The following is a 72,089-nucleotide window of genomic DNA, read 5'->3' as shown; positions in this document are numbered from 1 at the left end:
AATCCCTCTTTTTTCTTCAGGTTCTATTATGATTATATCACAGTCCTTATGTCTAATTGGGGTTGAATTATCCCCCAAGGAGACTTAAATTCTAGGCGAGATTCTCCCATTTTTTCAACAGTGACTGAGCCGCCATTTTTTCTACTTTAAAAGTGACAGCTATGGAAATACTCCGCCCAGTCTCTAACCCGGAGAAAGGTGTTTTATATCTGCCTATTATGGTTGGGGTTTTATGGGTGGAGGTCTTTTTTATTTTTTTGGGTATGTTTTATATTGTCGACAATCTTGTAATATGCGCTTAACAAGCTATGTAAAACGGAAATGCTCTGCTGATAGGATATTGGAAACAACATATCTAATACATTAAATATGGTGGGGTCAGTGAAAATAATTAGATGTAATGTAAGGGGTCTTTCTTCTAGTGTTAAAAGACAGGTGATCTTTCAGTATCTTCAAATGGAAAAACCTGTCTTGATTTGTCTGCAAGAAACACATCTTACCTCTGAGAAACTTCATCTACTACACAAGAAGTGGTTACAGGCCAACTATCACTCCACACACTATATTAGTAAATCCGTTAAAGGGAAGATGCCATCAAAAAAAAAAATTTTTCAACAATTGAAAAATTGTAAAGTATTTTTTTTATTTTTTTCAATCATTTGTTTTTAATGAAGTAAAATATGAAAAATAATTTTAAAAGGTTTGGTATTTCCACTTTTAAACACTAGGGGGAGCATCTGCTGAGATTTGCCATGAAAACCTAGTGTACAACTAGCTCACATTACGGACTGCAGTAAATTGGGGCTGGATCTGCTCTCCTGTGTGTGTGATGTCACTCCTCTCATCCCCTTCTGGGTGTTTGTAACAGGATAAGAGAGGATGAAGTTTAGGATCACAGTGTGGAGCCATTTTGTTGGTGACTGCCAGTGATATTGATGAGTACAGTGTCACTCAGGACGACTGGCAGCACTGAATCTGTTAGATGGTGCTGCTAGCTGTATCATAAGCTGGGGTTAGATACGCGGAGTGTATCGTTTGTGATTAGATGCGCTTAGAGTAACACGGTGAGAATAGATACTGGTCTCAATGTAGTGTATCACATGCGGCTGATGTGGGGCCTGTGAGCCGGGTGAGGGGAGGGGCCCAGCTCTGGTTCCCCCGCCTGTCCTCACAAATTGAACTGTATTGACTTGTTGCCGATACAGTTGAAAGCAATGTTGAGTGAGGGAGCGTGACGCTCCCATCAATCCCCCTCTGTGTCTTACGTCACTGATGCAGGCTCTGACCGCAGGGGCGATGACATCACTACATTGAGTCCACTGTGCTGAGATGTGCGGGTGCTTGCTCCAGAGACCGAAGCAGCGGGAGAACAATGAAGAGTTCATTATACTGTATAGAGGATGATGGGGAGTGCATTCTACTCTGTTGAAGCCAATGGGGAGTACATTCTACTCTGTGGAGGCCGCTGGCAAGTGAATTCTACTCTGGAAGCCGATGGGGAGTGCATTCTACTCTGGAAGCCGATGGGGAGTGCATTCTACTCTGGAGGCCGATGGGGATTGCATTCTACTCTGGAGGCCGATGGGGAGTGCATTCTATCGTGGAGGCTGATAGGGAGTATTGCGCATGATGATGGAATTGGATACTTCAGTCTGGGGAAAAACGCACATGATGATGGGATGAGATACACCGGTCTGGGGAACATCGCACATGATGATGGGATTAGATACACCGGTCTGTGGAGTATCGTGTACAACAATGTGATTAGATACACGGGTCTGGGGAGTATCACACATGCAGGGATTAGATAGCTTTTCACTTTATACTGTATTTCTTACTTGAAGTTGCGATCATCTGATCTCTACTATACATAGCAAAATACACATGCGCTCATACACACAGAAAAATAGAAAAATTCTCACACACAGGAAAATACGCACGCTCACACACGCCGAAAAATGCAAACACACGCTCACACACAGAAAAATACACATGCACGCTCATACACACAGGAAAAAACACACGCATGCTCATAAACACAGAAAAATATACATGTTGTGTAATACATGATCCCGCTCTTTCCACTTCTATGGGAGAAGTGGTGTAATATGTGATCCCACTCTGTCTACTTCTATAGGTTCATGGGTGTAATAAGACAGAATAGATAAATATCCTGTAAATATATAATTTCACATGCCCCCACATATAATAAACTTGCACTCTTTAGTGCCTTTCATGTGGCACTAAAAGGCATTTACCCTAATAAATGAAAAAAAACAGCGCCTATGTTTGGTAACCAGCCAAGGTAAGGCAGACAGCTACGGGTTTATATTATCAGGCTGGAAAGGTACCTGGTTATTCGTCTATCAGACACCCCCACTACTAACCCACTAATGGAGAAAAAAACTGAAAAATAAATGTTATTTGAATAAAGACTCCCCGATACTTTCCCTGGTTCACCAATTTATTTTTTTTAACAAAAAAACCAAGCAGGTCCGATGTAGTCCATAGTGTTCCCATGACGATCCCTGAATCCGACGTCCAAAGGCTATGAAGCCTTTTTCAGAGAACGAGGGTTTATAGGCCGTAGTAGCAGTAACTCCGAGGCCCACTGCGCTCCACGAGACTCGGCAGCTGTGATGAGAAGTGGCGTCAGTAACTACACCGCTCATCAGAGTCGCAGAGCCCTCTGTATAATGGCCCCATATAGTGCCCCACAGTATAGTGGCCCCTTATAGTGCCCCACAGTCTAATGGCCCCATATAGTCCTCCATACAGTATAATGGCCCCATATAGTCCTCCATACCATATAATGGGTGCACATAGTCCTCCATACAGTATAATGGCCCCATATAGTGCCCTACATAATAATGGCCCCATATAGTGCACTACAGTATATTGGTCCCATACTATAATGTGCCTCACATATTGCTCCACAGTGTAATGTTGTCATATAGTGCCCCACAGTAAAATGTGCCCCATAAAGTGCATCCTAGTGTATATGGCCCTCATCACCTTTCTCCCTGCATATATGGCCCCCATCATCCACCTCCCTGCGTGTATGGCCCCCATCATCCTCCCGGCGTGTATGGCCCCCATCATCATCCTCCCTGTGTGTATGGCCCCCATCCTCCTCCTCCCTGCGTATATGGCCCCCATTCTCCTCCTACCTGTGTGTATGGCCCCCATTCTCCTCCCGGTGTGTATGGCCCCCATCCTTCTACCTGCGTGTATGGCCTCCATTTTCCTCCTCCCTGCATGTATGGCCCCCATTCTCCTCCTACCTGTGTGTATGGCCCCCATCCTCCTCCCAGTGTGCATGGCCTCCGTCATCACCCTTCCGACGTGCATGGCCCCCTTCATCCTCCTCTCGGCGTGCATGGCCTCCGTCATAATCCTCCCGGCGTGCATGGCCCCCATAATCCTCCTCCCGGCGTGTATGGACCCCATCTCCCTGCATGTAAGTGTCCTGCTAAGACACTTACACCCCCACCAAATTAAAATGGCAGCCCCCAGTGGCTGAAATAAAAATGTATAAATAATAAAACTAATAAAGTGGTACATTTAATTTTGTATTAAAAATAATTGATTATATAGTCCAGGGGTCCTCAAACTTTTTAAACAGGGGGCCAGTTCATGGTCCCTCAGACCATTGGAGGGCCGGAATATAGTTTTTTTTTAAAAAAACTATGAACAAATTCCTATGCACACTGCACATATCTTATTTTGTAGTAAAAAAAAACAATACAGGAACAAATACAATATTTAAAATGAAGAACAAGTAAAGTTAAATCAACCGGTATTTCAATAGGCAGGTAACTGTACCCAATAGGCAGCATAGGTCCTCAATAGGCAGGTAAATATCCCCAATAGGCAGGTAAATGTTCCCAATAGGCAGGTAAATGTTCCCAATAGGCAGCATAGGTCCCCAATAGGCAGGCTGTTTCCCCCTTATAATGCCCTATGCAGGCTGTTCCCCCCTTATAATGCCCCATGCAGGATTTCCCTTTCTCCCACCATATAATGCCCCGTGCAAGATATCACTCCCCTGTCTTTATAATGCCCCATGCTGGATGTCACCCCCCATATAATGCCCCATTCAGGATGTCACCCCCCCATATAATGCCCCATGCTGGATGTCACCCCCCATATAATGCCCCATGCAGCATGTCCCCCCCCATATAATGCCCCATTCAGGATGTCACCCCCCCTCCCCCATATAATGCCACATTCAGGATGTCACCCCCCCCCACCCCCATATAATGCCACATTCAGGATGTCACCCCCCCTCCCCCATATAATGCCACATGCAGGATGTCACCCCTAATATTATGTCTCATGCCTCCATACATTAAAAAAAAAAATCCAATACTCACCTCACTTCTCTCTTGCTGCCGCTGCTCAGGTCTGTACTCCAGGGACTCCGGCGTTGTCCCTCTCTGCGCTCCCTGTGACGGCTCAGGGGAGGGCGCGGTGTAAAGACGTCACCGCACCCTCTGACCTGAGACGTCACAGCGAGCGCAGACCAGGAAGACAGCGAATCTGCGGAGGCACGGGAAGAGGTAAGTATCCGGCTGCCGGGGCCCTGAGCAAGCGGGGGGAAGGGCGGGCGCTGACACCGCTCTCCTCTGCCCACAGCCCGGCGGGCCGGATAAAAGTCCTCCGCGGGCCGCATGTGGCCCGCAGGCCGTAGTTTGAGGACCCCTGATATAGTCAATAATTATTAATACAAAATTAAAAATCGTGGCTCCTTCCCTTTAAGACATTCCCAATGTGAGCATCTTAAAGTGATAATAGATGCAGAGGGTCAGTACGTGTATTTGTTCTGTAAGTTATTACTAAATCTCTATTAATAATCTATCTACATGTCACCCCCATATTCCAGGAGAATCATACATAAAATTCTCACTATTATTTCCGGCTTCTCGCACACCCCCCTATATTATAATAGAGGACTTCAATAATATACCAGACTCTCTCTGGGATAGAGGGAGACATGAAGCTAAGAGGGTAGAAGGCAATTGTACTCCTTTTGGTCACTTAAGGAGACAGTCATAATTAATCTTTGAAGAGCCCGTCATCCTAATGTATACCAAGACTGTGGGGACACCCAACCACACCCAGACGCTCAGCCCCCCTACCGCCCCCCTTTTCTTAACAATACAATAATGTAACTCTTACAACTGGATGGGTGAGGATCGGTCACAGCTTTATTAACTCTTTATACTCATTCCATTAGAAAGGCATTTTATTTCCAAAATTATTCAGCTTGTTGCAGCATGCCCTGTGTCTCCACACCGGCAAGTTGGCCAACAAGAGTAACTTTCCAACATGTCCTTTCTATTTCAGGCCACGGAGGATCCTGCGTACTCGTATGCAGGACTCCGACTCCCACCCATCATCATTAACGCTTGCTCCACTCCGTCCTGGAGTCCTGACAGGAATATGTCCAGTCCAATATCCGTTAAGTGAACCCCATCGGGCCATATGAGGCCAGCTTTATCTCCTTCCAGTTCTCGGTGTAGTATTACTACACCGGCTGTTTCATTTTTCATTAACAAATTTTGCCATCCGAATATTTATTAGCCGCCTTGTCCATTCGATGGCCGCGCTGTCTTGCACACCTCGCCATACCGCTCTCGGCACAATCTCTGACCATACTATAGTTAGTTTTCTAAAAAATGCTCTGAAGCGCTCAGTGTATAGCTTCATTATTGCCATTAGTTCTGCGCTCTTGTAATGACCAAGGTCGTTTACCCCAGCATGTATAACTAATATGACCGGACCTGTTGCTTCTCTCCCTATCTCGATTACCTCCATTAGTACCTGTGGCCATCGCAGGCCTCTAATACCTCTCCAGTTGAAATATGTGTTATGAAACTCTAACTTCCTCCCGCCCGGGCGGAGTTTCACCCTTTTTTCTGCCCAGTATATGTACGAGTGGCCTATCACCCACACTGTTGGCTTTGTGTCACCTGTAAAAGAAACAAACCACGTTAGGATAACAAGTCCGGTCTTATGTATCTCGCAAAACACGCGGATCGCCATCTGCCTATCCTCTGCACTTCTGTTTCTGACAGTCCTGCTCTAACTGCTTCCGTGGCTGCGCCTATGCGGAATGAGTGTGTCCCGTAATTTTTGGGGTGGTTCCCTGCCGATGATAGGCATTTATTAAATATTGATTGGAACTGGTATCTTGATAATGGAGTTCCGTCATTGTGTGATAGGAAGAAATTACTTTGTGGCCTGATGGCTGTTTATGTTTTTACTATTGTTACCGGACACAGTGAATTGTTTGTGGGTTGTAAAAGCACCCAAGTGCCCCTGCCTGCTGGATCCGTTTTCGATTTGCGTATCTGTATTGCATTATTGGCTATGACTACGTCCTGGTGTAATAAGCCTCCTCTGGTGCAAATTTTGGATTGAGGGACTAATTCGCTTATGCGTAGCGCCCCTAAGAAGGCGATCTCAAATGCAGTAGACAGTAGTGTCGCTTCAAATTGTGATTGGCATGTTAAAGGTGTTAGGGATATGATTTGGGAAAGCAGTTTTAGTGACATGGGACGTCTACACTCCTGACTTGGCTGAGCCCTTTTCCACCCTTTTAAGGCTTGTTTGATGATGAATCTTTTTGTCACATCTCCCCAATTCAGTAGTTGGAAGTGAAATGCCACTCTGGTCAGCCATCGCTGTGCCGACGCCCCTGATATGCCTCTCATCATTGGCTGGTGAAGAAATTCTATGGTGACTTGTAATCTGGCTTGTTCACATTGGTCAACCCGTCTGCCTGCTACTAGTCGTGTCCAGTCTTCCCATGCCTTACCGTATGCTTGCCATGTCGACGGGGTGACTGACGCTCTGATTAATGGCATCAGCAGTTCGCCACTATATCCCATAGGGAGGGTGGGCAACTGGTGCCCGATGGGTGGGCGTTGGGGAGGAGTTCTCTGAAAATCTGCCAATTGAATTGCGATAAAGCGTTAGCAGCAGCGTTTGACCCCTCCGTGCCGTGGCTAGCGCGGACCCATATATTGTGTTTTAGGCACAGGAATGCTAGCCGGCGTAGTAGGCTTAGCACTGGGAGAGACGATGATGCCATCTTATTAATGCAGTGCGCTAGGCTAGTGTTTCTTGTTATGAAGCGTATATTTTTGTTCGCCAGGTGCGTGCCCCATATTTTTATTGCTACCACAATTGGGAAGAGTTCCAGGAGTGTCTGTTTTTTTGCTAGCCCTTGATCAGACCAATACGAAGGCCATAAGCCCGTGCACCATTGCATATCCGCTGCATATCCGCCAGATTCTGCCACCCCGGTGAATAATCTTAGTTCAATGTTGGACTGCTCAGCTGACATAAATAACGTGTGACCGTTGAATGATTGTAAGAAGTTTTTCCACACATCTAAGTCCGCCTGCAGCTGCCTGTTAATTCTGATTCAATGACTCGGCTTTGATGCCCCTTTTGTTGCGTGGGATAAATGACGAGAAAAAACCCTTCCGACTGGCATCACCAGGCTCACAAACACGAGGAGGCCTAGTAACACTTGCATCTGTTGTAGTGTTACTTTCCGTACTGCGCAAAATCCCTCGATCTGGTGTGGTGTTTTTTGTATTTTTTCCGTTGGGAGGCGGAACAACCTTGCTGTGGTGTCAATTTTGATGCCTAAGAACAACAGCTTTGTTGTGGGGCCTATGGTTTTTGTTGGGCATAATGGGACTTTAAACCAACGGGAGATGTTTGTGAATTCGTTAAGTAATGATTGGCATTGCTTTGAATCTTTGGGTCCGACGAATAGGAAGTCATCTAGGTAATGTGTGACGGACCTATTGCCTGTTTCGTACCTCAGCACCCATTCTAGGAAGGAACTGAATAGTTCGAAGTAATAACAAGATATTGAACAACCCATTGGGAGGCAAGTGTCGTAGAAGTAGTCGTTGTCCACTTGGCATCCCAACAGGTGGTAGCAATCTGGGTGCACCGGTAGTAGGCGAAAGGCGGATTCTATGTCGGATTTAGCGAGCTGCGCTCCGGGCCCTGCATCGTGTACTAACATTACTGCTCTGTCGAAGGACGCGTAGGAGACCGAGGCATCTTCAGACGAAATACCGTCATTCACAGACTCTCCTTTTAGGTAAGAAAAATGATGGATAAGCCGGAATGAACCTGGCTCTTTTTTGGGGATTATTCCCAGAGGGGAAACTCTTAGGTTACTGAATGGTGGTGTTGGGAAAGGGCCCGCAACTCTACCTAGAGCTACTTCTTTTTGTATTTTTTGCCTAAGTATTTGGGGGTGATCTCTTGCAGATTTAAGGTTATTTGCAAAGGTAGGCGATTTATTAAGTTTGAAAGGGATGAAAAACCATATGTGAAACCAAAACGTAACTGCCCCGCCGCATCTTTCTTAGGATATTGGTCTAGCCAGGGGCCCATCGCGTTTACGCTCACCGGGGTCCTTGGATTCTGACTGAGGGAGTTTAATTGATAATTTGCTTGCGGGACGAGAACATCTTGCCGCGGGGTGGGCTCCACCACAGGCAGAGCATTCATGCTTGTATCTGCTTAAGGCGTAAAAACGACAGTGTCCCTCGTTAAACTGCCAGCAGGCCCCTGGTCTATGTACGACCACTGAATTTTGGCCTGCTATTGCCGGTTGTCCAGTAGCCGTTGTTGGAAAGGGATGGTTTTTCTGTGACAGCATTAGTCGCAACCATACGTCTGTAGCTTTTACTCCCCAGCCTAGCTGTGGTTGCAGGGCCAACCACCTCCGGAACTCTTCGTCGTAGCGCCACAATGCTGAACCGCCGTGGGCTTTGTACGAGTTATACACCGTATCCTGGTATATGAATAGTTCCGAGCAGCATTTCGGATGCTTTTGGCCCATAACGCAACCCAGGACAGAAAATGCAACCAGTTACTCATTGTCTTTTCAACTTTTTGTCTGTTTCTGTCGAATAGTCTGTTGGCTACCCTTCTTTCTTTGTCTATAGTATGTTGGTCCGTGGATACTAGGGACCAAATGTCGATGTAGTCATTATTCCATATTTTAATTCTTGTTTCCTCGTCTATGTGTGAACCCAATGAACTAATCCCGCAAAAGAATGCGTCCTTGTGTACGCTGGCTAATGGTGGTGCTGTTTTTGTAGAATTATGTACCGCGCCTGGTGGGGCAGATAGTTGTTCGACTAGGGCCTTAAGGGCCGCTATTAAGTTGTTATTATTTCCCATTTCAGTTATACTTATATTGCACTCACCCATTCCTACGGCTGGAGGAGGGACTCCAATGTGTAGAGGAACTCCGGCACCAGTCTTGCTCGGGGTGAGCGGCGTGCCTCTGCTCGTAGACTTGCGTGAAATCGTTGCATCGTGCAGGCTGTAAGCTCTGGAGGGTGCCATTGTATCATTTCTGTTCCCCGGAGGACGGGATCGGTGTAAGCGGCTATTGGTGCTCGACATCTCTGAAGTGGAGAATGGTGAGCGCCACCTTGAGGACCTTGATCTGTGACCCCTCCTGTGGGATGCCGATCTCCGCTTTGTTTGTGACAACCGCTTCCTTCGCCGGTGACTTGTGTGCAATGGTGTTGACCTGTCATCGGAGGAACTACGGCGAGTTCGCCTGGAGCGAGTACGCCTGATGTCTCTCTGTCCGTGAGGGTGTATGGGGGGTTCTGCGCCATTTACCAGCATCCTGCCTGGACATGTCGGTGCTATTTGTGGCCAGCGGGTGGGTGTCAGGGGAACTTTAACTAATACATTTTCAATCTGGTGCTGCGATGCTATAGCGGTGTCAAGCGCGTGCGTCGCTGCGCTATTATAGGGGTATATGGAGGAGGCGAGGATGAGCGCTGAAGCGTTTAAGCTCCGCGTAGTGTCCATCAAGGGGTTATTGTTACTGTGAATGGGCAATAGATGGGCTGCGGTGATTACAGGGGCCGCCATGTCCCCTGGTTGTGTAGTGTCTTGTGTTCTGTTTTGGGCACTTTTTCTTTTATTTTTATTACAGGGTTTTCTGCGGGGGAGTGTTTGGGGGGTTTGCAGAGCACCACTCCTGGCAGAGGATTACCGTCCGGAGCTCTGCTCTGCCACAGCCCCTGCTGTATGTTGAGGGGGCGGGGACTGATTACTAAGTGGCCGGCAGCTTCTTCTATGTGGCTGTGGCGTACTGTGCCTAAAGCGCTCTGGAGGGCGGGAGTGCCGACTGGACCTCCGCTTTCTAGGGCGCCCCTCGGCGGGATGCAGAACGGGTGTGTGCTGGGGGGTGTGGGACAACGGGCTCAGTGTTGTCTCCAGCCCCGGCGGCGGGCACGAGCCCTGAATCCACTCTGCGCCCGCCGCCAAAGAAAGCCCCCACTCATTTATTAGCGCAGCGGAGCCCTGCGCCCGCTGTGAGTGAGGCGCAGGGCCCGCCGCCGCATCAGTCGCAGCCTCCTGCTCTGCCCCACAGCATCCTGGACTGGGGGGCGTGGCCTGCAGGGTCACGTGCGGCGGGCCCTGACCCAGCACATGCGCATTGAGCGCTGCTGGCTCTCCAGCCATGCCTCCACCAGCATGCCACTCCGACCTCGAGGAGTCGCGCGCGCGCTCCCCTGCGCCGGCGCGCTCGGCGAACCGCTGCAGCTGCCCGCTCCCCTGCTCTGGTGTGCGCCCGCCAAACCGCCACAGCAGCCCGCTCTTCTGTGCCAGCGCGCGCCTGCCGAGTCGCCTCAGCTGCCCAATCCCCTGCTGCTATGAGCGTGGCCTTATGAATCTCCTGCAGCTGTGCGGCTGCGACGGCCGGGCAAGAATGGAGGGCCAGGCAGCCGCAGAAGCGCAGTCCCCTGTCCCAGAGGATCCGACCGCAGCACGTGGAGTGGGAGAAACCGCGTTACCAGCGGAACTTGATCCTGATGGAGAGGGTGAGTGGGCCAAAGGGGTGATGGGACTGGGTCCGGGGAATATGATGTTCCCATAAGGGGTTGAGGGCCTGGGGCCGGGTAATCTGGGGATTTAGAGCTGGGATCGGGGGGATGAGCGCTGAGCCCACACATAAGGGCATGTAACCAGCGCTCGCCCCCCCTGTGCAAACCCAGCCCGGAGGGCCTCAGCAATCTGACCTGATCCTGAATTGTCCAAAGCGACGTTTGACTCCGGGACCAACAGAGAAAGGAAGGAACGTAGGATGTCCCGGTGTTTATGTATCCATGGGACGGCTTGTGGCAGCCATCCCTTCTGTTCCATTGGACCCTTCCGGGAACTTCAGGATCACTGGTCAGTAAGGGGCAGCGAAGGAGGATCACCAATCGCCACGGCCTGGGGAGGGGCCATCACAGTCAGTGACTCCTTCCTTATTTAGTATGGAGTCTACCATACTCCTGCTCTTCCTCCACATTCTCCTCTTTGTCAAGAATATATTTGGCTCTTGGAAATTAACTGATGCAGGGTCTTGTATCTGACATCAGCTCCTGCCCAGAATGCTATCCCATCATTCTCCTGTGTGTCTCCCTAAGCTTAATCTCCCAATGCAGTACAGACCCACAGGGAAATTAACCCCTTTTGGTTGCAAGTTATAAATCTTAAGGGGAAAATTGAGGGGGATATAAAGGAATATCTTGTGATTAATAAAAATACAACTTATTTTTTATATGTATGGGAAGCCATGAAGGCCGACCTTAGAGGAATATTTATAGAAGAAATCTCAGCAGCTAAATCCCGGACTAAGCAGCAGGGTCGATTGGTGTTTCTGTATCTCTCAAATCCTGAGAGTGCCATGATTACAGATCCAACGCCGGCTGTGCAAAACAGAAAGCAACTCAGGACCTGCTGAATCAGGGAACATTGCAGCTGCAGGAAGGAAGAAGCTGATTCACAAGATGCAATAATGTGAAGAGGGGGAAAAGCAGGTCACTTATAATGTGATAGCTGCCACCCAGAGGGACTCCGCCTTTATATCCAGTCTGGAGACTAGGGAGGGTAACGTGGTACAGTCCACAGTGGACATACTGAAAGTGTTGGGGGAATACTATGCAAATCTGTATACAGTGCTGGCCAAAAGTATTGGCACCCCTGCAATTCTGTCAGATAATACTCAGTTTCTTCCTGAAAATGATTGCAATCACAAATTCTTTGGTATTATTATCTTCATTTAATTTGTCTTCGATGAAAAAACACAAAAAGAATTGTCCTAAAGCCAAATTGGATATAATTCCACACCAAACCAAAAAAAAGGGGTAGACAAAAGTATTGGCACCCTTTGAAAAATCATATGATGCTTCTCTAATTCATGTAATTAACAGCACCTGTAACTTACCTGTGGCACCTAACAGGTGTTGGCAATAACTAAATCACACTTGCAGCCAGTTAACATGGATTAAAGTTGACTCCACCTCTGTCCTGTGTCCTTGTGTGTACCACATTGAGCATGGAGAAAAGAAAGAAGACCAAAGAACTGTCTGAGGACTTGAGAAACCAAATTGTGAGGAAGCATGAGCAATCTCAAGGCTACAAGTCCATCTCCAAAGGCCTGAATGTTCCTGTGTCTTCCGTGCGCAGTGTCATCAAGAAGTTTAAAGCCCATGGCACTGTGGCTAACCTCCCTAGATGTGGACGGAAAAGAAAAATTGACGAGAGATTTCAACGCAAGATTGTGCGGATGGTGGATAAAGAACCTCGACTAACATCCAAACAAGTTCAAGCTGCCCTGCAGTCCGAGGGTACAGCTGTGTCAACCCGTACTATCCGTCGACGTCTGAATGAAAAGCGACTGTATGGTAGGATACCCGGGAAGACCCCACTTCTTACCCCGAGACATAAAAAAGTCAGGCTGGAGTTTGCCAAAACTTACCTGAGAAAGCCTAAAACGTTTTGGAAGAATGTTCTCTGGTCAGATGAGACAAAAGTCGAGCTTTTTGGGAAAAAGCATCAACATAGAGTGTACAGGAAAAAAAAAGAGGCATTCAAAGAAAAGAACACGGTCCTTACAGTCAAACATGGTGTAGGTTCCCTGATGTTTTGGGGTTGCTTTGCTGCTTCTGGCACTGTACTGCTTGACCGTGTGCATGGCATTATGAAGTCTGAAGACTACCAACAAATTTTGCAGCATAATGTAGGGCCCAGTGTGAGAAAGCTGGGTCTCCCTCAGAGGTCATGGGTCTTCCAGCAGGACAATGACCCAAAATACACTTCCAAAAGCACTATAAAATGGTTTGAGAGAAAGCACTGGAGACTTCTAAGGTGGCCAGCAATGAGTCCAGACCTAAATCCCAAAGAACACCTGTGGAGAGATCTCAAAATGGCAGTTTGGAGAAGGCACCCTTCAAATAACAGGGACCTGGAGCAGTTTGCCAAAGAAGAATGGTCTACAATTCCAGCAGAGCATTGTAAGAAACTCATTGATGGTTACCGGAAGCGGTTGTTTGCAGTTATTTTGGCTAAAGGTTGTGCAACCAAGTATTAGGCTGAGGGTGCCAATACTTTTGTCCGGCCCTTTTTTGGAGTTTTGTGTGAAATGATCAATGATTTGATTTTTGCTTCATTCTCTTTTGCGTTTTTTCCTTGCAAGCAAATTAAATGAAGAGAATAAGACCAAAGAATTTGTGATTGCAATCATTTTCAGGAAGAAACTGAGTATTATCTGACAGAATTGCAGGGGTGCCAATACTTTTGGCCAGCACTGTACTTCTCAGGTTCAACCCTCAGAAGAACACTCTCAGAATTTATTAGATGAACTACTTGATATAGAAGAGTTAGAATGGGCACTGAGCTCAATGGCCAACGATAAAGCATCGGGAATGGACGGTCTTCCAGTGGAAGAATATAACAGATATAAGGAAGTATTACTACCAGTATTATTGGAGGTATACAATTCGAAGGAGGATCATTGCCACATCCATGCATGAAGCCATAATTACAGTATTACCTAAATAAGGCAAAGACCCTAGCATGCAGGCATCCTATAGACTCATCTCTCTTTTAACAGTAGACGTCAAACTTCTTGCTAACAAATTCTCAAAAGTAATCTCAATAATACACCCCGGTCAGTCTGGGTTTATGCCTGATATGTCCACCACGATCAATCTCAGAAGGCTTTATATTAATATACAAGCAAGGGCTGATAATATTGGTCAAAGGATGATCCTGTCTTTGGACGCTGCTAAGGCCTTTGACAGTGTAGAATGGCAATATTTCTCAGCTACATTGCGGCAGATGGACAAATTTATATAATGGGTGCAATTGCTTTATTCAGACTCAAAGGCCAAAATAAGAGCGAATGAATCTATGGCTAATCGATTTTTGTTGCACAGAGGTACAAGACAAGGGTGCCCCCTGTCTCTCATTGTTTTCAAGAGCAACTGAACCTCTTGCGGCAGGAATTAGTAAAATGTCGGAGATAAATGGATTTAAATATGGGACCAAGGAAGAGAAGGTGGCATTGTTTGCCGATGATTTACGATTATTCCTTGGGGATGCTCGGGGGTCTCTGGAGAGCATGATGGCGACTATCTCTAGCTGACTTATTCCTTCCAAAGACCATACTAAGGACTAGGGAGCACTTAATACGGGTGGAGAAATGGCCATTCGGGCAAACAGGAAAGAGAAAGGAAAATTAAAAAAAATGGGGATGATCACCATAATTACAATAAAATGGCAAGGTTCCAGCAGACTGAATGATACGACTGTTAGGCCACGGCCCCACTATCAGTATTTGGTTCAGTATTCGGTCAGTATTTTTTCTCAGGAGTGGGAGCCAAAACCAGGTGAAGAACAATCAGAGAAAATATATAATAGAAACAACTCACCAATTCTACAATTATCACCCACTCCTGGTTTTGGCTCCCACTCCTGAAAAAAATTACTGGCCAAATACTAATAGTGGGGCGGTGGCCTTAAAGGCAAACTCAGCAAGCAGTAAGAATGAAGTCACAACAAAACACTGAGCTGTAACAAAACACCTTAAGGGTATGTGCCCACGATGCGCAAATGAAGCGGAATTTTGCGCTTCATTTCCGCATGTCCTTTTCCTGGAAAAATGCATGCGGAATTTGACATGCGTTTTTCAAGCGGAATTCGTGCGTTTTGCACATGCGGAATTGCCTTGCGTATTCTACTGCATTGTATATGGCCATTCCGCATGCGTAAACGCACAAAGAATTGACATGCTGCGGAATTTTCCGCACATCAAAAATGCTGCGGAAAATTCCGCAGTATGGGCATTACAATTGCGGAATGCCATAGGGGACCATGGGGGGAGGCTAACATGCGTAATTCATGCGTTTATGCAGCGGAAATTTCCGCACAAAATACGCATGAATTACGCATCGTGGGCACATACCCTAAAATTTGTTATAGAGATTGATTAGTCCTTTCTGTCTGACCATTGGTTTCAGGGTGGTAGGCGCAGGAAAATAAATGAATTCCCAGTTTATTACAAAAATCTCTGCAGAATTTGGGGACAAATTGCACTCCCCTATCAAACACAGTGTTAAGAGGGATCCCATGTAGCCTTACTTTATGAGAAATAAAAAACCTGGAGAATGTCTCTGCATTAGGTAATCCTCTGAGAAAGGAACAAAATGAGCCCGTTTAATGAATCAGTCAATGACCACTCAAAGACAGTCTTCCCACCAGACAGAGGCAAATCTGTGATGAAATCCATGGACAGATGAGTTCACTGTCTTTCTGGAATTGCAATGGAGCCAATGCTCCAACCGGACTGTTATGACAGACTTTAGCATGTGCGCAAACTTCATGAACAGATACAAAATCTTTAATATAATTAAAATTATACATAGATGGCCACTAAAAAAGGCTAGTGATAGCTCTCTGCATAGCTGTGAACCGCGGACGACCACTCATGATTAAATCATGAAACTCCTGCAACAGCTGCAATCTTAGATACACAGCTACAAATAATTTGGACATAGGCGTGGCGAAAAGAGCAAACGATTGGACTTTACAGATCTTAGCTTCAACCTCCAAGGATATCACAGAAACCACAATGCCCTCAGGGAGAATGGAGGTCTTGGGGGAGAAACAGAACTAAAACTGCTTGGAACCCGGCCTGAAAGTGATAGAGAAATTTAATCTAGAGAAAAATAAGGGCCCTCTGGTCGGTCTAGGAGTTAGCCATTTAGCTGATTCAATATACGCTAAATTCTTCTGGTCAGTGACCACAGTGATTTGATGAACTTCTCCCTCCAGAAAATGTCTTCAAACCTTAAAGGCTGATTTAACAGTGAGTAACTCACAATTCCCAACCACAAAATTTCAGCAGATGAAAATTTTCTTGATAAAAAAGCACAAATTGGTCAGAGTCTTGGAACATTGACATAAAACGGCCCCGACCCCGACATCCGAAACATCCACCTCCACAATGAATGGTTCTTGGAGATCGGGTTGGATTAGAACAGGAGCAGACATAAAACTCTCCTTCAATTTTTCAAAAGCCCCAATAGCATCTGGTGACCAAACCTTGAGATCTGCCCCCTTACGTGTGAGGTCAGTAATCTGAGAAAAAAACCCTAAAGAATTTCCTATAATAGTTGGCGAATCCTACAAAATGTTGCAACACTTTCAGGTCACCAGGTTGGACCCAATCTATTATGGCTTTCACCTTCCCGGGATCCATCGTAAACCATCAGCCGATAAAATTACCCCCGGGAATGAAACTTCCTGAACAGAAAAAAAACATTTCTCAATTGTAACAAAGAAAGAATTCTCCCTCAACCTTTCTAATACAAGACGGACATGTTCCTGGTGAGAATCCAAATCAGGAGAGAAAATTCTATATCATCAAGATAAATCACAAGAAATCTCCCGATGTAATCAGAGAAATATCATTCAGAAAGTCGTGAAATCCTGTTGGTGCATTGGAGAATCCAAATGGCAGAACAAGATTATCGAATGAAACCTCAACAACATACATCTCGTACACACATGGCTCCGCTCTGTACATCTCGTACACGCGCGGCACCGCTCCGTACACCTCGTACACACGCGGCTCCGCTTCGTACACCTCGTACACACGCGGCTCCGCTCTGTACACCTCGTACACACACGGCTCCGCTCCGTACACACATGGCACCGCTTCGTACACCTCGTACACACACTGCTCCGCTCCATACACCTCGTACACACACGGCTCTGCTCCGTACACCTCGTACACGAGCGACTCCTCTCCGTACACACATGGCGCCGCTCCGTACACCTCGTACACACACGGCTCCGCTGCGTACAGACGCGACTCTGCTCCGTACACCACTTACAGATGCGGCTCTGCTCCGTACACCTCGTACACACGTGGCTCCGCTCCGTACACCTTGTACACGCACGGCTCCACTCCGTACACCTCATACACCCGCGGCTCCGCTCCGTACACCTCGTACACGCGCGTCTCTGCCCCGTACACCTCGTAAATGCGCGGCTCCGCTCCGTACACCTTGTACACACGCGGCTCCGCTCCGTACACCTCGTACACGCGCGGCTCCGCTCCGCACACCTCGTACACACGCGGCTCCCCTCCGTACGCCTCGTACACGCGCGGCTCCGCTCCGTACGCCTCGTACACACGCGGCTCCGCTCCGTACGCCTCGTACACACGCGGCTCCGCTCCGTACACCTCGTACACGCGCGGCTCCGCTCCGTACACCTCGTACACGCGGCTCCGCTCCGTACACCTCGTACACGCGCGGCTCTGCTCCGTACACCTCGTACACGCGCGGCTCTGCTCCGTACACCTCGTACACGCGCGGCTCTGCTCCGTACACCTCGTACACGCGCGGCTCTGCTCCGTACACCTCGTACACGCGCGGCTCCGCTCCGTACACCTCGTACACGCGCGGCTCCGCTCCGTACACCTCGTACACACATGGCTCTGCTACATCCACACTGTAAACCCCTCCTGACCCCACACATAAACTTCAGCTCATCCAGCACCATGACAACCAGACAGCAGAGTCCTGCATCCACCGAGGCCCCTGATCATGTGACCCCTGACTCCTCCCCTCCTGTGACCTCATCACAGCTCCTGTGCGCACACAACAGCCATATATGTGGTGGCGGCTCTGCAGGTGGAGGTATGTGGAGACCCCATTACTGGGGCAGGGGGCAATAACCCCTTCAGCACGGAGGCTCTTTTGGGGTCTTGTGTTGCCCCTTTATAACAATCATAAGGTTTCTGTTCTGTTTCCTGTAATAGATACATACGACCCAACTATGGAGACAGGAAGGGAGGAAACGTATTGTTCTCAGAGTACAGGACCCCACAGTGTAATGCCCCCATTATGCCCCTAATGCAGGATGTATGATGCCCCCCACACAGTGTAATGCCCCCATTATGTCCCTTATGCAGTATGTATGATGCCCCCACACAGTGTAATGCCCCCATTATGCCCCTTATGCAGGATGTATGATGCCCCGACACAGTGTAATGCCCCCATTATGCCCCTTATGCAGGATGTATGATGCCCCCCACACAGTGTAATGCCCCCATTATACCCCTTATGCAGGATGTATGATGCCCCCACACAGTGTAATGCCCCCATTATGTCCCTTTCTTTGCCCCACACAGTGTAATGTTCCCATAGTACCGCCATCCCCCCGCACAGTACAATCAGAGGCATAACTAGGGTCTGATAGGACACGTTGCGAGATTTCGACCACCCCCCATCCTGATATGTACAGTGGGTACGGAAAGTATTCAGACCCCTGTGAATTTTTCACTCTTTGTTTCATTGCAGCCATTTGGTAAATTCTAAAATGTTCATTTTTTTCTCTCATTAAAGTACACTCTGCACCCCATCTTCACTTAAAAAGAAACAGAAATGTAGAAATTTTTGCAAATTTATTAAAAAGAAACACAATTTTATAAATAATAGTTAATTTGAAAGATAAAATACAGAATCAAAGGAATAGTATGATATTATGATATTGCGTACACTTTTGTAGATTAAAGGTTACAAAGGTTAAATACTTATAAAGGTTACATACTTACTATAAGATAGCAGAAGAAAAAGATTTCCCTAGTAGCATGTACATCATCTGTCCGGAAACATCAGCTGGAGAAGCGTTCAGCGATGGGCAGAGAATGCGTCCTAGGTCCTACACTGTGAAGAGCGTCCTCTTCACAGGTCCACAATGCTTCTGCCATAACTGAATTCTTCAACAGCTTTATACATTTTAGAAAAAGGCTTACCCAACCTAATATTACGTAAGCATGAAAGTTCATAGGTTGTTGTCCAACATTCCAATCCCATGACAGTGGCCAGCTATCACAGATAAGCAATGCCGGACAAGACCTGTTCACGGACCATTCTACTTCTGTCATAATGTTTACATATGATAAGAGTAAATCCTACACCGGGTTATAAATCAGAACAAGGTTTTCTTCCCAGACAGTATATTGTGTTAAGAAGCTATGTATCAGTGAGATACATTCACAGATAAAGTATACCTTAACACAGAATATATAACCAGAATATTAATTAATGGTTGGATACATCATAATGGGTTTCAGATAGCCACTTATATTTTTTGTACTACAATAAGCTTCTCCATCTTAAGCCATATGCCTGTAATTCTTATTTACAATATTGTGCAATCGTCTGTCTCTAGTTCTACATCGGATCTCTCATGGCATATACAAAAGGCTAATTCCCTTCAGTAATAAAGATTAAACCTCAGACTGTTAGTAAACTTAAACTAATGCTATGTTTTAGTATGTCTGGACTAATGACCCCTAGTCTACTGAGGTTGGATACCGACAAATGCTGACATGTTTGGTTCCTATTTTATTTCAATATGGATCTGAAATATAAAATAGCCATTTTTCATGTTTATACTACAGTTATGTATTTATGTTTTGAAAAATCTAATAAAAATGATGTTAAAAAAAAAACAGTGAAAAATTTAAAGGGAATACTTTCCGTACCCCCTGTATATGTATGTCCCTTATCCTGGGCCTCAACCTAGTATATGTCCCCCGTTCTGCCTCTGTTCTTTGGTGTATAGAAAAAAATAAACTATTACACTCACCAGGGGCGAACATAGAAGTGATGGAACCCCATAACAGAAGTATAATGCACAGCCCATAGTCCGTACATGTAGTATAATGCACAGACCACAGTTCATACATGTAGTATAGTGCACAGCCCATAGTCCATACATGTAGTATAATGCACAGCCCATAGTCATACATGTAGTATAATGCACAGCCCATAGTCCGTACATGTAGTATAATGCACAGACCATAGTCCGTACATGTAGTATAATTCACAGCCCATAGTCCGTACATGTAGTATAATGCACAGACCACAGTTCATACATGTAGTATAATGCACAGCCCATAGTCCGTACATGTAGCATAATGCACAGCCCATAGTCCATGCATGTAGTATAATTCACAGCCTATAGTCATCCATGTAGTATAATGCACAGCCCATAGTCATCTATTTAGTATAATGCACAGCCCATAGTCTGTACATGTAGTATAATGCACAGCCCTTAGTCCGTACATGTAGTACAACCCCTGGCAAAAATTATGGAATCACCGGGCTCGCAGGATGTTCATAAAGTTGTTGAAAAAAAGCAGATCACAGACATAGCACAAAACTAAAGTCATTTCAAATGGCAACTTTATGGCTTTAAGAAACACTAAAAGAAATCAAGAAAAAAAATGTGGTACTCAGTAAGGGTAATTTCTTTCCGACCAAGCAGAGGGAAAAAATTCTGGAATCACTCAATTCTGAGGAAAAAATTCTGGAATCATGAAAAACAAAACACAAAAGAACACTCCAATACATCACTAGTATTTTGTTGCACCACCTCTGGCTTTAATAACAGCTTGCAGTCTCTGAGGCGTGGACTTAATGAGTGACAAACAGTACTCTTCATCGATCTGGCTCCAACTTTCTCTGATTGCTGTTGCCAGATCAGCTTTGCAGGTTGGAGCCTTGTCATGGACTATTTTCTTCAACTTCCACCAAAGATTTTCAATTGGATTGAGATCCGGACTATTTGCAGGCCATGACATTGACCTTATGTGTCTTCTTTCATGGAATGTTTTCACAGTTTTGCTCTATGGCAGGATGCATTATCATCTTGAAAAATGATGTCATCATCCCCAAACATCCTTTCAATTGATGGGATAAGAAAACTGTCCAAAATATCAATGTAAACTTGGGCATTTATTGAAGATGTAATGACAGCCATCTCCCCAGTGCTTTTACCTGACATGCAGCCCCATATCATCAATGACTGTGGAAATTTGCATGTTCTCTTCATGCAGTCATCTTTATAAATCTCATTGGAACGGCACCAAACAAAAGTTCCAGCATCATCACTTTGCCCAATGCAGATTTGCGATTCATCACTGAATATGACTTTCATCCAGTTATCCACAGTCCACGATTGCTTTTCCTTAGCCCATTGTAACCTTGTTTTTTCTGTTTAGGTGTTAATGATGGCTTTTGTGTAGCTTTTCTGTATGTAAATCCCCTTTCCTTTAGGCTGTTTCTTACAGTTCGGTCACAGACATTGACTCCAGTTTCCTCCCATTCGTTCCTCATTTGTTTTGTTGTGCATTTCCTGTTTTGGAGACATATTGCTTTAAGTTTCTGGTCTTGATACTTTGATGTCTTCCTTGGTCTACCAGTATGTTTGCCTTTAACAACCTTCCCATGTTTGCATTTGGTCCAGATTTTAGACACAGCTGACTGTGAACAACCAACATCTTTTGCAACATTGCATGATGATTTACCTTCTTTTAAGAGTTTGATAATCCTCTCCTTTGTTTCAATTGACATCTCTCGTGTTGGTGCCATGATTCATGTCAGTCCACTTGGTGCAACAGTTCTCCAAGGTGTGATCACTCCTTTTTAGATGCAGACTAATGAGCAGATCTAATTTGATGCAGGTGTTAGTTTTGGAAAGGAAAATTTACAGAGTGATTCCATAATTTTTTCCCTCTGCTTGGTCGGAAAAAAATTACCCTTACTGAGTACAACATTTTTTTTCTTGATTTCTTTTAGTATTTCTTAAAGCCATAAAGTTGCCATTTGAAATGACTTTAATGTTGTTGAAAAAAATCAGATCACAGACATGTCACAAATCTAAACAACTGAATGAACATCCTCCGAGCCCGGTGATTCCATAATTTTTGCCAGGGGTTGTATAATGCACAGCCCATAGTCCATACATGCAGTATAATGCACAGCCCATAGTTCGTACATGTATAATGCACAGCCCATAGTCCGTACATGTAGCATAATGCACAGCCCATGGTCCGTACAAGTAGCATAATACACAGCCCATGGTTCGTACATGTAGTATAATGCACAGCCCATAGTCCATACATGTAGTATAATGCACAGCCCATAGTCATACATGTAGTATAATGCACAGCCCATAGTCCGTACATGTAGTATAATGCACAGACCATAGTCCGTACATGTAGTATAATTCACAGCCCATAGTCCGTACATGTAGTATAATGCACAGACCACAGTTCATACATGTAGTATAATGCACAGCCCATAGTCCGTACATGTAGCATAATGCACAGCCCATAGTCCATGCATGTAGTATAATTCACAGCCTATAGTCATCCATGTAGTATAATGCACAGCCCATAGTCATCTATTTAGTATAATGCACAGCCCATAGTCTGTACATGTAGTATAATGCACAGCCCTTAGTCCGTACATGTAGTACAACCCCTGGCAAAAATTATGGAATCACCGGGCTCGCAGGATGTTCATAAAGTTGTTGAAAAAAAGCAGATCACAGACATAGCACAAAACTAAAGTCATTTCAAATGGCAACTTTATGGCTTTAAGAAACACTAAAAGAAATCAAGAAAAAAAATGTGGTACTCAGTAAGGGTAATTTCTTTCCGACCAAGCAGAGGGAAAAAATTCTGGAATCACTCAATTCTGAGGAAAAAATTCTGGAATCATGAAAAACAAAACACAAAAGAACACTCCAATACATCACTAGTATTTTGTTGCACCACCTCTGGCTTTAATAACAGCTTGCAGTCTCTGAGGCGTGGACTTAATGAGTGACAAACAGTACTCTTCATCGATCTGGCTCCAACTTTCTCTGATTGCTGTTGCCAGATCAGCTTTGCAGGTTGGAGCCTTGTCATGGACTATTTTCTTCAACTTCCACCAAAGATTTTCAATTGGATTGAGATCCGGACTATTTGCAGGCCATGACATTGACCTTATGTGTCTTCTTTCATGGAATGTTTTCACAGTTTTGCTCTATGGCAGGATGCATTATCATCTTGAAAAATGATGTCATCATCCCCAAACATCCTTTCAATTGATGGGATAAGAAAACTGTCCAAAATATCAATGTAAACTTGGGCATTTATTGAAGATGTAATGACAGCCATCTCCCCAGTGCTTTTACCTGACATGCAGCCCCATATCATCAATGACTGTGGAAATTTGCATGTTCTCTTCATGCAGTCATCTTTATAAATCTCATTGGAACGGCACCAAACAAAAGTTCCAGCATCATCACTTTGCCCAATGCAGATTTGCGATTCATCACTGAATATGACTTTCATCCAGTTATCCACAGTCCACGATTGCTTTTCCTTAGCCCATTGTAACCTTGTTTTTTCTGTTTAGGTGTTAATGATGGCTTTTGTGTAGCTTTTCTGTATGTAAATCCCCTTTCCTTTAGGCTGTTTCTTACAGTTCGGTCACAGACATTGACTCCAGTTTCCTCCCATTCGTTCCTCATTTGTTTTGTTGTGCATTTCCTGTTTTGGAGACATATTGCTTTAAGTTTCTGGTCTTGATACTTTGATGTCTTCCTTGGTCTACCAGTATGTTTGCCTTTAACAACCTTCCCATGTTTGCATTTGGTCCAGATTTTAGACACAGCTGACTGTGAACAACCAACATCTTTTGCAACATTGCATGATGATTTACCTTCTTTTAAGAGTTTGATAATCCTCTCCTTTGTTTCAATTGACATCTCTCGTGTTGGTGCCATGATTCATGTCAGTCCACTTGGTGCAACAGTTCTCCAAGGTGTGATCACTCCTTTTTAGATGCAGACTAATGAGCAGATCTAATTTGATGCAGGTGTTAGTTTTGGAAAGGAAAATTTACAGAGTGATTCCATAATTTTTTCCCTCTGCTTGGTCGGAAAAAAATTACCCTTACTGAGTACAACATTTTTTTTCTTGATTTCTTTTAGTATTTCTTAAAGCCATAAAGTTGCCATTTGAAATGACTTTAATGTTGTTGAAAAAAATCAGATCACAGACATGTCACAAATCTAAACAACTGAATGAACATCCTCCGAGCCCGGTGATTCCATAATTTTTGCCAGGGGTTGTATAATGCACAGCCCATAGTCCATACATGCAGTATAATGCACAGCCCATAGTTCGTACATGTATAATGCACAGCCCATAGTCCGTACATGTAGCATAATGCACAGCCCATGGTCCGTACAAGTAGCATAATACACAGCCCATGGTTCGTACATGTAGTATAATGCACAGCCCATGGTCCGTACATGTAGTATAATGCACAGCCCATACTCATACATGTAGTATAATGCACAGCCCATAGTCCGTTCATGTAGTATAATGCACAGCCCATAGTCCATACATATAGTATAATGCACAGCGCATAGTCCGTACATGTAGTATAATGCACAGCCCATAGTCATACATGTAGTATAATGCACAGCCCATAGTCCATACATGTAGTATAATGCACAGCCCATAGTCATACATGTAGTATAATGCACAGCCCATAGTCATACATGTAGTATAATGCACAGCGCATAGTTCGTACATGTAGTATAATGCACAGCCCATAGTCCATACATATAGTATAATGCACAGCCCATAGTCATACATGTAGTATAATGCACAGCCCATAGTCCATACATATAGTATAATGCACAGCCCACAGTCATACAGGTAGTATAATGCACAGCCCATAGTCCGTACATGTAGTATAATGCACAGCCCATAGTCATACATGTAGTATAATGCACAGCCCATAGTCATACATGTAGTATAATGCACAGCCCATACTCTTACATGTAGTATAATGCACAGCCCATAGTCATACATGTAGTATAATGCACAGCCCACACTCTTACATGTAGTATAATGCACAGCCCATAGTCATCTATGTAGTATAATGCACAGCCCACAGTCATACATGTAGTATAATGCACAGCCCATAGTCCATACATGTAGTATAATGCACAGCCCATAGTCCGTACATGTAGTATAATGCACAGCCCATAGTCATACATGTAGTATAATGCACAGCCCATAGTCCATACATGTAGTATAATGCACAGCCCATAGTCCGTACATGTAGTATAATGCACAGCCCACACTCTTACATGTAGTATAATGCACAGCCCACAGTCATACATGTAGTATAATGCACAGCCCATAGTCATACATGTAGTATAATGCACAGCCCATAGTCATACATGTAGTATAATGCACAGCCCATAGTCCGTACATGTAGTATAATGCACAGCCCATACTCATACATGTAGTATAATGCAGAGCCCACAGTCATACATGTAGTATAATGCACAGCCCATAGTCCATACATGTAGTATAATGCACAGCCCATAGTCCATACATGTAGTATAATGCACAGCCCACACTCTTACATGTAGTATAATGCACAGCCCACAGTCATACATGTAGTATAATGCACAGCCCATAGTCATACATGTAGTATAATGCACAGCCCATAGTCCGTACATGTAGTATAATGCACAGCCCATAGTCATCCATGTAGTATAATGCACAGCCCATACTCTTACATGTAGTATAATGCACAGCCCATAGTCATCCATGTAGTATAATGCACAGCCCACACTCTTACATGTAGTATAATGCACAGCCCACAGTCATACATGTAGTATAATGCACAGCCCATAGTCATACATGTAGTATAATGCACAGCCCATAGTCCATACATGTAGTATAATGCACAGCCCATAGTCCATACATGTAGTATAATGCACAGCCCACAGTCATACATGTAGTATAATGCACAGCCTATAGTCATACATGTAGTATAATGCACAGCCCATAGTCATACATGTAGTATAATGCACAGCCCATAGTCATACATGTAGTATAATGCACAGCCCATAGTCATACATGTAGTATAATGCACAGCCCATAGTCATACATGTAGTATAATGCACAGCCCATAGTCATACATGTAGTATAATGCACAGCCCATAGTCCGTACATGTAGTATAATGCACAGCCCATACTCATACATGTAGTATAATGCAGAGCCCACAGTCATACATGTAGTATAATGCACAGCCCATAGTCCATACATGTAGTATAATGCACAGCCCATAGTCCATACATGTAGTATAATGCACAGCCCACACTCTTACATGTAGTATAATGCACAGCCCACAGTCATACATGTAGTATAATGCACAGCCCATAGTCATACATGTAGTATAATGCACAGCCCATAGTCCGTACATGTAGTATAATGCACAGCCCATAGTCATCCATGTAGTATAATGCACAGCCCACACTCTTACATGTAGTATAATGCACAGCCCATAGTCATCCATGTAGTATAATGCACAGCCCACACTCTTACATGTAGTATAATGCACAGCCCACAGTCATACATGTAGTATAATGCACAGCCCATAGTCATACATGTAGTATAATGCACAGCCCATAGTCCATACATGTAGTATAATGCACAGCCCATAGTCCATACATGTAGTATAATGCACAGCCCACAGTCATACATGTAGTATAATGCACAGCCCATAGTCATACATGTAGTATAATGCACAGCCCATAGTCCATACATGTAGTATAATGCACAGCCCATAGTCATCCATGTAGTATAATGCACAGCCCATACTCTTACATGTAGTATAATGCACAGCCCATAGTCATCCATGTAGTATAATGCACAGCCCATAGTCCATACATGTAGTATAATGCACAGCCCACAGTCATACATGTAGTATAATGCACAGCCCATAGTCATACATGTAGTATAATGCACAGCCCATAGTCCGTACATGTAGTATAATGCACAGCCCATAGTCCATACATGTAGTATAATGCACAGCCCACACTCTTACATGTAGTATAATGCACAGCCCATAGTCATCCATGTAGTATAATGCACAGCCCACACTCTTACATGTAGTATAATGCACAGCCCATAGTCATCCATGTAGTATAATACACAGCCCACACTCTTACATGTAGTATAATGCACAGCCCACAGTCATCCATGTAGTATAATGCACAGCCCATAGTCCATACATGTAGTATAATGCACAGCCCATACTCATACATGTAGTATAATGCACAGCCCATAGTCATACATGTAGTATAATGCACAGCCCATACTCATACATGTAGTATAATGCACAGCCCATAGTCATCCATGTAGTATAATGCACAGCCCACACTCTTACATGTAGTATAATGCACAGCCTATAGTCATACATGTAGTATAATGCACAGCCCATAGTCATCCATGTAGTATAATGCACAGCCCATAGTCCGTACATGTAGTATAATGCACAGCCCACACTCTTACATGTAGTATAATGCACAGCCCACAGTCATACATGTAGTATAATGCACAGCCCATAGTCATACATGTAGTATAATGCACAGCCCATAGTCATACATGTAGTATAATGCACAGCCCATAGTCCGTACATGTAGTATAATGCACAGCCCATACTCATACATGTAGTATAATGCAGAGCCCACAGTCATACATGTAGTATAATGCACAGCCCATAGTCCATACATGTAGTATAATGCACAGCCCATAGTCCATACATGTAGTATAATGCACAGCCCACACTCTTACATGTAGTATAATGCACAGCCCACACTCTTACATGTAGTATAATGCACAGCCCATAGTCATACATGTAGTATAATGCACAGCCCATAGTCCGTACATGTAGTATAATGCACAGCCCATAGTCATCCATGTAGTATAATGCACAGCCCATACTCTTACATGTAGTATAATGCACAGCCCATAGTCATCCATGTAGTATAATGCACAGCCCACACTCTTACATGTAGTATAATGCACAGCCCATAGTCATCCATGTAGTATAATGCACAGCCCACACTCTTACATGTAGTATAATGCACAGCCCACAGTCATACATGTAGTATAATGCACAGCCCATAGTCATACATGTAGTATAATGCACAGCCCATAGTCCATACATGTAGTATAATGCACAGCCCATAGTCCATACATGTAGTATAATGCACAGCCCACAGTCATACATGTAGTATAATGCACAGCCCATAGTCATACATGTAGTATAATGCACAGCCCATAGTCCATACATGTAGTATAATGCACAGCCCATAGTCATCCATGTAGTATAATGCACAGCCCATACTCTTACATGTAGTATAATGCACAGCCCATAGTCATCCATGTAGTATAATGCACAGCCCATAGTCCATACATGTAGTATAATGCACAGCCCACAGTCATACATGTAGTATAATGCACAGCCCATAGTCATACATGTAGTATAATGCACAGCCCATAGTCCGTACATGTAGTATAATGCACAGCCCATAGTCCATACATGTAGTATAATGCACAGCCCACACTCTTACATGTAGTATAATGCACAGCCCATAGTCATCCATGTAGTATAATGCACAGCCCACACTCTTACATGTAGTATAATGCACAGCCCATAGTCATCCATGTAGTATAATACACAGCCCACACTCTTACATGTAGTATAATGCACAGCCCACAGTCATCCATGTAGTATAATGCACAGCCCATAGTCCATACATGTAGTATAATGCACAGCCCATACTCATACATGTAGTATAATGCACAGCCCATAGTCATCCATGTAGTATAATGCACAGCCCACACTCTTACATGTAGTATAATGCACAGCCCACAGTCATCCATGTAGTATAATGCACAGCCCATAGTCCATACATGTAGTATAATGCACAGCCCACACTCATACATGTAGTATAATGCACAGCCCACACTCTTACATGTAGTATAATGCACAGCCCATAGTCCATACATGTAGTATAATGCACAGCCCATAGTCCATACATGTAGTATAATGCACAGCCCATAGTCATCCATGTAGTATAATGCACAGCCCACACTCTTACATGTAGTATAATGCACAGCCCATAGTCATCCATGTAGTATAATGCACAGCCCACACTCTTACATGTAGTATAATGCACAGCCCATAGTCCATACATGTAGTATAATGCACAGCCCATAGTCCATACATGTAGTATAATGCACAGCCCATAGTCCATACATGTAGTATAATGCACAGCCCATAGTCCATACATGTAGTATAATGCACAGCCCACAGTCATCCATGTAGTATAATGCACAGCCCATACTCATACATGTAGTATAATGCACAGCCCATACTCATACATGTAGTATAATGCACAGCCCACAGTCATCCATGTAGTATAGTGCACAGCCCATACTCATACATGTAGTATAATGCACAGCGCATAGTCCATACATGTAGTATAATGCACAGCCCATACTCATACATGTAGTATAATGCACAGCCCATACTCATACATGTAGTATAATGCACAGCCTATAGTCATACATGTAGTATAATGCACAGCCCATAGTCATCCATGTAGTATAATGCACAGCCCATAGTCATACATGTAGTATAATGCACAGCCCACACTCTTACATGTAGTATAATGCACAGCCCACACTCTTACATGTAGTATAATGCACAGCCCATAGTCCATACATGTAGTATAATGCACAGCCCATACTCATACATGTAGTATAATGCACAGCCCATAGTCATCCATGTAGTATAATGCACAGCCCACACTCATACATGTAGTATAATGCACAGCCCATACTCATACATGTAGTATAATGCACAGCCCACACTCTTACATGTAGTATAATGCACAGCGCATACTCATACATGTAGTATAATGCACAGCCCATAGTCCATACATGTAGTATAATGCACAGCCCATACTCATACATGTAGTATAATGCACAGCCCACACTCATACATGTAGTATAGTGCACAGCCCACACTCATACATGTAGTATAATGCACAGCCCACAGTCATCCATGTAGTGTAATGCACAGCCCATACTCATACATGTAGTATAATGCACAGCCCACACTCTTACATGTAGTATAATGCACAGCCCATAGTCCATACATGTAGTATAATGCACAGCCCACAGTCATCTATGTAGTATAATGCACAGCCCATACTCATACATGTAGTATAATGCACAGCCCACACTCATACATGTAGTATAATGCACAGCCCACACTCTTACATGTAGTATAATGCACAGCCCATAGTCCATACATGTAGTATAATGCACAGCCCATAGTCATCCATGTAGTATAATGCACAGCCCACACTCTTACATGTAGTATAATGCACAGCCTATAGTCATACATGTAGTATAATGCACAGCCCATAGTCATCCATGTAGTATAATGCACAGCCCATAGTCATACATGTAGTATAATGCACAGCCCACACTCATACATGTAGTATAATGCACAGCCCACACTCTTACATGTAGTATAATGCACAGCCCATAGTCCATACATGTAGTATAATGCACAGCCCATACTCATACATGTAGTATAATGCACAGCCCATAGTCATCCATGTAGTATAATGCACAGCCCACACTCTTACATGTAGTATAATGCACAGCCCATAGTCATCCATGTAGTATAATGCACAGCCCACACTCTTACATGTAGTATAATGCACAGCCCACAGTCATCCATGTAGTATAATGCACAGCCCATAGTCCATACATGTAGTATAATGCACAGCCCATACTCATACATGTAGTATAATGCACAGCCCATAGTCATCCATGTAGTATAATGCACAGCCCACACTCTTACATGTAGTATAATGCACAGCCTATAGTCATACATGTAGTATAATGCACAGCCCATAGTCCATACATGTAGTATAATGCACAGCCCATAGTCCATACATGTAGTATAATGCACAGCCCACACTCATACATGTAGTATAATGCACAGCCCACACTCTTACATGTAGTATAATGCACAGCCCATAGTCCATACATGTAGTATAATGCACAGCCCATACTCTTACATGTAGTATAATGCACAGCCCATAGTCATCCATGTAGTATAATGCACAGCCCACACTCTTACATGTAGTATAATACACAGCCCATAGTCATCCATGTAGTATAATGCACAGCCCACACTCTTACATGTAGTATAATGCACAGCCCACAGTCATCCATGTAGTATAATGCACAGCCCATAGTCCATACATGTAGTATAATGCACAGCCCATACTCATACATGTAGTATAATGCACAGCCCACAGTCATCCATGTAGTATAATGCACAGCCCATACTCATACATGTAGTATAATGCACAGCGCATAGTCCATACATGTAGTATAATGCACAGCCCATACTCATACATGTAGTATAATGCACAGCCCATAGTCATCCATGTAGTATAATGCACAGCCCACACTCTTACATGTAGTATAATGCACAGCCTATAGTCATACATGTAGTATAATGCACAGCCCATAGTCATCCATGTAGTATAATGCACAGCCCATAGTCATACATGTAGTATAATGCACAGCCCACACTCATACATGTAGTATAATGCACAGCCCACACTCTTACATGTAGTATAATGCACAGCCCATAGTCCATACATGTAGTATAATGCACAGCCCATACTCATACATGTAGTATAATGCACAGCCCATAGTCCATACATGTAGTATAATGCACAGCCCACACTCTTACATGTAGTATAATGCACAGCCCACAGTCCATACATGTAGTATAATGCACAGCCCATAGTCCATACATGTAGTATAATGCACAGCCCATAGTCATCCATGTAGTATAATGCACAGCCCATAGTCCATACATGTAGTATAATGCACAGCCCACACTCTTACATGTAGTATAATGCACAGCCCATAGTCCATACATGTAGTATAATGCACAGCCCATACTCATACATGTAGTATAATGCACAGCCCATAGTCATCCATGTAGTATAATGCACAGCCCACACTCATACATGTAGTATAATGCACAGCCCATACTCATACATGTAGTATAATGCACAGCCCATAGTCCATACATGTAGTATAATGCACAGCCCATAGTCCATACATGTAGTATAATGCACAGCCCATACTCATACATGTAGTATAATGCACAGCCCATAGTCATCCATGTAGTATAATGCACAGCCCACACTCATACATGTAGTATAATGCACAGCCCATACTCATACATGTAGTATAATGCACAGCCCATACTCATACATGTAGTATAATGCACAGCCCATACTCATACATGTAGTATAATGCACAGCCCATAGTCATCCATGTAGTATAATGCACAGCCCACACTCTTACATGTAGTATAATGCACAGCGCATACTCATACATGTAGTATAATGCACAGCCCACACTCTTACATGTAGTATAATGCACAGCGCATACTCATACATGTAGTATAATGCACAGCCCATACTCATACATGTAGTATAATGCACAGCCCATAGTCCATACATGTAGTATAATGCACAGCCCATACTCATACATGTAGTATAATGCACAGCCCACACTCATACATGTAGTATAGTGCACAGCCCACACTCATACATGTAGTATAATGCACAGCCCATACTCATACATGTAGTATAATGCACAGCCCATAGTCATCCATGTAGTATAATGCACAGCCCACACTCATACATGTAGTATAATGCACAGCCCATAGTCATCCATGTAGTATAATGCACAGCCCATAGTCCATACATGTAGTATAATGCACAGCCCACACTCATACATGTAGTATAATGCACAGCCCACACTCATACATGTAGTATAATGCACAGCCCATAGTCCATACATGTAGTATAATGCACAGCCCACACTCTTACATGTAGTATTATGGCAAAGGGCACCGTGTAGTCGCTGATTTAAAGAAAACAGAACATTATACTCGCCTTCTCTCTGCTCCCTCGCCGCTCGGTGTCTTCTTTCTGGAGCTGCCGCTGACTTCAGCTGCAAGTGACAGGAGAGCATGATGTTACTTCCATGCGCCCCCTAATGGCGTACATGCCGATGTCAGCTGCTGGCCTCTGATTGGTCAGCAGCGTGTATTGTGGCACTTCAGCTGAATGTCAGTCCGAGAACACATCCAGCTGAAGTAGGGGTCGGTCGCAGGAGCCACTGCGGTCATTAAGCCTCTCAATATAATGCTCTCATAGTACCTCTATTTCCCCACACCGTATAATGTTCTCACAGTACCGCCATCCCCCCACATACAGTATAATGTTCTCACAGTACCGCCATCTTCCCACATACAGTATAATGTTCCCACATTACCACCATCCCCCCGCATACAGTATAATGTTCCCACAGTACCGCCATCTTCCCACATACAGTATAACACTTGGTTTTCTTTTTTTGGTGTTTTTCATGTAATATATGGAAGCCTACAGGAAAATGCTAAAAGAAACATAATATCCAGGAATAAACCACTGTACATGGAGACATTAGCATCAAATAACTGTCTTGTTCTTACAAACACGCTCTTATAAATGAGATCTAACTAGTGTTGAGCGAGTATGTTCTGTCCGAGTACGCTCGGGCCGAGCTCCGAGTATTTACAGCTGCTCGGTGATATGCTTGAATCACTCCCTTGTGTATGATTTGCGACTATTTGACAGTTTTATTACATGGGAAGAATGTCTATTTCTTACACATTCTTCACATGTAATAAAGCTGTCAAACAGTTGCAAATCATGCACACGGGAGTGATTCAAGCATATCACCGAGCAGCTGTAAATACTCGGAGCTCGGCCCGAGCGTACTCGGACAGAACATACTCGCTCAACACTAGATCTAACATGATAAAAGATTACAACCTGGGAAAGACGGGAAACATTCATATAGACGGTCGGTGATGATGTAGTCAGTGACGGACTCTGGACAAATTTGTTTCTAGAGCCTTATTAGAAGATGAAGATGTCGTCCTCATCATGAAGTTGTTATTTCTCATGCCATGTGTAATGTATATGACGAGAATTAGCGTTATGGAAGATGAGTCTATAAGAAACGTATTCAGCTGCAGACTCCGAGGCAGAAACTGCTTGTTGTCTGTGGCCTAAAATATATAGGTTTTATTAGTACGTCAGGGACAAAAGCAGAATGTTGTAAAATAATAAAAATACCATTGCTGCTTGGGTTTCTGGGTGATTCTTACTGAAGCAGTGGCCAACTTAGCCAGTGATTGGAAGTATGGAGGAGATGTCTAAGTCAGCAATTCAACTTATGTTCCAGTCCATAAAAACTAGAGAACACAACATCTACACATTCTATCTCCTGATAGATTTCCCTTGTCTCCAGTAATTGTATTATTACACAGGATTCTTTATGATGTTACATCGGCTCATCTTCTTCTCATTCAGGTCTCTACAATATCAGATCCTCTCAGTGAAGATCTTCTATATAAGAGAATTTTTCTGAATGACCTATCAAGGATGGACATGGACAGAGACAAGATGGCGGAGAACATATTACACCTCACCCTAGAGATCCTCTTTCGGCTTACTGGAGAGGTGAGAGATTCTGATGACGTCACATTACATCATTCTTATCTATGGGAATAACAGATGGACAGAACTGGAGAGGTGAGGACTCTGGAAATGTCTGTAGAGAGATTTATTAATGTGTCTCTCCATAACCAGGATTACACAGTAGTGAAGAAGACCTCTAGTGAGCGCTGTCAGGACCCTGTGTCTGAGGGATGGGGAAGACCCCTGAGCCCAATCACAGGGCCTCCATCTCACCCCCTGATACATGAGGACATCAATGACCAGAAGATCCTAGAACTCACCTACAAGATGATTGAGCTGCTGACTGGAGAGGTGACACTGCTGGGAATGCTGGGACATTATACAGTAATGCTATGGAGGGATCGGGGGATGACTGTATCATTGTATGTGTCAGGTTCCTATAAGATGTCAGGATGTCACAGTCTATTTCTCCATGGAGGAGTGGGAGTATTTAGGACACAAATATCTGTACAAGGACATCATGATGGAGGTTCCCCAGCCCCTCGCATCACCAGGTAATAGGACTAAATACCCACGGCCTATAATTCTCTGTATGTAAAGAATTAATTCAGTCCCTGTATGTGTTTCCTCCAGATCTATCCAGTAAGAGGACAACACCAGAGAGATGGGACTGTAAACAAGAAGATCCCAATGTTCCTCAGGATCATCAGGTAGATGGAGAGAAGGTGTCATGAGATCTCCCCTATGATGTGTAGACGGCTGTGAAGGTCTTGTGCTCAGTCTTGTTTCATCCACCAGTATTATATATTTTATACTTGTGTAAAGAGAACGTTGGAGATGGCAGGATTAGAGCTGATCATAGATGTGACTTCTCCATCTGTCTGTGACTTTTACAATATTTTTGTTTCAGGGTGAAGATCTGACCCATATTAATACTACAGAGACATATGTGAGGTGTGATGAGCGGTGTAAGGAGGAGATTCCTACATATGACTACCCAGGTGAGTAGTAACCACTAAATGCAGAGAAGTCACAGATTCTTCTCAGTCACCGGCTGTGGCTGCTTTATCGGTGGTGTAGTCCGGCCGTATCACAATCGTGTGATCACCATTTTCCCTCTAGACCACAACATTCTTCTCCATCCAGATATGGTCACATTACTTTGTGTAATTGTGAAAGCCTTTTTCTGTAGAACTTACAACCTGGAGGATCCACCTACCCCCTGGGATTAGGAGACGCTGGCCATTACCTGCCCAGATCTGTAAACTACAAAGCCAAATGACAGCGTACGTAGAAAATGCTGACAAGTGAGAAAATCACTTGACGAAACATTCTGATGGACCTGTAAGAGAAAGCGGAGGGTAATGATGCTGTTGGCTTCCTAGATCCCTGATATCTTATTGGATGAATCTACCTTCTCTCCCTTCTCTGCGGCTGAATGTGCTCGTATGGTCCCTACAAGACCAGGTCCAGTCTTTCTGGCCAAACTTCACTTTTATGATCGCAAATATTAAATGTGCAGTGAGGGCCAAGTGTGAATTTCTATACAAAGTTTCCCTTTATTCTGACTTTTTAATTTCTTTTAAAACTGAATAACTTCAAGCAGGATTGGGATAAAACTACATAAATAACATTACACCTGTGCCATGATATGTCTCTAAGCTGTGCGTGGCTGATGGCTGTAATATACATCTATTCACGCCTGCAGGAGATGTGGTGGCATGGCTCGAGCCCTGGTTTCATGGATTCACTCCACGTCATAAATTACATTATGTTTTCAATCCTAAAGAATTCAGATTCCTGCACAATCTCTCCTGAAATGGGGGCACTAATACTTTCTCTACTCTTCTGGTCAGGACTCATCATACCTCCAATGGTCCACCATAAATGAGTGCAACTCCGGTTTAGTGTTGGATTTCTCCCTTCATACATACGTTGGTGTTGGGAATGTAGCATATATTTTTATTGTTATATTTTTTTTACATGTTCATTCTGTATGATAGTTTATTTGGGGTTGGATCGGCCGGCCTCACTTATGTAAGTCTTTAACTACCTACTAGTTACAGTTACAGACTGAAGGTTTTTTTTACTGAAGAAGACTATTCAGCTTGATCGTTTCAGTCGGTGTTTATTATCTGTTGTCACAGTTTTGCCCATCACCCTTTAATCCTTCCTTATGGATCTGGACTTACGCAGATACTCCTAGGCTTGGGCCATAGTGTTACTTGCTGTTCTGTGGAGTGAGATGGGAAGAAGAATAGTCAGGTAGCCAGAACCAGGAGGGCAGAGTAAACGGGCCGGGGTCACAATGGAAAACAAATACACAAGCCGGGAGCTGAGCAGAGGACTGAACCAGAGGAGAACAAGGCTGTATCTGGAAGCTTCCGGTAATATGCTTCCAGCTTTAGTAGGGTGCGGTGCTTTCCATATGGCTGAAGCAGGGAGCAGATTACTCCAGCTGGACAGCACACACACCCATACTGCCAGACTGGATGGTACTACTGGTTCCATGCAAACTAATCTAAGTGGCTGGACAGAGCCTGCGCCGCCCAGAACTTTTGGTCTCGTCGTCTTCTCAATCACCAGCGCCGCCTGCAGAATAAATAGGACAGCACCTGGTGACAGAAGCAGACATCGCAGGAGCAGGTCCCAGAGGATATGGGACACACCACACCATACAAAATGTCAGAAAATCACAGCAGTAGAAATTCCCATATATTGACTCCATTTTGAAAATTATGACCCTCAATGAATTAATCTTTAGAAGTTGTCACTACTTTGACTCCACAGTCACTTTCCGAAAATTAGCACACAGTAGATGTTTCAAAGTGCAAATTACAAATATGCCATTTATTGGCCAACACATAGTGCCCAGATTGTGCTCCAGGAGACACACACCGTGAATTAAGTAGGTTCTTCTCACTATAGTAATGCCAAATACATGGATGATAAATGTGGTTTGGACGCACTGCAAGGCTCAGAAGTGAGGGGGAGATCTGACTGTGGGAGAGCGGATATTGCTGGATTGGTTTATAGAAACAAAGTTGCTTTTCAAGACCCTTTGAGCCACTGATAATGTGTAAATCTCTGTTTTTCCACTGACAAATGATGGACCTGAGTGGGGACTTGTTTTTTGTGAGATGAGTAGAAGTTTTTATTGGTGCTATTTTTGCCTATATAACATTGTTTGGTGGCTTTTTATTCCATATTTGAGAGACTGAATGAACAAACAGTTGAACACCACACTCCACTGGTTCATCCTATGAGGTTTTCTATTACACTGTGAACTGTCATTGTCTTGGTGAATAATTCAATATTTTTTACATGAGTTGCTATTTTACAGTTTAAGTAGAAATGTTAAAAAATATATAATTCAAGGATATTTTATTCATAAATAATAATTGGTTTTATTCTTGGCAGATGACTGTACCAGGAGATCAGAGGGACAGCTGACATCTTCAGTTTTTAAATCAGATGATCTTGAGATCCCACAGGATACAATTGAAGTGAATGCCATTACTCCAGATCTACCATCATCCCTTCACAGCAAAGATCTGTCATCTGATCCTGTGAAACAGGTCCTGTCTTCTGATTCATTACCGACTACTAATGAAAATCAAAGTCGCAAAATAAGTATTAAAAAACAAACTGATACTAATTCAAAGAAGCCATTTTCACGTTCAGAATATGAAAATAGTTTTTCCCTCGAAAAGTCTTTTCTTAAACATCAAAACATTCACACAGCGGAGAAAAGATTTTTTTGTTTCAAGTGTGGGAAATGTTTTAATCAGAAATCAAATCTTGTTAATCACCAGAGAAGTCACACAAAGAAGAAGCCATTTTTTTGTTCAGAATGTGGAAAATGTTTTACAGAGAAGTCAAGGTTTATCAGACATCAGAGAACTCACACAGGGGAGAAGCCTTTTTCCTGTTTTGAATGTGAGAAATGTTTTAACCAGAAATCAGATTTGGTCAATCACCAGAGAACTCACACAGGGGAGAAGCCTTTTTCCTGTTCAGAATGTGGGAAATGTTTTAACCGTAAAGCGATTCTTGATAGCCACCAGAGAACCCACACAGGGGAGAAGCCTTTTTCATGTTCTGAATGTGGGAAATGTTTTAACCAGAAATTAGATTTGGTCTATCACACGAGAACTCACACAGGGGAGAGGCCTTTTTCCTGTTCAGAATGTGGGAAATGTTTTAACCAGAAATCAGATTTGCTTAAGCACCAGAGAACTCATACAGGGGAGAAGCCTTTTTCATGTTCAGAATGTGGGAAATGTTTTAAACAGAAATTTGATTTGGTCAATCACCAGAGAACTCACACAGGGGAGAAGCCTTTTTCCTGTTCAGAATGTGGAAAATGTTTTAACCATAAATCAGATTTGCTTAAGCACCAGAGAACTCACACAGGGGAGAAGCCTTTTTCCTGTTCAGAATGTGGGAAATGTTTTAACCGTAAAGCAATTCTTGATAGCCACCAGAGAACTCACACAGGGGAGAAGCCTTTTTCTTGTTCAGAATGTGCAAAAATTTTTAACCAGAAATCAGGTTTGGTTAAGCACCAGAGAACTCACACAGGGGAGAAACCTTTTTCCTGTTCAGAATGTGGTAAATGTTTTAACCGTAAAGAGATTCTTGATAGCCACCAGAGAACTCACACAGGGGAGAAACCTTTTTCCTGTTATGAATGTGGGAAATGTTTTAACCGTAAAGCGATTCTTCATAGCCACCAGAGAGCCCACATGGGGGAGAAGCCTTTTTCATGTTCAGAATGTGGGAAATGTTTTAACCAGAAATCAGATTTGGTCAATCACCAGAGAACTCACACAGTGGAGAAGCCTTTTTCCTGTTCAGAATGTGGAAAATGTTTTAAACAGAAATCAGATTTGGGTAAGCACCAGAGAACTCATACAGGGGAGAAACCTTTTTCCTGTTCAGAATGTGGAAAATGTTTTAACCAGAAATCAAATCTGATTAAGCACCAGAGAACTCACACAGGGGAGAAGCCTTTTTCCTGTTCAGAATGTGGGAAATGTTTTAACCAGAAATCAGATGTTGTTATACACCAGAGAACCCACACAGGGGAGAAGCCTTTTTTGTGTTCAGAATGTGGAAAATGTTTTGTGAAGAAATCCTCACTTCTTAGTCACCAAAGTACTCACACAGGCGAGAAGCCATTTTCATGTTCTTAATGTGGGAAATGTTTTACACAGAAATCAACTCTTAATAAACTTCAGAGAAGTCACACAGGGGAGAAGCCTATTTAAATTCTAACCGAAAATTGTATCTTCTTAAAGGGGTTTTCCACTTCTATTGGTACAACTCCTTCTCATTCCTCATGTTTGGCCTTGTTAAAATAAAAACACTCATACAAACCTCCCGTTGCGTTGTGGTGACGTTCCATTGGTGTTACAACTCGCATTTCTGGGGCTCACATAAGGTTGTTACATCACACAATCCTGGTCCCAATCAACACCGCCTTCGGACGTATTGAATATCAACAGGAAAGACATGGCCTGGACGTAACACGGAGAGGATGCACAAACTGAAAGCACTCTCTTCAGACAGTGTTTCTGGGGAATTATAAGCAATTTCTGGCCTTAAATATGACGTCTGATATGGGAAAGAAAGACGATATCTGAGGTTAATCTGAGGTCCTCCACCTCGGTCATCATGTCTGGTATGCAGTGTGTAGTGCTGGCGTCCCTGCCCTCTGCTAGGCAGGGACGCTGCTCCCCTCACCGCTCTGCTCCGTGCCCGGCGTCCTCTCCCCGCTCTGCTGTCAGCGCGCGCTCCTTCCCGGCGTCCTCCTCCCGCTCTGCTCTCAGCGCGCGCTCCTTCCCGGCCCCTGTGCTTAGGGCGCGCGCGCGCTTCCCTCCTCTTAAAGGGGCCGCGCGCGCCGTCCTAAGGAGTCCCCGGCCAATGGCCGGAGGACTTCATCATATATAAGGCACCTCCTCCAAAATGGAGGTGCCCGAGCAATGTTGTTTGCACCTGTGTCTCACCTGTGCTTCAGCCCTCAGGTCCCGTTGCCAGTTACCTGCCAGTTACCTGCCTGATTCCTGCCTGAATACCTGTTACCTGTCTGCCAGTCTGAGGTCCGACGGTCTGCCTTACTACTCCTGTCAGTCTGTCTAAAGGACCAGCCTGCCCGCTCACCTGGGAGCGCATATCAGCTACCTGCCTGCTTGCCTGAGGTCCGACGGTCTGCCTTACTACTCCGGTCAGTCTGTCTATGGACCAGCTTGCCCGCTCACCTGGGAGCGCTTCTCCGTTATCTGCCTGCTTGCCAGCCCGGAGGCTCCGTTGTCACGTGCTGTGACCACCAGCTATCTCAGAGACTCTTGCCCGCTCACCTGGGAGCGCATCTCCGTTACCTGCCTGCTTGCCAGCCCGGAGGTCCCGTTGTCACGTGCGGTGACCACCAGCTATTCCAGAGACTTTTGCCCGCTCACCTGGGAGCGCTTCTCCGTTACCTACCTGCCTGCCAGCCCGGAGGTTCCGCCGTCACGTGCCGTGACCACCTGCTATTCCAGAGACTCTCGCTTGCTCACCTGGGAGCACACATCTACCATCTGCCTGCTAGCCTACCCGGAGGCTCTGCCATCACAGGTCGTACCTACCCCTTACCCAGAGACTGCCCTGATCACTTGCCATAACTCCCTGTCCGTTCACCCAGAGACTGCCACCCGCTCCCTTACAAGGGCCGCCCCCTTGTATAGTAGCTCAGAGGTTCCGCCTCCCGGACCCGTTACAGTTTGCTCGGGCCATGGAACCCGGTGGCACCCAAGCTCCCTCGCTCTCGGACCTCTGTCTTGAACTGTCCCGTCAGAGGTCCCAACAGGAGGCCATCCTGGGTCACCTGCGGAATGTTAATACTCGCCTGAACACTCTGTCTGATCCACCAACAACCTCCGCCAGTGCCATATCTTGCAGTCCGGCAGCTCCGCTGCCCACTGGTACTATGGTGTCCTGCCCCGGGCCCCGGCTTTCTGCACCTCCTCGCTTCGGAGGCGACCCCGTCCAGGCTCGGGGCTTCTTAAATCAGTGCACCCTGCACTTTGAACTTTTGTCCTACCAGTTTAACTCCGACCGGGCCAAAATTGCCTTCATCATGTCCCATCTCACCGGGGAGGCCCTGGCCTGGCTGAATCCTCTATGGGAGAGAGGAGACCCCCTGGTGTCCAACTTGCCTGCTTTTCTCACGGCTTTCCGGAAAGTCTTCGACGAACCCGGACGGAAGACCTCATCTGCATCATCGTTGCTTCGCCTCCGTCAGGGGAGTCTCACCGTGGGCCAATATGCCATACGGTTCCGTACCCTTGCCTCGGAGCTGGCCTGGGATAACGACGCTCTGGTTTCCGTCTTCTGGGAGGGTCTGTCCGGCCGTATTAAAGATGAACTTGCCGGTCGGGACATTCCTACCACTCTCGATGACTTAATAACTCTTGCCACCCGGATTGACCTACGGTTCCAGGAGCGTGCCAAAGAGGTCACCCGTGAGAGAAGGATTCCACGTTTAGCTCCTACTTTCCAGAAACCCGTCATTCCCTCCATCTCTCCCCAGGTACATTCTCCTGAGCCTATGCAGGTCGACCAGACCAAGATGGTCAAAACCCGTCAGGACTCACGCCGTGCCGAGGGGAGCTGCTTCTACTGTGGCAGTAAGGAGCACCGGATCCGTGCCTGCCCGGAGAGGTCGGGAAACGCCTGTGTCTAGGTTCGCTCAGAGAGGTCCACCTAGACAAGAATAAATCCTCTCCATCCCTGCTGTTGTCAGTTTCGATCATCTACGGGGAGAACCGTTATTTCGAACTAGCCCAACTTGACTCTGGAGCAGCCGGGAACCTTATTTCACAGTCCCTGGTTGAGAAATACCGCATCCCCACCAAACCTCTGGCTGTACCCTTGTCTGTCGCTGCCGTGGATGGGGGCCTCTTACCTCGCCCCATTCAACTCATCACCGAATCCATTACCCTGCAGGTGGGAATGCTGCATTCTGAAAGTATCTCCTTTCATGTTCTGCCTGGACTCTCTCACGCCCTCTTGCTAGGTCTGCCCTGGCTCCAGAGACATGCACCCGTGCTAGACTGGCAAACCGGAGAGGTCCTTCGCTGGGGACAAGACTGTCATAAAACCTGCCTGGTTCCCGTCCATCCCGTCCGTCCCTCTCCTACCCCAGCTAATCTACCTGGACTTCCGATTCCTTATTGGTCTTATGCAGATGTCTTTAATAAAAAGGAGGCAGAGACATTACCACCACATAGACCATACGACTGTCCCATCGATCTGCTACCCGGTACTACTCCTCCCCGTGGGCGTATCTATCCTTTATCCGCTGCTGAGACCCGGTCAATGTCCGAATATATTGAGGAGAATCTGGCCAGAGGATTCATCCGGAAATCTACCTCCCCGGCGGGAGCAGGCTTCTTTTTCGTCAAAAAGAAGGACGGCTCTCTCCGTCCCTGTATAGACTATAGAGGCCTAAACCTGATCACGGTGAAGAATAAGTACCCCCTTCCGCTCATTCCAGAATTATTTGATCGTCTGAGGGGGGCTAGCATCTTCACCAAACTGGACCTTCGTGGGGCGTACAACCTGGTTCGTATTCGTCAGGGGGATGAATGGAATACGGCATTCAACACCCGGGACGGCCACTATGAATACCTGGTAATGCCCTTTGGTCTCTGTAACGCTCCTGCCGTCTTTCAAGAGTTGGTCAATGACATCTTCCGGGACCTTCTCTACTCCTGCGTAGTGGTGTACCTGGACGACATCTTGGTCTTCTCTCCGGATCTCCAGACTCACCGGAGGGACGTTCGTCAGGTCCTGCTCAGGCTAAGGCAGAACCATCTCTACGCTAAATTTGAGAAGTGCCTCTTTGAGCAGACCTCGCTTCCGTTTCTGGGCTACATTATCTCTCAGACCGGCCTACAAATGGATCCTGAGAAACTGTCTGCCATCGAGAAATGGCCCCGACCGGAGGGGTTGAAGGCCATTCAGCGATTCCTGGGCTTCGCCAACTACTACCGCCTCTTCATACCACACTTCTCTTCCCGGACGGCCCCAATTTCTGCGCTCACCCGTAAAGGTACTAATCCCAAAGAGTGGCCACCCGAAGCAGAGGAGGCCTTTCTTTCCCTTAAACAGGCCTTCTCTTCCGCCCCGGTGCTGCATCGCCCAGATGGCAACAAGCAGTTCTTCCTGGAAGTTGACGCCTCCTCCTCTGGAGCCGGAGCGGTACTTACTCAAAAATCATCTTCCGGGAGGATGGTAACTTGTGGCTTCTTCTCTAAACTCTTCTCCTCCTCTGAGCGCAACTATTCCATAGGAGACCGAGAGTTATTGGCCATCAAACTGGCATTGGAGGAGTGGCGTTACCTGCTCGAGGGGGCTCTTCACCCGGTAATAATTTACACTGACCACAAGAACTTGGCTTACCTCCAGCATGCCCAGAGACTTAACCCGCGCCAAGCCCGGTGGTCCTTGTTTTTTGCTCGTTTTGATTTTGTCCTTCATTTTCGCCCGGCTGACAAAAACGTCAAGGCGGACGCCTTGTCTCGGTCCTTTCTGGTGTCTGATCTCGAGGAGGATCCGAAACATATCATCGATCCCGCCAGAGTAATGCAGGTGGCTCCCGTGAGTCTAAATCGTCTTCCTCCTGGTAAGACGTTCGTACCAGTACCTGATCGGGAGAAGATCCTACACTGGGGTCATTCGTCTAAACTAGCTGGCCACGCCGGTCAGAAAAAGACCCTCCAGCTTATTACCCGGCACTACTGGTGGCCTAACCTGCACAAGGATGTAATAGACTTTGTTTCTGCCTGTGTGTCCTGCGCCCGCAACAAAGTTCCGAGACACCTGCCGGCCGGCCGCCTCCTACCTCTGCCAGTACCTGCTGCCCCCTGGCAGCATATAGCGATGGACTTCATTACTGATCTGCCCGTCTCTGCCGGTTGTACGGTCATTTGGGTGGTCGCTGACCGCTTCTCCAAGATGGCTCACTTCATTCCACTGCCAGGTCTTCCGTCTGCACCCGAGCTGGCTAAAGACTTTATCCGCCACATCTTCCGTCTTCATGGCCTGCCCCGTCACATCGTGTCGGATCGTGGGGTACAGTTCACTTCCCGTTTCTGGAGAGCCACTTGTAAATTGCTGGACGTCACCCTGGACTTCTCCTCCGCTTACCACCCACAGTCTAATGGTCAAGTGGAGCGGATCAATCAGAACCTGACCAGTTACCTTCGGCACTTCGTTAATGCCCACCATTCTGACTGGGTGGATCTCCTGCCATGGGCCGAATTCTCGTACAACAATCACGAGAGCGAGTCTTCCTCCAAATCCCCGTTTTTTGTAGTCTACGGTCAGCATCCTCGGATCCCGTTTCCCGTCTCCACCTCGGCGGACAATCCGGCTGCGGAATCTCTTGTTAACAAATTTTCCTCCATATGGGAGAGTACCCGGTCCGCACTCCTTCTGTCATCCGAGCGTATGAAAAGACACGCTGACAAAAAACGTCTGGACCCTCCTCAATTCCGCCCTGGGGATAAAGTCTGGCTCTCGTCCAAATATGTCCGGCTCAAGATCCCTTCCTATAAGTTAGGGCCTCGGTTCATCGGTCCACTGGAGGTCATCAGTCAGATCAACCCGGTGGCCTATAAATTGAAACTCCCGGCCAACTTACGGATCCCTAACTCCTTCCATGTGTCTCTCCTCAAACCTGTGGTGCTTAACTCTTTTTCCAAGTCTACAGGTACGCCTCCTGCTCCGGTTTCTGCTGAGGACGAGTTTGAGGTAGAGAACATTCTTGCCACCAAAAGGGTAAGAGGAAAGACCTTTTTTCTGGTAGATTGGAAGGGGTTTGGTCCTGAGGAGAGAACGTGGGAGCCCCGGGAGAACATCCATGCCCCTCTCATCCTAGCTAAATTTCTGTCTGGCCTAAAAAAGGGGGGGCCTAAAGGGGGGGGTACTGTAGCGCTGGCGTCCCTGCCCTCTGCTAGGCAGGGACGCTGCTCCCCTCACCGCTCTGCTCCGTGCCCGGCGTCCTCTCCCCGCTCTGCTGTCAGCGCGCGCTCCTTCCCGGCGTCCTCCTCCCGCTCTGCTCTCAGCACGCGCTCCTTCCCGGCCCCTGTGCTTAGGGCGCGCGCTTCCCTCCTCTTAAAGGGGCCGCGCGCGCCGTCCTAAGGAGTCCCCGGCCAATGGCCGGAGGACTTCATCATATATAAGGCACCTCCTCCAAAATGGAGGTGCCCGAGCAATGTTGTTTGCACCTGTGTCTCACCTGTGCTTCAGCCCTCAGGTCCCGTTGCCAGTTACCTGCCAGTTACCTGCCAGTTTCCTGCCAGTTACCTGCCTGATTCCTGCCTGAATACCTGTTACCTGTCTGCCAGTCTGAGGTCCGACGGTCTGCCTTACTACTCCTGTCAGTCTGTCTAAAGGACCAGCCTGCCCGCTCACCTGGGAGCGCATATCAGCTACCTGCCTGCTTGCCTGAGGTCCGACGGTCTGCCTTACTACTCCGGTCAGTCTGTCTATGGACCAGCTTGCCCGCTCACCTGGGAGCGCTTCTCCGTTATCTGCCTGCTTGCCAGCCCGGAGGCTCCGTTGTCACGTGCTGTGACCACCAGCTATCTCAGAGACTCTTGCCCGCTCACCTGGGAGCGCATCTCCGTTACCTGCCTGCTTGCCAGCCCGGAGGTCCCGTTGTCACGTGCGGTGACCACCAGCTATTCCAGAGACTTTTGCCCGCTCACCTGGGAGCGCTTCTCCGTTACCTACCTGCCTGCCAGCCCGGAGGTTCCGCCGTCACGTGCCGTGACCACCTGCTATTCCAGAGACTCTCGCTTGCTCACCTGGGAGCACACATCTACCATCTGCCTGCTAGCCTACCCGGAGGCTCTGCCATCACAGGTCGTACCTACCCCTTACCCAGAGACTGCCCTGATCACTTGCCGTAACTCCCTGTCCGTTCACCCAGAGACTGCCACCCGCTCCCTTACAAGGGCCGCCCCCTTGTATAGTAGCTCAGAGGTTCCGCCTCCCGGACCCGTTACACAGTGTTTCTTATCGAAAGTCTTATCATCCTGCTCCGGAGCCATTACTGCCTCATCTCTGCTTGGAAAAAGAAGCAGTATTAACCCTCATGATGCCAGACAGCTCAAGCCTGTAAGTCCTGCACCATCTTCTCTCTTAATGTAGGCCTCACAAGAAAACCGCACCACAAATCTCCCTGTATTCTCACCAAAGCCCACATACTGAGCAGTGCTTGCTTCACAGGGAAATTTACTCCCCTCCCTCCGCAGCCACAGAGGATTCTGATATAGGGAACGCCATAATTGATTTGTATTTCATATTGTGTCTATCCCTACTAAACAAGAGATAGAGCAATATATACAAAGGCTGAAGACCACGTACAAAACTGACATATGTCCCCTCACTTCTAGCCTATCACGGCTTACCGAGAAGGTACAGATATTCGAGGCTGATGTCGTACAAGTTGTGGCCATCAAAATGCTCAGAAACAAACACTGGATCTTCACAGCCAGCAAATAAACAGTCTGTTTAATATCATTGATGACCAAGAAAATCACAATAATATCCTGAAATCATCAATGCACAAGCGATCAGGCCAACACTGTGGACATTGTTCAATTATATCCTTGGTGACCCTATTGATAAGGAGCTGGAGATCGACAGGGCGCACCGTACATTAGGCAATCATGGCTCAGATCCTGAGCGTCCAAGGGACATTATCGGTCACATACATTTTTCCAATATAAAAGAGGCCGTTCTGAGGAAAGCAGGGGAGTTGGGTCCTGGTGATTTCAATGGAAAACGCATACAGATCTATCCTGAATGGCACTCGCTCAAAGAAGGGTATTGAAACCACTACTTGATACTCTCTAGGAAAATGGTCTGATGTACTCCTGTGGTACCCTTTCCACCTGCGAGTCCGAAAAAAAAGGAACATTGTATACTTTGAAAGATCAAAGCGACATGAGACCATTCTGTGATGTCCTGGACATTCCCAGAATCCATATATCTGATTGGCCACCTTCTCCACCATTGCCACAGAGTTTCGGCACCTCACATAAGGTTTTCAATGGATCAGGAATTTGATGGTGATGCACCCAGACGGGAAAGGAACCTGCCAATCATATGAGCTCCTGAAATGAATCTTCTTTTCCCTGATGAGAGAGACAGTTTGCAGATGCGTACTTATTTCTTTCAGAATATAATAAGATATATCTAAATAGAGTTTTAGGTGCCACTCTTCCACTATACAGAATGTCTCAGTTCATATCTTAGAACGGCATTTAATTTGAGTTCACATTATATTACTGTAATATCAGGCTGTATTACTTTGCTCGCTATATATTCTGTGGTTCCCCCTAATAGGAACCCTAGGACTAAAGGTTTGACTTACGCCTGTAAAGACAACCCCCAGTTAGGGACTTGCATTGGGACCTGCTTGTTTCGCAATTTCCTAGTGTTCGATATATTCATAATCTATACCTCTTGGCCACTGAGAGGTAGACATTACTATCTACCATCTATACCTCCTCTTTGCTCTTGATCTTTCTCTCCTCCTCCTTTTTTTTCATATAATATGACACAATTCAAAACTCGTTCATTGAATGTCAGAGGACTTAATGTTCGAGAGAAAGGAGCTCAAGTGTTTTATCATATGAATAAACAACACGTTCATTTTCTCCTTCTTCAGGAGACCCACTTTAGAGGCGATCATATACTGTACCTCAGATTACTAACAGATATTATTCATCTTGGCGTCACAGTACAAATGCTGTTTTGAAGTCTAAGGTGCGGAGTATAGGCCGACACAGATCACTGCCGCATACCATTGTAGAAACACTGTCTGACACTGAGAGGAGGTATGTGTTTAAGATCTCCATCTATTCCAACAATTTGACTTTGGCAAACTTATATCTCCCTAATTGTGACCTAATTAAGACATGATGTCAATACTTAAACTAAAACATTTTCTGTAGGAGCTTATCATCATTGAAGGTGACTTTCATTTTGTCTTGGATCCTTCTTTAGAGGCGTTCCTGGGATGGAGTCACCAATCGAAATCACCCAAAAGCTTTGCTAAACGTGCTCCGGTCTTTCCAACTGGTCGATGTATGGAAGATACAACATCCAGATGTAAAGGATTATATGTATTATTCTCCTATACTCAATATGCGTAGCCGTAGAGACTTTTCATTAAATTGTCATCACTTGCTTACATGGCCACCTACATATCTGATAGGGACTGCTATATGGTCAGATCATGCTCCTGTATATTGTAATCTGACTATACCTGACTCCACCAAGGCTTCAACTGTGGGAACTTAATGATAATCTGCTGAAAGACTCACTCTGTATCTCAGACCTTCTTGAGACTATAGACTCCTTCACAAGTATGAGCATGATGAAACTGCCTTACAATTTCAATGGGAAGCTCTCAAATGCGTCCTCAGAGGGATACTAATAAAACATGGATGCCGGCTAAAAAGAGAAAGCAGCTAAAGTCTCCCATTTGCTTGAGCAGATTGATCTCCTTGGCAAACAACATAACTGATCTGTTTCCCTCCAGACATACGCAGACCTGCTTAATGCTAGAAAGCAGCTAAGGTAGTTTCATGGATGGGGTACTCGCAAATATTGTGTAATTTCAGGGCACCTACTTATGGAAGGAACCAAGCGGAAGCATCCATTCTCGGTACTAGATATGGGGCCTCCTCGAGAAAATGACCTAAAATGTCCTAAACTAAAGTTAATATATAAGGTGTGGGATAGGGGTAAAAATATTCTGGGGATTGAAAAGTACACAAACTATACTCCTTTATGGGACAACTATAACTTACCAGAGCTACAGAAACTAAATAATGTTAGTGAGTGGGAGGATAGGGGTAAATGTTTGGTATCACAACTCTTAAGGAATGGATTATTCAAGAGCTTTGAACAAATAAAGGCAGATTTTAGCCTTTCACATAGAGTGCTTTATCAGTATCTGCAAATACGTCATGCATATAACACACAACTAGAATAAACACCATACTGATTGATAGACATCACCCAATAGATACTATTGCTACAGCGCTGGATACAGAATGTCTAATATCCCTTATTTATAGGCAGTTACTTGCCCTACATTTGGGTAAATATCCTTTGATAGTTAAGACAAAATGGGAGGAGGATGTGGGTCCTTTATCTGAGGAAACTTGGATTTGACACCGAATCTTTCATTGTCAGAGTCACAAAGATTGTCCCAAATTCTTCTCATTCATAGGGTATATAGATCCCCAAGTATTTTATTTAAAATTTTAATACAAACTGATGACACATGCCCTAGATGTGGTCAAAATGACGCCCACCTGATACATATGATGTGGGAATATTGGCGACTACTGTGGTGATCGCTCTTGTACTATCTGTATTTGGGATACAACTTCAGTTGGAACCTAAAATCTGTATCCTGAGACTCCTGGGAGAGGACGTAGACCAGACTCCCATATGGCAATAGCTAGCTCCAGAATATTATTCCAAGCCAGATCGTTGCACTACATTGGATAGACAATTCTCCCCCAACAATAACAGAACTAAAATCCAGGATAAATAACACTATGCTTGGAAAGGAAGCTTATATATCAAGAAACGCTGTCAAGAAATCCATACACATATGGAACAATGGTTAATTACCCCCGGTATTGCCTCAGAAAACCTTCTCAGAAATACTATACTGGACCGTTTGTCCATTTCCTTACAGTAAACCAGGAATTTATATCCTTATACCCAAGGTGTCAGCGAATAATAATTGTCTCAGTCCATATAGTTGCCCCTTCTTAGATATATTCTTTTTCTTTTGTTGTCCCAATAGGGAAAAAAATAATCAGTCAGGAATATTTCAGATATTTATGTACAAATGTAAAATTACTATTCCAAAACCTTGTACTATAGAGCGATATTGGGATTTGTATCATTGTACACCGGTTGTCGTATTGTTACTGGTTTTTCTTTCTTTTTATTGTTTTTCTCACAATGTTTCTATAAGAAAAACAAAATGTCGGTAATTCTTTGTTTTGTTTAATAAAAACAGTCTGATTGGAAAAAGAAAGGAGCGAAGGTCATTAATAGATGAAACGTGTATAAAATACCAAGATCGCATGTGAAGATACTCGTATGAATTCACAGATAAATGTGGCCGCTCATTGACAAGGAGGTTACATCCACACATGCAAAGGATATATGTATCCAGAATAAAAGGGGCACCCGGCTATAGATTCATAACCCCACTGACATAGAGGAAGCATTTCATTGCTGTTATAGCTCACTATATAATATTTATGCACAATACCACGACGTGTCGCCTAATAGTCTGAAACAAAAATTGACAAATATATTATGGACACTGCCCTACTTTCCTTACAGACCCCCGAGCAGGAGGTACTAGACAAAGCTTTCATTGAGCAACAGATATGAGAGGCCATTAAATCATTCCCTATTGGGAAGAGCCCTGGGCCAGATAGATTCAATAATAGATTTTATTATAAGATGTTTGTACCTCTGTTATTACCATTTTTAGCAAAAGTGTTCAATAATATCTCAGAAGACCCCTTTGCCCCCCAATCACTTGAGGCTCAAATAACGGTTATATCAAAGCCTGGAAAAGAACCAAATACCTGCCCTTATATTTATCCAATATCATTAATTAATGTACACGTCAAAATATTCTCTAAAATAATTGCAACACGGCTCTCCCACTATCTACCCTCAATTGTTGGCAACGATCAGGTTGGCTTTGTTAAGGCTAGAGAAGCTCATGATAATACAAATAAAACATTGTTAATTTCCCATGCAAAAAGCCAGGGGATCCCAATGTGCCATGTTTCTGTTGACGCCATAAAAGCATTCGACACAGTGCATTGGACTTTCTTGAAGAGAGCCCTACCACAAACTGGGTTGGGTTATTTCTTGTTATCTAAAATTCTATCCTTATACACTGACCCTAAAGTGATAGTTGGGGTAAACGGCCTTCTATCTTTCTATCGGACACATTTTCTATTAAAAATGGGACGAGGCAAGGTTGTCCCTTATGTTCCTCTGATGGAACATTTAGTGGTAGCATTACATACAAATCCAGATATTAGTGGAGTTACTATAGGCTCACATCACTATAAACTAGCTCTATATTCAGATGACCTGTTGCTCTATGTTTCAAACCCAATGATCTCATTTTCCTCTATGATAAAGGATGGCTGGCTGTAGAGGACATCATTTTACATCAGGGACTGTGGGGGACATTATACTGGGAGCTGTGGGGGACATTATACTGGGAGCTGTGGGATACAGTTTGGAGAGAGCAGTATGAGGGCATAGTGTGAAAAGAGACACAGAATGGATATTGAGAGAGGGCAGTGTGAAATGGCACAATATGGAGAGAGGTTAGCATGGTGGGGGGCAGTGTGGAGATATAGAGAGTGTAAGGGAAAACTAGAGAGGAGACAGCCATGGTATAGGCAATGGTTGATAAGGGCTGATGGTGTAGCGGTTATAGCTGATAATGGCAGACAATGTGGTGGGTATAGTTCATTAAGGCAGACAGTGTGGAGGCCTTATAGTATAGGAGGATTATTTAGATAATAGGGAAAACTAGAGAGGAGACAGCCATGGTGTAGGCCATGGTTCATAAGGGCGTATGGTGTGGCGGTTATGGCCGATAATGACAGACAGTCGGATCAGACTCCTAATTCCATGTTTGACAACTTAAGGAAACTTAAAAAAAATCATGATTTATGAAATGAAAACATGGTGGGACAAAACAACATTACGGAATTATATTGATAAAGATATGGTCGCTAGAGGACTACGGATCAAAAAACTTCCGACAACCATTTATTCCCAGCAATTTGTGGAGCAATGGAACCATTTACTTACTACATGTTCTCTAAATCTCATGTGTCTTATTGTTAAGAATGAGGAGCAAAAATGAATTGCTGTTCAATCATAAGTGAATGATATTAAACTAACATTGGAGCCATATAAATCTAACACAGAACATGGAGCATTTATAAGTAAAGCGCAACAAACGATCACCAAATTGGAAGACAGCATTATGTCTATGAAGAAAAATAAATTCCAACGCGATAATAATGACTATACACTTAACCAGGTGTATGAATGGGGCAGATGGAGTGGAACACTACACACCCCCAAATAAATATTAATACCCCATTCATACCACAAATCTGCCTCCAAATCCCATGTTCCAGCTCCTCTGAATTTGATTCCTCTGACAATACTTTCCAGGACTCTGACTCCAACGATTCCTATCATAACCCTTCTTAGGCCGCAGTCACACTCGCGTCTTATTTTAATGCAGGAGTCGGATGAGTGTCACGCTATTTTTCTTTCTATTGCTCTGCGAGTGTGGTGTGATTGTGCGGTCTTTTTCACATATGAGCGTATGTGATGCGAATGGCATTCGTCTGCCTTGTAATTTTCATCATGTATTTTCACTAAGATGCCTAAGAAATCCTTGTGTAGAACCCTATAAAAAGCCTCGTTTCCATGTCCCATACTGTGAGCACATATATCATGTTGGGATATTCCCCCATAATACTGCTGTAGCCTGGTTTTGAAGTATTTTTGGCAACAACTACCCCCGCTATTCCCCGGCCTCTCCTCTCTGTCAATCCCTTCACTGGCTCCCCATTGCCCAGAGACTTCAGTTCAAAACCCTAACCATGGCATACAAAGCCATCCACAACCTGTGTCCTCCATACATCTGTGATCTAGTCTCCCGGTACTTACCTGCACGCAACCTCCGATCCTCATAACATCTCCTTTTCTACTCCCCTCTTATCTCCTCTTCCCACAATCGCATACAAGATTTCTCCCGTGCATCCCCCCTACTCTGGAACTCTACCCCAACACATCAGACTCTCGCCTACCATGGAAGCCTCCAAAAGAAACCTGAAGACCTACCTCTTCCGACAAGCCTACTACCTGCAGTAACCACCGCTCCACCACGTTACTGCATGACCTCCTCTACCCTCACCTACTGTATCCTCACCCATCCCTTGTAGACTGTGAGCCCTCGCAGGCAGGGTCCTCGCTCTTCCTGTACCAGTCGCTGACTCGTTTTGTTAAGACTATGTAAATGTTTTTGCTATGTATATCCCTATCACATGTAAAGCGCCATGGAATAAATGTCGCTATAATAATAAATAATAATAATAATTCAACCTGATACAGAGCGTATCCTTTTCCACTGGGTCTTATCTTGGCGCTATGGTGAGCCCTACCCAACTGTAGCTGATCCGAGGAGGCGGCGTCCATACTGGATCCATCCACTTCTGACAAAAAGGGCCGCAAAAGGTAAGTTTAGTAGACTGAATTATGAGCTACGCTTGCATCCTCAAAAGTTTTATGACTATTGTCGGATGAGCGTATCTACATTTGACCATCTTTTGGAGTTGCTGAGGTCAGGAATATCATACCAGAATACCTCCATGGGGATAAGTATTTATTCTTATGACGATAAGGTATTTTTGTTGTAATTTTTTTTAAATAAGAATTTGATCTCCAGGCCTATTACATGTTCACTGCCAATTTTTTAAGGTATAAAACGAATTAGTCTGTTGGTTTCACTATTAACATTATTACAGGTCCAAATATCTATGTGTCACGCAAGGTGTGGGAAAGACTAGTGTAACATGAAGGGATGGGGAAAGGGAGCCCTGACACTCGGGAAAGGGGGAGTGGAGACCTCCTTCCTCACCAATTGCCGCACGCGAACCTAAACCCTGTATTTCCCTAGCGCTTGACCCTGTATAGGAAAGGGGGGAGGTGAGCACTAGTCAACCCCACTAGTGACTAAAGACAACAAGGTAGACAAACACGGTGGAAAGTAGCTTAGCGTTAGTCGACTTCAGAGAGATAACTCCAAGCGTCCTCCTAGCACCACAGAACACGATAGCAGTCTGAGAGCTCCAAGCATTCACAAGGAGTAATGTGAGTATCACAGGTAACTTCCTGCTGAAAGTGAAACTATTTAAACACCCAGACCAGGGTGTCAATTAGCAGGAAGGAGGTAGCCGCTGGGTCCTAGAGTGAAACAGTTAAGAAGATGTCTGTAATGCTAAACGAAGGGATCTCCTGCAACCACCTGCAGGACGACTGTCTGTCACATCTGATACACACGTGACACTATGTGGCCTTGCTTTTCAATAGTGGATGGAAAAGTCTGTGTGTGTGTTACCAAGTGTAGTAACTATAGCTTAATTGTATGCTTGTGTTATTTTGTAAAAATATAATGTTTGCCTTACTATGGTCAATGTTTAAGAATGTCTAATATAGTATTAATAAGAGGTTGTTTTTTTTATCTATTTATTAATTATGGATATATTTTAAGCATTATTATTAGGTATTGATTATGTTAAAATATCCTCCTACACTATCTCATTATGCATTGTTACATTTATCCAATAGGTTTCTATCTACTGGTGTATCATTTGTGGCCCTTCATTTGGAATTCCTCCTGGGCAAGTCAACAATTTCAGGAATTGTCTGGAACATATGTGCCCAGATATGGGACAGACTCTATTCTGTGGTGCTGCCGGAGCCGGCACAACTTGCCTGGGAGCGGATATCACGAGGCTTTTTGCTGAAAACTCAATTTCCAAACTGCCTCGGGCCTTGGATAGGAAACACATCAGGGTCAAGAAGCCGTCCAACTCTCAATTATAAGCAGTCCCAATATTTCAATTATAAGCAGTATTTTTCTGTTGTACAATTGGCGGTAGTTGACAGTAATTTCCTGTTTAGAATTGTTGATATTGGGGCCTATGGGAGTACAGGTGATTCCCGCATCTTTAAAACATCGGTAATAGGTCTATGCCTTCTAAATAATGACCTTGCTCTCCCACCTCCATGTGTTCTTCCAGGTTCAAGGTCTGAAGCAGCACCATATGTCTTCGCTGCTGATGAGGCTTTCCAATTAACAAGAGATGTGATGCAGTTGTTCCCACATCGAGGCCTCAATCACCAGAGGTAAGTTTTCAATTATTTGCTGTCTCATGCTCGCAGAATGGTTGAGTGTGCTTCTGTCATCCTGTGCGCTGAATGGCGCGTGCTCCAGTCTGTCCTCTAACTTAGCGAACAGAATGTGAATGGCGGGATCAAGGCATGTGTGCTGTTGCACAACTTTACCCGCATGCATGAGTGTCGTTATGGTCCAGGTCCTGAAGATGTCCAGGATGTGCCCAATCCCTTCCTTTATCCATTTGTGCCGACTACATGACGACAGTCTTCTGTCATTAAGGTTCGGGATCTTTTTGCCTCCTGTTTCTTAGCTCCATAGGATGAGACGCCATGGCAGAATCCCCCAGTTATTGTTCCTTGAATTAATAATGTGTTTATGTTTTTTTGTGTTTTTTTGCTCCCTTTACTAGCAACATGTATTTTTTTATTTTCTAAAAATGAAAAACATGGCTTTTTTGTTAACAAAAACTTTAATAAAAAATATATATACAAATAAGGGCATACATACTTTGTCATATGTACACCTTTTTTATTTTTAGAATCCAAACAATCTGGCGTAAAGAAATAAAACATTCAGAATTATAACATCGTAATCCTAACATTACAAATTATGATAGGTGAAGGCCTTCTGTTGGGAGGCAGAAACGTTTCCAGACAAAGATGCTGGTGCTGTGGAAATCGTTTAGGCCATGAATTGAGGGCTATATGACCCTGAAGGGAAAGGAGGTCTCTGTGTGTGGCTCTTGGGGGTGATGGTATTGCCCTCCATGAGCATAATAATATTCACCTCCAGTAGGCCCATGCCTGGACCATCGTAGTGGTCTATCACTAACTAAGGGTCCAGCCATTGGAGCTCCTGGAGCAGCCCACTCCTCCTTCCTTTGCCCCCTCATGTGCTCTGACTGAATGGGTGGTTGTCGATCCACAGGGGATGTTGGTTGGGAAGTAGGGAGCTGAGGTGTGATGGGTTTTGTGATGAACCCGCATAGTCCTCATCTGCCGAGTGCAGACGGTTTCTGTCTGACCGATGGCAGTTTTACAGACAGTCAAACACCTCATGAAGATTATTATGTCACATGCAAGCATCCAAAATAATATGGAAGGCATTCCTGGCAGGCAGCTGCACAGGCGTGTCGATATCACTCAGATACTATGCCTAGGCTACACGTAAACGCCTCCTCCCCATCATCATTCGCCGTGCGGGCAAGATAATCTAATACCCCACTATCTACCTCGTGCCTAGTGGTGATAATGGGGAGCTCCCTCCTACGTCTAACTCTTCGTGGGATGGGAGCAGCAACAGGGGAGTTGTCAAGTCGAGGGGTTAGGCTGCCTGTCACCTCTCCATGGCCCCCTGTGAAGTCATACAAGCCCCCTGCCAGCCCCCAGCCAGCTCTGATTGGAGCGATCGATGATGACATCGATCGCTCCAATCAGAGTACATGAACACAGGTGACACGGCGGTCACAGGGCGGTGACCGGCTTGTGACCTGCCTGTCACCTCCCTGTAACCCCCTGTGGTGCGTGCCCAGGCCCCAGCCATCTCTGATTGGTGCGATCGATGTCATCATCAATCACACCAATCAGAGTACCTGACCGGGAGGTGACCGGCCTGTGACCTGCCTGCCACCACCCTGTCACCCCCCTGTGACCGCCCTGCAGATCCTCACACTTGGTGAGGATTTCTACAGAGTGGTCACGTCTGATCACTCTGTGCTGGGCCTTGTAGTTCCACAATCTTCTGTGACACTACAAGACCTTTCTCCTACCTGCTCCAGTCGCTGCTGCCGCTCTCCAGGGTCCTGGATCTCTTGCTCCGGCATCCTACTGAGCTCTTCAGGCTGCTGGATCTTCAGCTTCGGCGTCCGGCTGCTGTCCAGGGTCCTGGATCTCCTGCTCCTGTCTCCTGGGTCGTTGATCTCCAGCTCCTTATCCTGCGGATCCTGCTCCTGAGCCTCTTCCAGAACCTGCTGCTGATCCTGCTGAAAGAAGAACAGAGAAGACTTTGGTAAGTGCATCTCTGTTCTCCCCTCATCCACCCCTCTACCCCCTCCCCCCCCTCCTTTTACCAATTTTTTTTTTTCGTGTGTCCTGCAGCGGCCGAGGGCTGAACAGTGTCTACATCACTGATCAACGTCCGTGCTCGCTGCTTTTCACGACTTTTCTTTTTTTCTTTTCTGTATTCGCTATTTTTACGACATATTTTTTTCTTTTCTGTGTTCGCTGTTTTCACAACTTTTCTTTTTTTCTTTTCTGTGTTCGCTGTTTTCACGACTTTTCATTTTTTCTTTTCTGTGTTCGCTGTTTTCACGACTTTTCTTTTTTTCTTTTCTGTGTTCGCTGTTTTCACTTTTCTTTTTTTCTTTTCTGTGTTCGCTGTTTTCACGAATTTTCTTTTTTTCTTTTCTATGTTCGCTGTTTTCACGACTTTTCTTTTTTCTTTTTTTATTTTCTTTCTCTTCTTTCTCTTCTTTTTCTTGTCCCTGTCAATTCTCGCCCCCCCCCACCTTTGCACCACATCCGCGCACACACCCAGCAGCTGCCGAGAGTTGATTGGTGACATAGTTCACCGATCCGCACTCGTGCTCGCTGTTTGAACCACCTACGGTAGTTCTTATTTTTCTCTTTTTTTTTTCAGGAAAAAAATTTCACACCAAGCACACTGACACACACACACTCTAAATAAAGAACTGACACACACGCACCACATACACGGGAAAAAAAAAATGTCCGGCTCATCCCAAACTCGCTATTCAGCGGAGGAGGCATACTCTTTTGTTGCCTCCGACACTAAGACCGACAGCGAGGGCGAGGATCCCACATTTCTTTGCTTTTCTGATGCCTCATCGTCCTCCTCTTCCTACTCTTCTTCCTCCTCTTCTTCCTCAGGTTCTCCTGGACCGCCCGCAGTCGTCGCAGGAGAGAAGATGTTCCAGCACCCCCCAATACTGACCCCATATGGACCTCGCCCCCCGAAAATGTTGAGTCATTGATTCCTGATTTCGTGGCGAATCAGGAATCAAGTTTGACACCACCGGCCTCACAGAAATAGACTTTTTCAAAGTCTTTTTCTCTGAGGATTTTATAAACCTCCTGGTGGGCCAAACTAATTTGTACGCTCATCAATTTTTGGAACAAAACCCCTCTTCATCATTTTCTAACTGGTCTCCTGTAGGCGCAGAAGAAATGATGAAGTTTTGGGGCCTGGTCCTTCATATGGGGATCCTGAAAAAAACAGAGATTCAGCACTCCAGTGTTCTGAATGGTGATGATCCGGAAACGTTTTGAGGACATCCACAAGTTCTTGCATTACCAAGATAATGCAAGGTGTCCTGCACGCAATGACCCGAACTTTCATCGTCTTTTCAAAGTTCGGCCGGTCATCGAGCACTTCAACAACAAGTTTGGTGAAGTGTACGTGCCCCAAAGGGGCATCAGCGTGGATGTGTCCTTAATTTCTTTCAAGGGGCGGCTTGGATTCTGGCAGTACCTGCCCAGTAAAAGGTCCAGGTACGGGATCAAGCTGTATAAACTTTGTGAGAGTACCTCAGGGTACACTCACAAGTTTAAAGTTTATGAAGGGAAGGACTCCCGGATTGAACCCCCTGAATGCCCCCCCTGTTCTGGGAGTGAGTGGGAAAATTGTGTGGGACTTGGTGCACCCACTGCTGGATAAAGGTTATCACCTGTATGTGGATAACTTTTATACAAGTATCCCACTCTTCAAGTCCCTCTCTGCGCGACATACCGCAGCTTGCGGTACTGTCCGCAAAAATCAGAAAGGCCTCCCAAAGACGCTAATTGTGCAGCGGCTCAGAAGGGGTGAGAGCAGAGCCCTATGTAGCGACCACCTGTTGGTGGTCAAGTACAAGGACAAGAGGGATGTCCTTCTCTTGACCACCACACATGGTGATGGCAGCACCCTCAGCACTGTAAGAGGTTCCACTACACAGGTCGCCAAACCAGACTGTGTAGTGGGGTACAACAAGTACATGGGGGGAGTTGATCTCTCCGATCAAGTCCTCCAGCCGTACAGTGCTTTGAGAAAGGCCAAGGTATGGTATAAGAAGCTGGCCGTGCACATTGTTCAGATGGCAATGCACAACGCTTTCCTTCTGTCTCAATGTGCAGGCCAGACTTCTGCGTCGTATCTTCACTTTCAGGAGACAGTTATCAAGGCCCTGATATTTGGCAGTGGTGGCGGAGCGGGTCCCACTACTTCTGGAACTGAAGGACCTCGAATTGTACCGGGCCAGCATTTCCCGGGGCAGATCCCTCACAGCGGAAAAAAGGGTAAGTCACAAAAGAAGTGCCGAGTGTGCTACCGAAGAGAAATACGCAAGGACACCATTAACCAATGTGACACCTGCCCCGACAAACCTGGCCTCTGCATGAAAGACTGCTTCAGAAGATACCATACCTCCATGAACTATTGAATTAATTTCTGACGTATGAGAACCCGACGAACACTACACAGCTGACGTAGTGTTCGTCAGGTTGTCATACTTCAGTTGTGTAGTGTTTGTCAGGTTGTAATACACAACTGGCATATAACACTACATTATAAAATTGACAAATCAGGAATCCGTTCCAAAAAGGGGGCACTTGTGGAGGAGCTCCAATGTTTAGGCACACAGGGGCTCTCCAAACGCGACATGGTTCCAATTTGTTAGCCGACACCATGTCACGTTTGGAGAGCCCCTGTGTGCATAAACGTTGGGGCTCCCCCACAATTTTCCCCATTTTGGAAACTAGACCCCCCAAGGCACCTATCTAGAAGCATAGTGAGCACTTGGAACCCCCAGGTGCTTCACAAATTAATCCGTTAAAATAAAAAAGTGTTTTTTTTTCCACTTTTTCATTTTTACGAGTCAATTTGTGAAGCACCTGGGGGTTCCAAGTGCTCACTATGCATCTAGATAGGTGTCTTGGGGGGTCTAGTTTCCAAAATGGGGTCACTTGTGGGGGAGCTCCAATGTTTAGGCACACAGGGGCTCTCCAAATGCAATATGGTGTCCGCTAACAATTTGAGCCGATTTTCCATTCAATTTGTTAGCGGACACCATGTTGCATTTGGAGAGTCCCTGTGTGCCTAAACATTGGAGCTCCCCCACAAGTGACCCCATTTTGGAAACTAGACCCCCCAAGGAACCTATCTAGATGCATAGTAAGCACTTGGAATCCCCAGGTGCTTCACAAATTGATTCGTAAAAATTAAAAAGTGAAAAAAAAAACACTTTTTCATTTTTACGAATCAATTTGTGAAGCACTTGGGGGTTCCAAGTGCTCACTATGCATCTAGATAGGTGCCTTGGGGGGGTCTAGTTTCCAAAATGGGGTCACTTGTGGGGGAGCTCCAATGTTTAGGCACATCAGGGGCTCTCCAAACGCAACATGGGGTCCGCTAATTATTCAAGCAAATTTTACAATCAAAAAGTCAAATGGCGCTCCTTCCCTTCCGTGCCCTGCCGTGCGCCCAAACAGTGCTTTTTCCCCACATATGGGGTATCTGCGTGCTCAGGGGAAATTGCACAACAAATTTTGGGGTCCATTTTTTCTTGTTACCCCTGTGAAAATAAAAAAAATTGGGTCTAAAGTAACATTTTTGTGAAAAAAGTTAAATGTTCATTTTTTTCTTCCACATTCCAAAAATTCCTGTGAAGCACCTGAAGGGTTAATAAAGTTCTTGAATGTGGTTTTAAGCACCTTGAGGGGTGCAGTTTTTAGAATGGTGTCACTTTTGGGTATTTTCTGTCATAAAGACCTCTCAAAGTGACTTCAAATGTGATGTGGTCCCTAAAAAAATGGTTTTGTAAATTTTGTTGGAAAAATAAGAAATCGCTGGTCAACTTTTAACCCTTTTATCTCCCTAACAAAAAAAAATTTTGGTTCCAAAATTGTGCTGATGTAAAGTACACATGTGGGAAATGTTATTTATTAAGTATTTTGTGTGACATATCTCTCTGATTTAAGGGCATAAAAATTAAAATTTAGAAAATTGCAAAATTTTCAAAATTTTTGCCAAATTTCCATTTTTTTCACAAATAAACGCAAGTGATATTGAAGAAATTTTACCAAAATCATGAAGTACAATATGTCACGAAAAAACAATCTCAGAATCAGGGGGATCCGTGGAAGCGTTCCAGAGTAATTACCTCATAAAGTGACAGTGGTCAGAATTGTAAAAATTGGCCTGGTCATTAACGTGCAAACCACCCTCGGGGGTAAAGGGGTTAATTAGTCCATGTTGAAAATGACATCCATGAGGAAAGGGTAGGGGGGTAGGTGGACAGTGCTATGCGTTTCGAATGATCTGTCGTCCTTTGTCACAGGTTCTGGAACAGTGTGTCAGTGCATCTTAAAAATTGCCCAAATCGATGGGAACAGTGCTCAAATGACATGAGAACAGCATGGCGAAGACCCCTGGAACATTTCTAACTCCCAGATCACTGCTGTCAACAATGTTGTCAGAGGTATTATGCCACTTTTACGGACTCACAATAAAACATACAAAAACTAAACCAAAATGGATTTTCCTGGGCAACATGTTAGGGAACATTCTTTCTAGGGTAATGACTTGTATATAAGGCAAAATAAATAACCAAAACCAAAAAGACTCCTCCACACCTTGGGCTATGTTCACACGTAGCGTTTTTGATGTGTTTTTGCACTTTTACATTGCTTTCAACCAAGACAAATGCATTCATCGGGAAATGTCATTTTAACATTTTACAACCTTATCTGGCCATGTGGTGTGTGACACATCATCAGACACATGCATACAGTGCTGAAAAGACATGGGAACAGCATGGGGAAGACCTCTGGAAGCATCTCTGACTCCCAGGTCACTGCCTAAAAGTGTGCCCATCATAAGTGATCCTTGGCACATGCGAAGATGCCTCCCGCCATGCACTTGTCATTGCAGACTTGCAACAATCACCGTCCACGTCCTTGTCCCAGGGCAGCGTTCAGTTGTCCCTACCCCATTCCTTGGAATGCAAGCGCAAGTATGCAGCCAGCCACCCACCCACCCACAGGCTGCAATACTATACTGCCAAATTTTTGACAGCTGCTTGCACTTGAAATGTGGCCTTTTAGACTTGTGGAGGCAGAAGCTGTCCACAATCTTATGGCGGCAGCGAACGGGTATTCATTCATGGTCCCCAGCTGCCACTATTTGTCCTGGTGTCGTCTCTGCCTTCCACAAGCACGGGTCCTACAACATTACCCGAGCCCTCCCAAGTGAACTTACTGGGAAGGACCGCCTAACCACAAACACATGGTCAAGTGAATGTGGCCAGGGACAGTACGGAGCCAGTCCACAGCTTTTTTTGCTGAGAGTTGTATTTCACCACAGCCATATTCTTTAGTTTGGTGAATGGACTTGGGAAACCATATCTACCCAGCTGTCATTTCTCCCAGGAAGTCCTCTAAAGCTGCTTTCACTTGAAATGTGGCCTTTTAGACTCGTGAAGACGGATGCTTTTCACAACCTCATGCCGGCGGCATCCGGGTGTCCATACTCGGTCCCCAGCCGCCACTATTTCTCCCGGTATCATCTCCGCCTTCCACAAGCACGGGTCCAACAACATTACCCATGCCCTCCCCATTGCACTTACTGGGAAGGACCGCCTAACCACAAACACATGGACAGGTGAATGTGGCCAGGGGTGGTATGGAGCCAGTCCGCATTAAAAATGCAGCCATAAGAGTGTCTGGGAACCTTCCCACACACTTTTCTTAGCTAGAGCTGCTTCTCAGCAGGGTTGGACGGGCCCACCGGAGAATTCTCGGGTGGGCCCTGACTTCTCCATCAGGAGAGTTCATGATAGGCGCAAAATTTGCAACTGTTATGGGGCTCTTGAGCGGTGGACAAAGGTGGGCCCTCAGAATCAAATCCTCTGGTGGGCCCAATGTTTTTCAATCTGAAACAGCTTCGCAGTGGGAGTTGTATTTAACCACAGCCATATTCTTTAGCTCAGTGAAAGGACTGGCATAGAGGGAAACTGTATCTACTCCGGCTGTCATTTCTCCGTCACCAGGTTCCGCCCATTGTCACAAACGACCAAGCCTGGTTGTATGTTCAGTGGTGAGAGCCACAGATCAGGCTGCTATGACACAGCTTTCAACAACTCTACAGCGCTGGGCGGTTTGTCACCTAAGCATTAAGCATGTTATCTTCAGCACAGCCTGTTGCCGCTTGGCCAAGGCAGTGCTGCGGTGCTTTCAGCTTGTGACTGATGTGGTCATTTCTGAGATGGAAGAAGAGGTGCAGGAGCTGAACAATGTGATTACATTGAGGTTACATTGCCGACTCTGTTTTTTATACTGAAGAAAGATCCTACTGTTTTGTTTTGTTTTTACTTTATTTTTTAAGACAAATGCATTCACCGGGAAATGCCATTTTAATATTTTACAACCTTATCTTGCAAAGTGGTGTGTGACACATCATCAGACACATCCTGTTTCATTTATGATGGGGTGACTCTGAAAGTCACAAAGCCTATTTTTATAGGGCCATCAGGCGGCCCTTACCGTTCTTAAAAGGCCAGCAGTCGGCCCTCGCTATTGTTAGAAAGCCATCAGCCGGATACGCTTTATTGCTCCCATTACTAAAGAGTGAGTCTCCTATATTGTTATTGCGTATGCAGTGACTGCAAGGGCTGCCAAAAATTTGGACGCAACCCAATACCCCTTTGAAGAGACATAGAGGAGGGTCTCAGTAAAGAAAATGTTCCCATTATAAAGGAGCGGGTCTCCTATAGTGGTAATGCCCATGCTGTGACTGAAAGGGCTGCCAAAATTTGGGAAAAACCCCACTAACAATTTAAAGACACACAGAGCAGGGCCACAGTAACGAGTACGACACGCTCCCATTAGAAAGGAGAGGGTCTGCTATACAGTTATAGGGTATGCAATGAGTCCAACGGCTGACAAAATTTAGGAAAAACCCCACTAACAATTTAAAGACACATAGAGCAGGGCCACAGTAACGAGTACAACATGTTCCTATTAGAAAGGAGAGGGTCTGCTATACAGTTATAGGATATACAGTGAGTCCAACGGCTGACAAAATTTAGGAAAAACCCAACTAACAATTTAAAGACACATACAGCAGGGCCACAGTAACGAGTACGACATTTTCCCATTAGAAAGTAGAGGGTCTGCTATACAGTTATAGGGTATGCAGTGAGTCCAACGGCTGACAAAATTTAGGAAAAACCCAACTAACAATTTAAAAACCAATAGAGCAGGGCCACAGTAACAACAAATTCCCATTAGAAAAGAGAGGGTCTCCCATACTGTTTGCCTATGCAGTGAAGCAACGGCTGCCAAAAATTTGGAGGAACTCCAATGCCCCTTGGAAGAGACGTAGAGGGCCTCATGAAAAAATGTTCCCATTATTAGGAAGTGGGTCTCCCATAGTGTTGGCCTATGCAGTGAATGCAAGGGCTGCCAAAAATTGGGAGGCACTCCAATGCCCCTTGGAAGAGAGTTAGAGGGCCTCATGAAAAAATGTTCCCAGTATTATGAAGTGGGTCTCCCATAGTTTTGGCCTCTGCAGTGAATGCAATGGCTGAAAAAAAAATTGGGAGGCACTACAATGACCCTTGGAAGAGACATAGAGTGTGTAATGCACACACCCGGGCTGAGCGGCGTGTGCGTGTGATTCCACTGGACCGTGCCGGAGAGTGAATGCCTGGAGGATTCTGTGTGGGCAGTAGTCTCATTGGGCTGGAGGACTATTGCGCTACCCACACACATTACCCATCGGGACTGCTCCGGGATATTGGGAAGTGAAGCTTCAGCAGGAGCCTCCGGGTTAGGATCATCGAAGACCCTTAGAAAGGCCACCAGGAAGGCCATTATGTCCAGGACGATAGGATCCTGTGCGTCCCATAGGGGGGTGATCCAATTCAAGGCATCACCCGCTAGGTAAGACATCATGAATCCCACCTTAGCCCGATCTGTGGGAAAACATAGAGGGTAGAGCTTGAAGTGTAGCATGCATTGCTCCACAAATGCACGACTCTGTCTTGGATCCCCATAGTAACGTGGCGGATCCGCAGGAACGAGAGCTGATAGATCCATCTGGACGGGTGCGTAATTCGCCTGGAACTCAGCTAAGGAAAAAAAAATTCTTTATTTATTTTTAATGCATGTATTCACTGGAAAACGTCTCAGAGAGCAAAGGCCGTGGGGCTCAACGGGAACCATGGCCTGAGCATGCTGTAATGCACACACCCGGGCTGAGCGGCGTGTGCGTGTGATTCCACTGGACCGTGCCGGAGAGTGAATGCCTGGAGGGGCGTAACTAGGTATTCACCCGATCCGACCAGGGTCGCACAACGGCATACGACGCCAGTGCACCAAGGAGGAACCGAGCAGAGGACCAGGTGCTACTCCAGGACAGACCCCGGACACGGCTGTTGACCCACACAGGGGAATACAGGAACAGACTGGTTAGGCTGACACACAGACTGGTGGGTATAGGCAGGCACGACTGTTATGCAGGCAGGCGGGTATGCAGGCAGGGGGGTACAGGCAAGCACAGCTAGAGTGCAGACAGGGAGGCACTAGCAGGTAGGAACACAGGCGGGATAGGACCCAGTACACACTGGGACTCAGGAACAGAACCACAGATGTGGCGGACAAACACAGGAGAGTGAGGCCGCCCAGAGAGGTGAGCGAGAGCAGGGCAGGACGAGACCGCCTGGAGCGGTGAGCAAGAGTAGAGCAGGACGAGGCCGCCTGGGGCGGTGAGCAAGAGTAGAGCAGGACAAGGCCGCCTGGAGCAGTGAGCAAGAGGTCAGAGCTGAGCGAGACTGCCGGAGCAGTGAGCAAGGAGTCAGAGCAGAGCGAGACTGCCGGGGCAGTGAGCAAAGGAGTCAGAGCGGAGCGAGACTGCCGGAGCAGTGAGCAAAAGGAGTCAGAGCGGAGCGAGACTGCCTGAGCAGTGAGCAAAAGGAGTCAGAGCGGAGCAAGACTGCCGGAGCAGTGAGCAAAAGGGTCAGAGCGGAGCAAGGCTGCAGGAGCAGTGAGCAAGGCAGAGCAGGCTAGAACCGCCGGAGCGGTGAGCAAGGCAGAGCAGGCTAGAACCGCCGGAGCGGTGAGCAAGGCAGAGCAGGCTAGAACCGCCGGAGCGGTGAGCAAGGCAGAGCAGGCTAGAACCGCCGGAGCGGTGAGCAAGGCAGAGCAGGCTAGAACCGCCGGAGCGGTGAGCAAGGCAGAGCAGGCTAGAACCGCCGGAGCGGTGAGCAAGGCAGAGCAGGCTAGAACCGCCGGAGCGGTGAGCAAGGCAGAGCAGGCTAGAACCGCCGGAGCGGTGAGCAAGGCAGAAAAGGCAAGAACCGCCGGATCGGTGAGCAAGGCAGAGCAGGCTAGAACCGCCGGAGCGGTGAGCAAGGCAGAGCAGGCTAGAACCGCCGGAGCGGTGAGCAAGGCAGAGCAGGCTAGAACCGCCGGAGCGGTGAGCAAGGCAAAGCAGGCTAGAACCGCCGGAGCGGTGAGCAAGGCAGAGCAGGCTAGAACCGCCGGACCGGTGAGCAAGGCAGAGCAGGGGGGACAAGGCTCTGTTCACACGGAACAGACAGGAAGGGAAAGGCAGAGCCAGATACCCACAGGGTACTTGCAGTGAAGTAGCGAGTGGACCACAAACTCACAAACGGGAGTACAGAGACAACAAGCAGGAGTTAGGTACGAGTTCAGACTCTGCAGAAAAAGGAAAGGAACGGACATAGAGAAACACAGGAAAACAGGCTAGGAGAGTATACAGACAAGAACAGACACAGCAGCAAGATACAGGAGCGGGTCTAGGTATGCAGCCCCTAGAGGGCGGGAGGAACAGGCTAGGAGCGTGTTCAGACAGGACTGGAAATACAGCCTACAAGAAAGGCAAGCAAACACAGAAAGGGACCTGGCACATTCAGAGTGAAAGCACACACTGAATGAAACACAATGCTCAGGCAGGGATTGATTGGAGCAGCTGGGTTAAATAACAGGTGACAGACAGCAATAGGCTGAGGACGCACAAGGGGTGTGCCTGCAGCAGGTATAAAAAGCAGAAAGTGATTGGGCGCCGCCCTTAAGCAGCAGACACAGAGGCAAACAGACAGCATGGAGGGAAGGCAGAGAGACATTCTGGATTGGAGATCAAGTGCGCGCTCTTGCACAGTGGGAGATGGACCACTATGCAAGGACACCGCCAGGTATGTTACATATTGTCATGTATCAGGAAGGTGGGTGTTATTACACCTCTGCCAGTCTAGAACTTAAGCCTAGACCAACAATTATCAGTAATTAATACGAGAATTAATTACCTGTTATGTGATTCCTCTGATTCTCTTCTTGGAGTCCACAAACAAAAATTTCACGTTCTAATATCTCATTGGGATTCAGTCACCTGTAAAAAGACAACCAATATGATAATATGTTCCTGCTACATGCTATACACACCAATAACACATTAGGGCCAAAATTACTTATCTCAGGGTTAATGACTGTGGTTAGTCTATCCACAGTTTATTGTAAAAGCTGTAGTCAGTCAGTCCACAGTCTACTGTAAATGTTTTGGTCAGTCAGTCCACAGTGTAGTGTAAATATTAGAATCAATCGGTCCTTAGTTCAGCATAAATACTGTGGTTAATAAGTCCACAACTACTGTTAATGCTGGGATGAGCTGGTCTATAATCTCTTTTGAATGTTGTGGTCAGTTAGTCCACAGACTAGTGAAAATGATATAGACAGTCAGTCCACAGTATGGTATTATTACTGTGCTCGGTCAGTTCCCACCTAGTGTAAATACAATGGTCAGTCGGTGCACAGTCTATTGTAAATGTTGTGGTCAGTCATTCCAGAGTATTGTAAAACTACTGTGCTCAGTCAATGCACACCTAGTGTAAATGCTGTGTTCTGTCAGTCCCTGGTCTAGGGTGAATGCTGTGGTGAGTGTCGCGTAATCATGGTATTGATTGTGTCACCGCTCAGATCAGGTGGGTTATGAAATAATAGACAGAGAATGATGAGAAGAAATGATCCTTATCTCTGTACCTGAGATATGGTGGTGTTATACTAGGAGTTGTGTATAGAAGATGTACATTTGAAAAAACACATACAGTATATTGTCATGTATCAGGAAGGTGGGTGTTATTACACCTCCGCCAGTCTAGAACTTAAGCCTAGACCAACGATTATCAGTAATTAATATGAGAATTAATTACCTGTTATGTGATTCCTCTGATTCTCTTCTTAGAGTCCACAAACAAAAATTTCACGTTCTAATATCTCATTGGGATTCAGTCACCTGTAAAAAGACAAACTATATGATAATATGTTCCTGCTACATGCTATACACACCAATAACAGACTAGGGCCAAAATTACTTATTTCAGGATTAATGACTGTGGTTAGTCTATCCACAGTTTATTGTAAAAGCTGTAGTCAGTCAGTCCACAATCTACTGTAAATGTTCTGGTCAGTCAATCCACAGTGTAGCGTAAATATTAGAATCAATCAGTCCTTAGTTCAGCATAAATACTGGGGTTAATAAGTCCACAACTAGTGTTAATGCTGGGATGAGCCAGTCTATAATCTATTGTGAATGTTGTGGCCAGTTAGTCCACAGACTAGTGCAAATTATATAGACAGTCAGTCCACAGTATGGTATTATTACTGTGCTCGGTCGGTCCTCACCTAGTGTAAATACTATGGTCAGTCGGTGCACAGTCTATTGTAAATGTTGTGGTCAGTCATTCTAGAGTATTGTATAACTACTGTGCTCAGTAGTGTTGAGCCTTCCAATACTGAAATATCGGGTATCGACCGATATTCGCGGTATCGGACTTCCGATACTGAGTTCCAATACTTTTAGAATATCGAATACCGGAATCGGAAGCTGCCAAAATGCCTGCGCTCTGCAGTGTCTCTGAAGGATGACAAGCTGGATGGCAGCGCTCCGCTTACTGTACTTGTCATTTAGTGTAAAGGATTTATTAAAAAAAATAATAGTGTTTTCATTCACTGTCTCTTTAAAAAAGCCGGCCGGCAATTCAGCAGCGGCATACACTGGTACCGACATTTTACAACAGAAAGAATAGAGCATCACACATAGATTAGATAGATAGAAACATGTCAGTCACATATATATGAAGTACAGTGACAGTGATGCTTACTGTACTTGTCATTTAGTGTTAAAATAAAGGATTTATTTAAAAAATAATTGGCGTGGGGTTCCCCGTAATTTTAGTCTCTAGCGGAGGTTAAGCAGACAGCTGGGGCAGATGTTTGAAGCCTGGGAAGGGGGTAATACCCACGGAGCTTCCCAGGCTACTAATATCAGCCCCCAGCTGAATACCTAGCCTTTACTAGCTATTAAAATGGGGGACCCCCCAAAAAAATGACGTGGGGTCCCCCCTATTTTAATAGCTAGCAAAGGCTAGGCTGACAGCTGGGGGCTGATATTAATAGCCCAGGAAGGGTGCCATGAATATTGGCCCCCTCCCAGGCTAGAAACACCAGCCGTTAGACGCCCCAGAAATGGCGCATCCATAGGATGCGCCAATTCTGGCACTTAGCCTCGCTCTTCCCACTGCCCTGTAGCGGTGGCAGTGGGGTAATAGGACTGGGGTTGATGTCAGCTTATAATGCCAGCTGACATCAAGCCCAGGTTAGTAATGGAGAGGCGTCTATAAGACACCCCCATTACTAACCCCATAGTCAAAGTTAAAAAAAAACACAAACACCCAGAATAAAGTCCTTTAATTAAAATAAAGACACAATTCTTTATTGTTCTAAATTAAACCATACTTACCGTCACGCCCATTCCAGCTGAAGCCAACGATCTCCTCCAATAAAAGAAAAATAATAAAGCAACATCATCATTACCTTTCGATGGCTCACAGGACAGCTCCCGCTCTGCACATCGAGATGACAAGCAGGATCGCAGCAGAAAGCTGCCATCGAGACTGTCATCCCGCAGACACTGAGAAGCGCAGGCATGCTTGCGCTCCTCAGTGTCAGACTGTGACGGCATCCAGATGAGCCGAGGTCATGTCCACTGAACTCAGCTCACCTCATACACGTCACTGACAGCGTGGGAAAATTCTACTGTGCTCAGCGCTTCAGCATGAGAATTCTCTCACGCTCACCGCATGCGCAGGAGAATTCTCCCACGCTGTCAGTGACGTGCATGAGGTGAGCTGAGTTCATTGTCGGCTCATCTGGATGCTGTCACAGCCAGACACTGAGGAGCGCAAGCATGCCTGCGCTTCTCAGTGTCTGCGGGATGACAGGCTGGATGGCAGCTTTCTGCTGCGGTCCAGCCTGTCATCTCGATGTAGCAGAGCTGGAGCTGTCCTGTGAACCATCGAAAGGTAAGGATGATGTTGCTTTATTATTTTTCTTTTATTGCAGGAGATCATTGGCTTCAGCTGGAATGGGCGTGATGGTAAGTATGGTTTAATTTAGAACAATAAAGAATTGTGTGTTTATTTCAATTAAAGGACTTTATTCTGGGTGTTTGTGTTTTTTTGTAACTTTGACTATGGGGTTAGTAATGGGGGTGTCTTATAGACGCCTCTCCATTACTAACCTGGGCTTGATGTCAGCTGGCATTATAAGCTGACATCAACCCCAGCCCTATTACCCCACTGCCACCGCTACAGGGCAGTGGGAAGAGCGAGGCTAAGTGCCAGAATTGGCGCATCCTGTGGATGCGCCATTTCTGGGACGGCTGACGGCTGGTGTTTCTAGCCTGGGAGGGGGACAATATTCATGGCACCCTTCCTGGGCTATTAATATCAGCCCCCAGCTGTCTGCCTAGCCTTTGCTAGCTATTAAGATAGGGGGGAACCCACGTCATTTTTTTTGGGGTCCCCCATTTTAATAGCTAGTAAAGGCTAGGTATTCAGCTGGGGGCTGATATTAGTAGCCTGGGAAGCTCTGTGGGTATTACCCCCTTCCCAGGCATCAAACATCTGCCCCAGCCGTCTCCTTAACCTCCGCTAGAGACTAAAATTACGGGGAACCCCACACCAATTTTTTTTTTTAATAAATCCTTTATTTTAACACCAAATGAAAAGTACAGTAATCAACACTATCACTGTACTTCATATATATGTGACTGACATGTTTCTATCTATCTAATCTATGTGTGAAGCTCTATTCTTTCTGTTCTAAATTGTCGGGTACCGCTGCTGAATTGCCGGCCGGCTTTTTAAAAGAGACGGTGCACGAAAACACTATTATTTTTTTAAATAAATCCTTTACACTAAATGACAAGTACAGTAAGCAACACTGTCCCTGTACTTCTTATATATGTAGCTGACATGTTTCTATCTATCTAATCTATGTGTGAAGCTCTATTCTTTCTGTTCTAAATTGT

The 72,089-nt window shown here is 45.3% G+C and overlaps 1 protein-coding gene across 1 annotated transcript; it reads left to right on the top strand.

The window, feature by feature from the left end:
• Positions 1-17,961: 17,961 nt before the first annotated feature.
• Positions 17,962-40,340, top strand: LOC141206932 (uncharacterized). The gene is made up of 7 exons (XM_073664298.1): positions 17,962-18,047; positions 34,547-34,696; positions 34,826-35,005; positions 35,088-35,208; positions 35,288-35,364; positions 35,565-35,655; positions 38,075-40,340. Exons 2-7 carry the CDS (start codon positions 34,619-34,621, stop codon positions 39,850-39,852), a joined length of 2,325 nt encoding a protein of 774 aa, XP_073520399.1. The 5' UTR covers positions 17,962-18,047; positions 34,547-34,618; the 3' UTR covers positions 39,853-40,340.
• Positions 40,341-72,089: the final 31,749 nt, after the last annotated feature.

The sequence above is a fragment of the Phyllobates terribilis genome, unplaced genomic scaffold (assembly GCF_046119375.1).
Source record: "Phyllobates terribilis strain yellow unplaced genomic scaffold, ASM4611937v1 Scaffold_150__1_contigs__length_4496277, whole genome shotgun sequence".
Classification (NCBI taxonomy): domain Eukaryota; kingdom Metazoa; phylum Chordata; class Amphibia; order Anura; family Dendrobatidae; genus Phyllobates; species Phyllobates terribilis.
This window is presented reverse-complemented; position numbering and strand designations above follow the sequence as displayed.

Bases quoted from the DNA above. Each gene is read 5' to 3' on its own strand.
- LOC141206932 (XM_073664298.1), top strand. From the start codon at position 34,619: ATGGACATGGACAGAGACAAGATGGCGGAGAACATATTACACCTCACC. The intron at 35,209-35,287 runs GTAATAGGACTA...TGTTTCCTCCAG, and splicing joins CCAGCCCCTCGCATCACCAG to ATCTATCCAGTAAGAGGACA. The intron at 35,656-38,074 runs GTGAGTAGTAAC...TATTCTTGGCAG, and splicing joins TCCTACATATGACTACCCAG to ATGACTGTACCAGGAGATCA.